The 70,766-nt window shown below is 39.3% G+C and overlaps 7 protein-coding genes and 1 long non-coding RNA gene across 9 annotated transcripts; 1 reads left to right on the top strand and 7 right to left on the bottom strand.

Moving 5' to 3' along the window:
* Nucleotides 1-995: 995 nt before the first annotated feature.
* Nucleotides 996-2,365, bottom strand: LOC110931669 (elicitor-responsive protein 1). Its single transcript, XM_022175054.2, has 3 exons — nt 2,264-2,365; nt 1,875-2,106; nt 996-1,245 (listed from the first exon to the last, which is right to left on the bottom strand). The coding sequence occupies exons 1-3, from the start codon at nt 2,298-2,300 to the stop codon at nt 1,161-1,163; spliced, it is 354 nt and encodes a 117-aa protein (XP_022030746.1). The 5' UTR covers nt 2,301-2,365; the 3' UTR covers nt 996-1,160.
* Nucleotides 2,366-14,026: 11,661 nt separating this feature from the next.
* On the bottom strand, nt 14,027-14,847 carry LOC110929229 (glycine-rich protein A3-like). The gene is made up of 2 exons (XM_022172366.2): nt 14,624-14,847; nt 14,027-14,249 (listed from the first exon to the last, which is right to left on the bottom strand). The coding sequence occupies exons 1-2, from the start codon at nt 14,841-14,843 to the stop codon at nt 14,215-14,217; spliced, it is 255 nt and encodes an 84-aa protein (XP_022028058.1). The 5' UTR covers nt 14,844-14,847; the 3' UTR covers nt 14,027-14,214.
* A 6,159-nt stretch (nt 14,848-21,006) lies between these two features.
* On the bottom strand, nt 21,007-21,669 carry LOC110931668 (elicitor-responsive protein 1). Its single transcript, XM_022175053.2, has 3 exons — nt 21,619-21,669; nt 21,275-21,506; nt 21,007-21,180 (listed from the first exon to the last, which is right to left on the bottom strand). The coding sequence occupies exons 1-3, from the start codon at nt 21,641-21,643 to the stop codon at nt 21,009-21,011; spliced, it is 429 nt and encodes a 142-aa protein (XP_022030745.2). The 5' UTR covers nt 21,644-21,669; the 3' UTR covers nt 21,007-21,008.
* Nucleotides 21,670-24,857: 3,188 nt separating this feature from the next.
* On the bottom strand, nt 24,858-26,371 carry LOC110931667 (elicitor-responsive protein 1). The gene is made up of 4 exons (XM_035987496.1): nt 26,315-26,371; nt 25,965-26,196; nt 25,593-25,882; nt 24,858-25,226 (listed from the first exon to the last, which is right to left on the bottom strand). The coding sequence occupies exons 1-4, from the start codon at nt 26,343-26,345 to the stop codon at nt 25,132-25,134; spliced, it is 648 nt and encodes a 215-aa protein (XP_035843389.1). The 5' UTR covers nt 26,346-26,371; the 3' UTR covers nt 24,858-25,131.
* Nucleotides 26,372-33,224: 6,853 nt separating this feature from the next.
* On the top strand, nt 33,225-36,428 carry LOC110929228. Its single transcript, XR_004888453.1, has 2 exons — nt 33,225-33,476; nt 34,839-36,428. It is a non-coding gene; the product is annotated as an uncharacterized LOC110929228 (long non-coding RNA).
* A 2,195-nt stretch (nt 36,429-38,623) lies between these two features.
* LOC110931665 lies at nt 38,624-41,857 on the bottom strand. Its single transcript, XM_022175051.2, has one exon. It carries the CDS (start codon nt 41,855-41,857, stop codon nt 38,624-38,626), a length of 3,234 nt encoding a protein of 1,077 aa, XP_022030743.2.
* A 2,394-nt stretch (nt 41,858-44,251) lies between these two features.
* Nucleotides 44,252-45,836, bottom strand: LOC110929227 (elicitor-responsive protein 1). Its single transcript, XM_022172364.2, has 4 exons — nt 45,690-45,836; nt 45,352-45,583; nt 44,944-45,266; nt 44,252-44,491 (listed from the first exon to the last, which is right to left on the bottom strand). Exons 1-4 carry the CDS (start codon nt 45,793-45,795, stop codon nt 44,430-44,432), a joined length of 723 nt encoding a protein of 240 aa, XP_022028056.1. The 5' UTR covers nt 45,796-45,836; the 3' UTR covers nt 44,252-44,429.
* A 10,217-nt stretch (nt 45,837-56,053) lies between these two features.
* On the bottom strand, nt 56,054-61,979 carry LOC110929226 (phosphatidylinositol 3,4,5-trisphosphate 3-phosphatase and protein-tyrosine-phosphatase PTEN2A). 2 transcript variants are annotated; one of them, XR_004888452.1, is made up of 14 exons: nt 61,842-61,979; nt 60,373-60,836; nt 59,556-59,657; nt 59,393-59,449; nt 59,210-59,275; nt 58,226-58,402; nt 58,036-58,122; nt 57,882-57,946; nt 57,656-57,732; nt 57,539-57,585; nt 57,306-57,436; nt 56,780-56,849; nt 56,173-56,706; nt 56,054-56,140 (listed from the first exon to the last, which is right to left on the bottom strand). XR_004888452.1 is itself a non-coding variant. In XM_022172363.2 (13 exons), the coding sequence occupies exons 2-13, from the start codon at nt 60,805-60,807 to the stop codon at nt 56,269-56,271; spliced, it is 1,752 nt and encodes a 583-aa protein (XP_022028055.1). In that variant the 5' UTR covers nt 60,808-60,836; nt 61,842-61,979; the 3' UTR covers nt 56,055-56,268. The 2 variants fall into 2 exon arrangements, 1 of the variants encoding a protein (XP_022028055.1); XM_022172363.2 differs by having other exon boundaries at nt 56,055-56,706.
* Between the last annotated feature and the right edge of the window lie 8,787 nt (nt 61,980-70,766).

Genomic DNA, 70,766 nt, shown 5'->3' with positions numbered 1-70,766 from the left:
AAGAGTATCAAATTTAATGGTAATTCTGGAAATTATAATTATAATCCATAATATATAATGTTAGAATCGTGTAATTAACTCATTTAATTCTGTAGAAAGTTAGATATAAGTTTGTAACAAGTTTAACAAATAGTTTAAATAAAATTACTCGGGAAAAGCTAAGAAAATTCTTGTTGTTCAAGTCATACCATATAATTTTATTGAAATGAAATATTTTATTACATTCTAGGGATTCATAGGGATATAACTTTTGTAATTAAATTTAATCGATAACTATTAATGATAAATTAAAAGTAGACAAATTTACAAAACAATATTTTGTTAGATACGATTTATAAACTATGTTATAATTTTGAACAATATTCTATATATTCTCTTAGTAAAGCGATCTCATATAAGGTCTTTTGCATTTTAATAATTTTTCTGTTGATATGACCCGTTAGAATATAATTCAAATAAGCTTTGGCAGAATATTAAATGCCAATCTATTAGAAATAGTAGTGGAAGTCATATGGTTGAGGATAATAGTAGTGGAAGTCATATGGTTGAGGATAATGAGGGTATGAAGAGTAGGAAGATGACATATGATAACCTCCTGCGACGACGCTTGTATAAAACGTGGAGGAAGGCGGTGGCGGTGTAGAGTACATAGACATAAGGGGCGCGCTTGCTGTAACATATGGTGGCACATAGTTGTTTGCATTGGCACCAGAATAGTGCATTATTAACCGTATCTCACCAGCATGTCTGTATAAAATGAGTTATGATGATTATGTATCGAATTTGTAGAACCTTTGTGAGTGAACTCACGGAAGTTTTTACAATATTTTGTAAAGTTTGATGGTGTGACGCACGAACAAGTGGCAAGTTCGCTTGGGGTGTCTAGCGAACTCAAGCCACCTTCTTTGTAACAACCTCGTCAGAGTTTGTTTGCCCTGCATAAAAGTATTTGCCCCGAGGAAGGATCCTAGAATTCCGTCTGTCTCAAGACGCTCTTCAAACCAATCATATACTTTATTGAGATAGGTGCGATCCCCCCTCCGAGAACTACACCAGCAAACTCTAAAACATTGTCATTCTTGCAAGTAGTTCGCTCACAAAGGTATCGAACTGTCTTAAAACACTAATGATACAACTAAAGTTATAGATTTACATGCAATTCACAAGTCAAACCTGCCATTTTTGGTCTGCAATGGCCAGGAGCTATCATCGTATCCTTGGGAAAGAATCTTAGCTAAGTTCACCCTGAAAACCACAAGAAATTATCCATATATAAAAGAATATATATATTAATAATTAAGTTGATTGATCTAACAACAAAGGGAAGAAGAATTGCGCGTTGATATAGACCATTTGAGCAGGCTAAACTCCAAAGAAACCAACAAAGAGAAGAAGATACTTATGGATCAATTTTCTGCTATTCCTTATTAACTCTAAATAAAGCTATAAATACAATGGAAGCCATAAATACTTTTGGACATATAAGATACTTATAGGGGCAATCGAGATGCTTAATTAAACATCCTAAACGGGTTGATCGAGAATTTTGCCTAAAAGTAACACTAATTCTTTTTTGTTTTTTTTTTTTCAGAGGGGGGCGGCTACCCCCTCCCTTTAGAGTGGGTACGGCGCCAGTGGCAGATTTAGGGTTGGGGGGGGGGGGGGGTTCCCGGGTTCTCAGGAACCCCCTCGGTTTAGAAAAAAATGGAAAAAAAAGTGGAAACCTTGAATGATTTCGAAAAAAAATAGTAAAAATATATATCAAAAGGAACCTCTGAAAAAAAATCTCTGGATCCGCCACTATGCTACATACAACATGGATGATAATGGCTAGAAACTAACAAACATATGCATGCAAAATAAATCACACGTACCTTGCACCACCAATAAAGTCGTCACGTGAGATGATATTGCTGTTCCAAACAATAACGTTTAACTCTTTTAATCCTTCAAATATGTTGTATACGAACTTCTCTTGGAATGTAGGGTTCTTGCCTCCATCTGTACAAACACGAGTTCGATTTCTTGTACTGCCGTATTCAACACAAACATAAGGATCTTGCCTTGAAAACCATGTTGTGTCTTTCAGTTTATTGCACCCAACCACTACACATATTCATGAAAAAAAAAAATTTAAATTCTATAAACACGTAAAAATCCTACCCTTTTTTCAACTAGTAACAATTTCCTTCAAAAGAAAGAATCAAACTATTATTTTCAATTTTTTTACGTCATCGATGGATGGAAAAAGAGGAATATGTACCAGTGACTTCAAGGAGTTTGCCGCCATGATTCGCCATCGAGTGATGATGATAACTTGCTTTAGCTGGTTGAATAATACTGTGTTATATTTATATATGGCGTCATAAGTTTAATTAATATGGTTAAGCGCGTTTACAAGCTAATTCCTGGTAATTTAGTTAGAATTGCGGGAGTTGAATGAGTATCCAACACGAAAGAACATAATATAATCGTTTCATATTAAAATAACGGTCGGAAAATTACATGTAACATCTATTTAACAAATTTAATATTTTTTTATATTTGAATAAGAGAACACGTTGAATATCATGCTTTGATAATTGATACGGTAAAGAAGTGAGTGTATTAATAATAATTAATCCATAAAAGATGAGCCATGAATGATTAGTCCAATAATTGGTGGCCCAATTATTCTACAATATAAAATAATTTAATTTTTTTTACTTAAATAGGTTAAACAAGTCAACATAAGTATGACACGTTTGTTAAATTGGTTAGATATAACAGGTCAAACCTGATTGTTCTTGTGTCGTGTTGAAAATTGTTGCCCTAGTGACAATTGGAGCTTAATAATCCTTATTATAACTATAATATCATCAACAACGCCTAGTTATTAAACATTAAGTCCGAGTTAAAATTTTCAACATGCTCTGATCGGTTAAATTATCTTGTTCGAGCTTGAAAAAAATGTGCCATTAGGATTTAACGAAATATATAATGTAAACTAGTTTTTTATACAACCGTTGACAAAATCATATTATTCGATAAACAATGCAATTACCATCCGGATATTTGTTTAGGAGCCATTAACGCCTAATAATCGACAAAGTTTCTAACAAATTAAGTTAACACCAAAATAATCGACAAACAATGCCAAACAACACCTAAATACTCAACACTTAACGTCAAATAACACCTAACTAAATATCATTAGACAATCAACGCCAAATAAAACGCAAACAATCGACACTTGTTAATGTTAATTTTTAGTAATAATCGACAATTAACACATAACAATCCTAACTAATCAAATAAGCATTAATCAATAATCAATTAATCATACCTGCGATTGGAATTCTGCGAGTCGTCAGGGTGATGTTCAAGTGTTTAAACGCAGGGCATGGGTCGATGACTCGATGTTAAACGCTTCAATTGTTAAAAACAGAATTCATGTGTGGTGCGATCAGACAAAACATAGCCTGGGTTGATGAGATGTTAATTGTCGGAATTCGATGTTCAATTACGTTGGAAATAGAACCTAGTGCTACCGGACTGCTGGAATTCGAGTGTGGTGCGATCAGAGTTAGACAAAACAGGGCTTGGGGTCGTCGATGTTCATGCATTGTGCATGTGGTTGCGCGTCGTTTCAATATCCAACAATTTTCAATTGTCGCCCAAAGAATTCCGGTTCATATTGTTTTATTATTCTTATATTTTTTTAATTCAAATGGGTAGCTAACTTCTAAACTTTAAGAATGTTTTGTAAATGGGCATATCTTGGTGTTTATATGTGAATACTATTTAAAATATTTAATATATATATATAGGATTCGGTTCAATCGAGAACCAAGACGAGTTGCGAGAACTGTGAGAACCACTCTAAACCAATACCATTTCGACACATCAGTAATTACATTTCATTTTGTAGTGAGGCATTTTTGTAAATGCACCTCTCCCACTCCCAATATGTCAGACATCAAATCCCCTTCTCTCTCACACACCTCTCACACATACATCCTGTATCTTTTCTTCTACATTCAAATTCACAGGCATCTCTCCCTCTACCTTTACCCATTCTCTCCGCCACTCATCACCACTACCACCAACTTCTGTCTTCAACCTCCACCCCACCTCCTGCAACTTCTGGCCACGTTTCATCTCAAGTCAATCCCGAATGTCAAAAATCCCCAATTTTTTCTTCCCATTCACGAACCCTAGTTGCCATAAATCGTCAAATTGTGTTGTGTTGATAGCAAATATGGACTAGAACAAGATCAGTGGGGTTGAAGATGGTGGTGGGGCAAGAACAAGATCGACGCTTTAATCTCCACGACATCACCATCAACCACCACCGGTTCCCCAACTGAAACACACAACAATAAACCCAAAAAAACTCCCCGTTTGACGCTAGTGTTAGGCCACAGGTGGTTTTGGTGATGGTGGTATTCTGGCGGTGTTGACGGCTGTAACACCCCGTGTTACCGAAAGTCAAAGTCAAAGTCAAGATTGACTCCTTTGACCATAGTTAGTCTGTTTTATGTTTGCGATTACGTTAGTTGTATTATGTGGAGTAATTGTTATTAATCAAAGTAATCGAATGTTCAAATCAATGCGAAACGCTAAACGACTGTGAATGATAGGAAGTAACAATGCGATAAAGTCAATTAATCAATAATCGAGCTAATCTAATCATCATCGAACTCGAAACTCGAATTACGCGAATTCTGGTGTTAGTATACGTGTGTGTGTGCCTTATGTGTTACTTGTGCATGTTTAATTTATGCTATGTGTGGTAATCAATCGAAACTCGAATCGAAACTCGAAACTCAACTGAACTCAATCAAAATCGAATTATGATAATTAGTGGCGAAAAGACAGCGCGAGGCATAGGTGATTGTATGTTAGATATAGTGGTTGGGATTAAAAGTAATTTGAATAGGAAACTCTATCGTATTCTCATCAATCGCAATCGCAATCGAAATTGAAATATCGAAAATCGTTGCACCGAACGCTCGAAACAGGCAGCTGAACTATCAGGCTCTCAGCCGATCGAACGGCCCAGTCGATCAGACTGCTGTCCGATCGGGTTGCCTGACCGATCGGCCAGCCCTTTCCTCTTTTGGAAGCCTATAAATACCCCTGTCATTGTCATGCTTACCACTTTTGGAAAGTTCTGACCGACCAGCTCGTGCTCCCCTTTTTTTTCTCAGATTCCTTCCGATTCCGGTAAGATTTCATCCTAAATCTTGTACTTTCTTGATCTATGCACACTTCTACACCTTTCTATCTTTCAAATATTGATTTCTAACCGTGAAATCATCAAGATTCGAGTATTCTAGGATGATATCATCATGGTGTTCTTGAAGAACTTCATGTTTTGGCTTCAATCCACCAAGAATCACTTGGATCTAGCCGATTTCCACATAAACAAACAAAGATCTATTATAGATCTAAACATTTACACGGTGTAAAGGATTGTAAGATGGATTTTCCAACTTTCTTTCCACTCTTTTACACTCAATACCTTCAAACCGGTAGAAACGGAGCTTGAACCAACCCGCTAACTCTTCTAGTAGTTGTGCGGTTCAAGATTCGGGTTCTATCCACAAGGTTCACCGATTTCGGGTTAAACGTTAAACTTTGTTCTGAACAGTCCACCGGCCGGGTTTGGGTGATTCCTGTCCGAGCAGGAGAAACAAGTAAGGACGAGGGTTCTATGGTTCAACTCGTTGTCAAAGTACCTCGATATAACGTCAAACAATCAAAACAGCCAAGTGTTAGACGAACCGGCTGACCAGGTCAGGAAGCTGACCGATCGGGTTGGCTGTCCGAACGGACAGCCCAGACGATCGGATAAGCCAGCCGATCGACCAGGCCAACCGATCGGCTAGCACATGGCCCCACACTTTAACAAATTCATGAAGCCTAGTATTGAACGAAGTGCTGTTCGATCGGACTACGGTCTGATTTGAATTACTCTTCGGATCATGAGATACTATGCTTCAACACTTAATCGATTTTCAACTTGTTCAACACGTTGGAGTGACACCCGATCGGTCGAGCCGTCCGACCAGGTGACACCCTGATAAGAACTTGTTGTTGAAGTACCTAACCGATCGGTTAAGTCGGCCGATCGAACGGTCCGTTCGATCGATCGACCTGAAAGGTAAGGATACTCCAATGTTTTCAAATACTACAACGAAAACCTCAAAAGGTCAAACCATCATACACAAACACATCCTTCTCAAAGGAAGAAACAAGCCACTCGAACAGTCCATCCGATTGGCCTACTGACCGACCGGACAGACTGTCCGAACGGACTCGTTAACCGAACGATCAAGCCGTCCAATCGGACCTACCGTCCGATCGACCAGGCTGTCCGACCCTCCGACACTTGTTTACGTTTTACGCGTTGTTTATCGTTATGCTATCGAACTATTCAGGCTAACCCTACACTCAAGTGCTCCCTTCAATCCATCAATCACTGTGAGTATACTCGAACCCTTTTTGCTTTAGCACTTTTGGGTGTTACATACGTTCCTTATGCTAAATCACAATCGAACACACTACTCAATTATTTCAAGCGCTAACCGTTACCGCGTGTATTACGTGACTAAATGAATGCTTGTTGTTATGTTTACACGTGGAATGCTGTCTACCTGCCTTAACGACGATAGTACTATAGTTTGGACTCAGCACCTGTTCGCACGGGGGTTGTTAAGGACAATTACTTGCATGGATTACGGTGGTAATCATGTATTGCGAACTGCCTGGGGCAGTCAACCCGCAGTCATTGGCATCGATAGATCCATCTCGATATTAACATGCTTCGTTTTCCTCTGTGTACGTGCTGGTTATGCGTAAACTATTCGAACTCTATTATGCTATTATCAAACTTGTATGCTCACCTTTACATTTTATGTATTTACTTTATTTTAACATATGTGACAGGCAATTAGGATGCTTATCTGCTAGGAAGGCGAGCTTAGAATAAGCGTCTAGAGCATAGTTGTCTGTAGATCTTGCAGATCGAGTCTCTAGAAGCATTTGAACAATTTTTATATTTAAATCTGAGTTGTCGGGACAGAATATTTGACTTGATGTTATCTGTAATAATCTGTTTGCTATTTAAGGTACGATATAGGACGTATTATATAAATTGAATAGTAATAATAATTGTTATGGAAACTTCTGGACAATTTGTTTCGCTCAGTGCCATGCCCCGATGATTCCGCCATTGGTTGGGGTGTGACAGATTGGTATCAGATCCATAACTATAGGGAATTAGGCTAGACTCGACCTAGTCCGGGTCGATGTCTTAGAGACCTAGACTATAGTTAGGAACCAACAGACCATGCTTATGTGCTATATATCCTGCTAATTCTCATCATCACCGCATTCGAGTTTTCAGACAACGACAAGTGACTCAGTCGGGATTAGGTGTGAAAACCGCAAACTCTCGACTAAATTACTTGGCCAATATTGTTTCATCAATGACTACTTGATATTTTTCAGTAACGGACGTTTGTTTAACAAGGAGAATTATACCGAATCAGGAGTGAAATCCATATTTTGATGAATAATCTCCTCAATTTCACTAAAACAAGGAAGAAGTTGCTAAGCCAGGGGTGAAACCCTAACCTTGGCAACTTATTCCGACTTTTGCTCATCTCACCAAAGCCTCTACGGACTCCAACGACCTGAACTCACGAATATGACCTAGGGAGTACGTGCTGAATGCCCAAGAATCGAGGCAGAAACACGATCCCGAAAGTCGAAAAGTGATGACAAGTCTATTGAGAATAGTCGAATCGTTTTGGGTAGTCGATGTCTAATAGCCGCAGACACTCTATCTCTCGATTTTATCTGTTTCGATTCTGAGCCCGCAACTGCCGACTCTGACAATGTGTCGATTTTATGTGTTTTATGTGTAATTACTTGTCTATGTGTTTAAATTTTTGGAGGATTATTCGATTTTTGCTATCACTTCGATCAACACACACGACTCGCATTGCTCTTCTATCTCAATACGCTAACAAGTCGCTGCAATATCTAGACGACATTATGATATGATATACGATTATACTATACTACTCGACATGTTATACGCGATCGCTATACGCGAACGACACGCGAACTTGAATGATAGGTTTCTGTATTCTGACTGCCTCTGTGATTAAATAGGAATGTGCTTCTGTGTTTATGTGTCTCTGTGCTCTACGTGCTTATGTGCTTCTGTGACTACGTGAATTGGTGATTATGTGCTTATGCATTTATGCAATACGTGTTTCGACGTGTTTCTGAGTTTTAGTAAAGAATAGACGTGTGAGGTGAGATTCGATTTTGATGTGTCTGAGACCTATGACGATGTCTATTGCAGACCATGTCGTCATCCGGACACCGAACCCCACTTACCCACCAAGAGAAGAGAGACAGACGTCTTGCTGCTATCATCGCCAAGCAAGTGGCAAAAGCTGTGAGCGACGTCTTTGAAAACGTCAGCAAATCTTCTGAGGAGTCGAGAACTGAAGCTCCCAAGGATGCTACCAAGACTGTCTTCAGCTTTAAACAGTTCAAGGCATGCAGACCAAAGGAATTCACCGGAGAAGATGGCCCAACAGCTATGTTTCAATGGTTTGATTCCATCGAAGTCACTCTGCGCCAAAGCGGCTGTCCAGAAAATCTCCGTACCCTAAACGCAACCGGCGTCTTCCAGTCCTGAGCTCTAGACTGGTGGACGGCCGAACGAAACAAACGCGAGAATGATGCAGCTTATTAGCTGACATGGAAGGAGCTGAAGGCCATCATGATGGACGAATTCTGCCCTCCCCATGAACGCCAAAAGCTGGAGGACGAGTTATGGAACATTAAGTAGAAGGATGGAGATAACGCTGCCTTGACTGCTCGCTTTAAACAGCTCAGCATCATCTGTCCCAATCAAGTCAAGACATCAGACATGGCCATCAAGAAGTACATTCGAGCTCTACCCAATTGTGTTGCCGATTTTGTTCACGCCGCGAAGACCTCATCGATCAAGGAAACTTACTTGCTTGCCGCCGAGATCAACGACAAGCGAGTAAAAGCTGGTTTTTAGGATAAGCCCTCCAAGTCTCTGCACCAAGCCACCACTGTATCAACCGCCGAAACCGCCACTGCTCAACCTTCAAGGTCATCACGCCGCAAGAAGAAGCACAACAACAACAGCTCCAGCAACAAAAACTGTGTTGTCACTACCACTGCTGCTCCTCTACAAGCCGTACCGGCTCAGCAGCAGTCTCATCATCGACCAGCACCAGTTACTCAAGCGCCGCCAGCAAAGCGTGCTTACACAGGTCCCCACTCGCTCTGCCCGACATGCTCATATCATCATCCGGTGGTTCTTGCCTGTCATTTCTGCGCTCATTGCAATTTGTACGGCCATTTTACTGCTAATTGTCGCTCGGGTCCTCGTCAAGCCCCAGTTCAAGCCACTACTCATCAAGCTCTACTTCCAGCCCCGCAAGGCCAACGCGGCTCAAGCACCCGCGATCAATGCTCGAGTCTGCTTTGTATGTGGTGACCCTAACCACTTTGCAAACATGTGCCCGAACGGGGTTGTGAAGCAAGAACCCCAGCAGCAGCCTCAGCAGCAACAAGCAGCACGCGCCAGAACCTTCAACATCAATGCTCGTCAAGCTCAGGCTAACAACAACGTGGTTAATGGTACGTTCCTTGTGAATGGTATTTATGCATCGTGTTTGTTTGATACTGGAGCCGGTAACAGCTTTGTGTCGTTTGAATTCGAGAAGCTCCTTAGTCGTAAGCGTTCTTATCTCCCCTCGTCATTCGAAGTTGAAGTCACTACTGGGAGAACTGTCGCCGTTAATTCTGTTCTTCGTGATTGTACTCTCGAGCTCAACAATCACATCTTTCCAATTGACCTTATTCCGATCCAGCTCAGTAGTTTTGACATCATAGTAGGCGTGGACTTTCTACGCGAAAACCATGCTGAAGTTGTGTGCTTCGACAAAATGATTCGATTCTCGCTCGCGAATGGTGATTTATTATGTGTGTACGGTGAAACTGCTTCGAAAGGTCTCAAGCTCATGTCATGTGTCCAAGCTAGCAAGTATCTCCGCAAGGAATACAGAGCCTTCTTGGCCAACATTGTAGTAGCGGAAAAAGAAAAGAAAAGGAAGACAGAAATCAGAGACGTCCCGGTGGTCCGTGAATTTCTTCAGGTGTTCCCTGACGATCTTCCCGGATTACCGCCCAGTCGTGATATCGACTTCTGCATCGACCTCATTCCTGGAGCTAACCCCGTAGCCAAAGCCCCATATCGACTCGCGCCATTCGAAATGTGGAAACTCTCGAACCAACTCCAGGAGTTACTTGAAAAAGGCTTTATTCGCCCGAGTACCTCTCCTTGGGGCGCACCAGTCCTTTTCGTCAAAAAGAAGGATGGGTCGTTCAGGATGTGTATCGACTATCGGGAATTGAATAAGTTGACCATCAAGAACCGATACCCTCTACCTCGCATCGAACTATTGGGAATTGAATAAGTTGACCATCAAGAACCGACCCTCCGACACTTGTTTACATTTTACGCGTTGATTATCGTTATGCTATCGAACTATTCAGGCTAACCCTACTCTCAAGTGCTCCCTTCAATCCATCAATCACTGTGAGTATACTCGAACCCTTTTTGCTTTAGCACTTTTAGGTGTTACATACGTTCCTTATGCTAAATCACAATCGAACACACTACTCAATTATTTCAAGCGCTAACCGTTACCGCATGTATTACGTGACTAAATGAATGCTTGTTGTTATGTTTACACGTGTAATGCTGTCTACCTGCCTTAACGACGATAGTACTATAGTTTGGACTCAGCACCCGTTCACACGGGGGTTGTTAAGGACAATTACTTGCATGGATTACGGTGGTAATCATGTATTGCGAATTGCCTCGGGCAGTCAACCCGCAGTCATTGGTATCGATAGATCCATGTCGATAATTAACATGCTTCGTTTTCCTCTGTGTACGTGCTGGTTATGCGTAAACCATTCGAACTCTATTATGCTATTATCAAACTTGTATGCTCACCTTTACATTTTATGTATTGACTTTATTTTAACGTATGTGACAGGCAATTAGGATGCTTATCTGCTAGGAAGGCGAGCTTAGAATAAGCGTCTAGAGCATAGTTGTCTGTAGATCTTACAGATCGAGTCTCTAGAAGCATTTGAACAATTTTTATATTTAAATCTGAGTTGTCGGAACAGAATATTTGACTTGATGTTATCTGTAATAATTTGTTTGCTATTTAAGGTACGGTATGGGCCGTATTATATAAATTGTATAGTAATAATAATTGTTATAGAAACTTCTGGACAATCTGTTTCTCTCAGTGCCATGCCCCGATGATTCCGCCATCGGTAGGGGTGTGACAACGGCCGTAGTGGTTGTTGTTTTGATGATCGGACCAACAGATCTAATGATTAGATCAGATCAAATTAGACCTGAAGAGGATTTGTGTTTTTTAGGAGAGAATACAGAGAAATTGTTGTAAGACCCTTACTTAGTTTATACGATTTTTATATAGATTTCGATTAATATAGTGTATTTACGATTAAACATACACTTGAAAATACGAGTTTGTTAAAACATTTTAATAAATAAAACATTTCAACATCCTGTATGTAAATTCTCCGTTTAAAACGTGTCGACGAATCATTACGCGGAAGCATGAATTCTTGATCGTGTTCGGTTCTTCGTCGAGCTTGATCGTCCTTCGGTGCCATATAATAATCCTACATTTCATAAAAACATGAAATGAGTTAGTCGTTCGTGTTTTACCCGAATAAGTTCGTGAGTTCAAACGCTCAAAAATTGTTAGTTATGAGAGTTTAAAACTTGTTTAAACAAGTTCACCATACTAAACAAATCAACAGCAACAACATATCTAAAAATTCGGATCGTCGCGTGCCGCGACAGGGGAAGACAGAACTCTCACGGGCCGCGAGCTTGGTTGTGTGACGCGACAAGTATTCCTTCTCGCTGTCGCGTGCCGCGAGGGTGCACTTTCGACAGAAAGTTTGGGTTCAGATCTGCATATTTCCCAACCCAGCTTATTTTTACGAAAAAAATTATAACTCATTCGTTATTGATCCGATTTACGTCACGTTTCTTTCTACGTGATCGTAATTTGATTCTCCATTACATGGAGTTAAAATCCGACATCCGGATTGATAAAATTCTTGATTTTAAGCCCTCGGCTTATATTTTTATACCAAACAATGATCCGTTCATGATTTTTATCAAACAAACTTGTTGTAGCATTAAATTTCTCATGAACATTTTGTGATAAATTGTTTTCTATTATACAAGGTTCAATTCACGAGCTTTTACACATCCTTAACCCTTTTTGCTTATAGTCTTATTTTGACCCGTTAAGGGTGTTTAAGCACTTTTAGCTTAAATCGCGCTCATTTCTTACTTGCATCATAATTCCACATTTCCTTATTGATTAGTCTTCTACCACAACTATAATTGTGGTGGATTTAATGTGGTAGACTACTTATTCCGAGTTCTATCTCTCGGTTTGTCTTTTTACGATAAAAACACATTTTAAGCCATCTGTCTCACAAGGATCATGCCATTGTAATTTTATTCGGAATACTCACATGCCAAGCTTAACCGTTTGATGTAATAAAAAAAGAGTGAATTGCCAAAATCGTCCCTAAGGTTTGGGCATATTTGTCATTTTCATGCAAAACAACTTTTTTATACCATATAGTCCTTCACTTTTGGGATTTTTTTTCATTTTCATCCAAACGTCTGACATTTTTGCCAAAATCGTCCCTAAGATTTGAGATTTTTTGCCATTTTCATCCAAATGTTTGATAGAAAAAATAAAGCAAATTAGATATTTGGATGAAAATGGCAAAAAATCCCAAAAATAAAGTGTACAAAAAAGTTGTTTCGGATAAAAATAGCAAACATGCCCAAACTTCAGAAACGATTTTGACAATTTACTCTAAAAAAAATCAATTTAAAAAATTTCATCTTCGCTTTTACAACCATTTCATTTCACCTCACCTCTTTGACAAACTTTGTCAAAAAGAGGTATTATTATTTTAATTATAGGAATTTATTATAAAGTAAAAGAATTTAAAACAATTGTGGACCATTGTGAAACTAGTAATTAAACACACCAACCACTTCTCATTCATCAACAAACTTATGAGTTCCTTTCAAATTGCTCCATAATCCCATTTTAACAAAATGGATTTTCCAAATCTAGAAATTTTGAATCGCAAGCTAGTATTTGTTAAAAAAAACCATATGGTTTATCGATTTCACCGCCTACATAAATCGTTATACATTGTTGAAGGGTTCTTTTTGTTAGTTTTATTTATTAGATCGATGTTACATATGCATGAAATTATTGAGATCGATGTTACATCTGCTAACGTTTAAAAACCAGTTTGCTTAAGTGTTCGCGTAGTTAAACTTAAAAGGAACAAACATGAACAAGCCATCGTTTGTGTCATTCAGTTCGTTTACAACCCAATTCGTGGCCTTCTATTTTCGATATAAAGTGTTCAATATCAAATCTCAGTTTTCCATAACCTGTCAGGAATTTGAAACTTAAGTTTACAAGTCAAGCAACTGCAACGATCTCCCGATTTGAAGAAGTAAAATTCAAATAAAAAATAAAATCTCAATATATTTGACGTTGATTCATGAACTTGATTCCAACTGAAGGTTCCCACATCGATAAATGTTATATAATAAGGTGGGTAAATAAGAGTGTGACCTGAATTATATGCTATCACCAGGTTGTGTGTGAGTTGTTGTGGGTCCGTATGTACTTTCAAACCCTAAACCCCTCCACTTAGACTGGAGGTTTTATTATTAGATATGGGTTTCTTTTACCGGGTTTTCTTAGACGAGCTTAATATAGAACTTTTATACCATCACCACCATGTATTAGATATGGGTTTATTTTGTTCAAAGCCAATTTTAGAATACATATACATAGAATATTTGAGAGTACACCGAGTATCTTAATATAGAAATTTTATACCATCAGCACCATGTATGTACGTACGGGTATTAAATATAATTACAATACAATGTAAAAAAACCAATCAATAAAACAATATTAATTAATTTCTTATATACACGTGAATCTAATGTCAATAGTATTAATCTGCAACACCAGCACCTTTAGTAGGAATTGTGCCTCAGTATAGAGTATACCCTCCTGGATATAAAGAACCTAATAAATAATGACATCAAATTCAAGATTAATTAGTAAAGGATGGGGTGGGTGATTTAAATATTAAAATGGACGAGTCGATAGGGTAACGAGTCAGAACAGTCTAGAGCTAAAACCGGTATAGTTATATATATATTTGTTTTTACATAATATAACCAACTGTTATATCAAATACGATAACACACCAATATTATGCATATACCAGTCGATTTTATCAGTAAAGTCATTTAGAAGGACTTTTGCATTTTAACAAATTTCAAATATATTTCACCCTATTTGAACCGTTAAAATAAATTAACCTGTGTGTAACTGTATGCAAACGGGTCAAAACTCCGCATTTATTAGATGATGGCCCAATTAAGAAGAAGAGTTACCATGAGAATAGTGGGAGCCATATGGCTGCTGAGCTGGAGGGTATGGCTGAGGGGGATAAGGAGCTGCCAGTGGCGGGTATACGGGCGGCATAGGATAAGCTCCGGTAGAGACAGGTGGATAAATCATGGAGGAAGACTGCGGCGGTGCAGAGTACATAGACACATGTGGTGCACTTGCTGATGGCAAATAATTGTTTGCATTGGCACCCGAATAATGCATTATCAATCGTTGTAAGATTAAATATGTTATGTGTAATATTTAATCTATAGCCATCTTAATCATTTACATTATAGAGATCAAAATATATTAGAACCTATTATTTAATTAGTTGGTAATTGTTGATGGACCATATTACCCTTAGTAACTAATTAGGTTTCCTCCTGGGTGCTTATATAAGGAGAGTTATGTGGAGGTTTAAGGGTTACTCAGTTACACAATTCACACACCCCATTAGCCATAACATCATCACGAAACCTCCTCTCCATAACCGATACCCTTTTCGGTTTCTTAGCCCCATCATCAGTCAGCACCCTAAGGAGGAACCAGATCTAGATGACAAGCATGTCGAACTCCATTACTGGATTCTCCTCTGCACTATCTGCTGTGACAGGTATGATTTATATTGTTTTCCTTCATGCTCAAACAGAACTGAACCAACATGTGGTATCAGAGCATATGTTGATTAGTCAGTTCTGTTTTCGTATCCATAATTCTGGGATTGAAACTTGGAAAACGGAATTTTGAAACCTTATGAACTTAACAGCCGTTTCGAGTCATGAACTTCGACTCGAAATCTTTGTTTTCGTGAAAAATAATCATGTGTTCATTCGATTTTAACTGGGTTTATGTTTTACAACCGAAATCTGTTTAGAAGTCTTAAAAAATTTCAGGTTTCGGGTTCCAGAATTTTATTTTTATGATTAGGGTTCATCATGTTCATGAGAAAATTCGAAGATTTCTATTATGTTTTGGAATGATTTAGGATTAATGGGTGTTTTTTCCATGTTTGATCTAATTTTATCTTTTAATTTTATTCGAAACTGTTATTAGATAAACAGTTATTATTTTTCGAAATATGTTGATAAAATTAGATCACTTTAAAACAGGAAATAATATCCCATAATCCCTTAGATTTCGAATTTTCAGTTATGATATCACAATTAACAGCTGTTAACGAGGTTGCTACTCGCAACCATGAGGTTGCTACTCGCAACCATAACGTCATTACTCGAGATCACGAGGTTGCTACTCGCAACCATGAGGTTGCTACTCGCAACCATGAGGTTGCTACTCGCAACCATAACGTCATCACTCGAGACCACGAGGTTGCTACTCGCAACCATGAGGTTGCTACTCGCAACCATTACGTCATCACTCGAGACCATGAGGTTGCTACTCGCAACCATTACGTCATCACTCGAGACCATGAGGTTGCTACTCGCAACCATAACGTGATTAGTCGAGACCGTAGTTGCGACTCGCAACCATAACGTGATTAGTCGAGACCGTAGTTGCGACTCGCAACCATAACGTGATTAGTCGAGATCGTAGTTGCGACTCGCAACCATAACGTCATTAGTTCGATCCGCGCTAACGGGTGGTTTGCTATTAAATGATTGGTTTTTGTAATTATTTAGTTAATTAATGAGGATCAAATAATGTTTTACAAAACCAAAATGGCTTTACTTGAATGAGCTTCTGATGCATCATTTCTGGCCAAAGCTGACTTGATGCATCTACTTATCATCCAAGTATTACGAAAGCTATGTTGTGTGTGCATCATAAGCATGAATGTCTTAATTTCTGGCCAAAGCTGATCTAATTCATTCATAGATGGCATACTCAACAAGTGCATAACTAAAGTGTTTGTCTCAATTTCTGGCCAAAGCTGATTTGTTACAACCACTTTGCACATATGCTTAAATGATTACACTTCTGGCCAAAGCTGTTTTGTCTTCGTTTAAGTAGAACTTTAAGTAGTCTATTATTTTGATGTTAGTAATAGACGTATCACAACCTCTTCACATAATGATCCTTATATTAATGATCCTCAACTAATTTTTGTGATCATTTTGTCTGCCTTATTCTTAGTACCCATATTTTTACTCACTATAATTTTCTTCTATAAATCTATATCTCATCCACTCTAATTCCTAAGCCTAAAATGTTTTGCTTTATTTAAAGTTTCTATAAGAATTAGCTCTTAAATTAAATCTTTGATTATCTCTTAAGACACGATAACCTTATTGCTCTCTTCTGATAAGGCACTACGGATTAACCTAATTGCTCTAACATAATTGCTATCACTAAAGTTATTCCAGATTAAGTTTTTCCTAAGACTAATCTATAATTGTGGAACAATTACAAGAACTCCTAAGGTGCATGTCTTTATTTAACTAATTATAAATTATATGGTTAAGTGGTATATGTGAATATATTATAATATACAATACCATGACCCATAAAGTTAAGGGCTTACGCATGGAAATAAGTACATTTTCCAGTACATTACATACTAAGTTTTAATTTGTACAATTTGATGCATTATAAATCAGCTATAACACTCAAAAGTACCAAAGTATAACGAGTGTGTTGATAAGCAACATATGTACATAGAAATAAATGTTTGAAACTGGAAAATAAGATGTTATTCACCTTACAACCACTAAAACCTTAAGAGAGGATTGTTATAAGGTCCATAGACAAATTACAGGTGCTAATCCCAACGTTAAGGTTCTTCAAGGGAAAATCTCACTGCATAATTATGTCATTAGATTAGGCATAAGCAACGAGATTATCCATTATTCTAAAGAACAGTTGGATAAATTGATTAGATAGTAACTTACTAATGATATTTAAGTCTGATAATTTTAATATTCCAATTAACACATGATTAGTTGACTCTAGTTCCATACGTTTCCTTACCAGAACTCGACAAATAACTAACATGAGAGTTAGTGACAAAATTAAATGTTAAGACTATAAGAACCATAGTGAACAGTCTTCCAACAACGCTTTTCGATACCTTATATATTCTGATTAATCATAATATAGTATCATAATTAAGCAATGTTATGAAGGTTGTGAGGTTTGCATAGTCAACATAAAGTCACACTTATCTTAAACTCTCCTCTTATTTGTTCTAAATATCTGGATAGAAACATTACTAAGATGAAACTAGATGATACCTTATTTTTTCACAACTTTTGTCATCATGCTAATGAGAATTTGACAAAAGGAAAATGAGACTTATAAATTTCATCCATTAGAACCAAAATTCATGAGAAATCATAACATGGTTAATGAGGATGCTTTTTTCATCTAATCTCATTTTCAGTGATTCTAAATCATGACGTTACAGCCCTAAATATTACTTGGCTTAAGGAATAAGTATGGGTCCATCATAAGTCATTCATTGACATTCGTGGAACTTATTCCAAATGGAATATTCAGACATGATTCATTTATCATTTGAAAGACTATCAACTTGTATCTAAATTTTGTCGCATATGGCCTACGGTCTTAGAAGAACTCTATTCATATATGTAGTTAATCAGATTTCTATTAAATATGTCCTTAAAGTTTCTTATGATATCTGGACATTACAGAAATCAAATAAAGTCTAACGTATATGTGATAGGTTCCCACGTCACGTAGCTCATTGAAACTTCTCTTGTAGCATTCTAGAGATATTAAAGATCAGTGGGAGCATTAAGTGTCTTAATAATAACTTGCAATAATTGCAAGAGGTGGGGGATTGAAAATTTTAAATTTCCACCTCTTGCACAAGACATCGCTCCATCACGACACTGTTCAATCAAACCTTATCTCCTTAAATATAATGCTACTCTTACAAAAGTTTCATTGTTGCTTAATTGTGGGCGCACTTAGATTTCTTACCTAAACTAACATAATCCTCAACAAGAGAAACTACAACGACTAATGTCATTAATTTGTTTTCTCTATTAGAATTTGTTGGTCGTTAAGTATTGACCCTAAGCATGCTGAGTTCCTAAAGATTTCTAAGGTTAGTGGGAGCAGTCAAAGTCCTTATTATGACTTGCAAGAAATACAAGAGGCGGGGGGAAGAGTGTCATTAAATTCACTCCGAATTTAACTCCGATTACACCTCTTGTACACTATACTGCACCAACTCTTACAAACTTAGAATGAAAATGATAGCAACCTAACCAAGAGCTAATCCATAAAATTGAAACTTCTAATGAACCCAATAATCAACTCAGGAGGTCATCTAGGTTTAAAAGCCTACTAACTTTGATGATTTCATAACCTCCCTAATTGAAGTTGAAATGGATTTTGGAAATGTTTACTGATCCTATCTCTTCAAATTAAGCCATTAGTGTAAATCAATCATATGAATGGAATAAAACAGTTTTCTAGTAAATCTGATTTTATGTGTTTGTGTAACATTTGGGATTTGATTGAATTACCTTAGAGTGTTCATAACTAAACCAAATCCTAATATAAGCGTTAAGACACTCAAAAGCATGATTGGTTGTCAAAGGTTGTTCTCAGGAAGAGATAAATTATCAAAGTTTTCTTTGAGGATCATCACTATTCTAGTAGATTATAATAGTTTTAAGCTACATTAGATGAACATTAAAACGATTTTCCCTAATAAATGGCTGACACATTTACATGTTCATTAGATAACAACCTAAAGTTTCAAACTGAAGGTTAAAGAACACTTTATTTGTAAGCCAATAATATCCATGTATGGGTTAATGCAAACATCATAATGTGATGAAAAGCTAACGTAATTATTTTCATCAAGAATCAAGTGGATTAATGTGCCTACCTCAAGATGAGTGGGAGCAACTAAAATAAACTTGTCTATATAGATGACATTCTTTGACAAGCATATGTTACATAAGTCAAAGTATTGTTAACACAAACTTTGATATAATAAAACTCAGAGATGTCTCTTACGTGATTGATATCATAACATACTGAGATAGACCCAATGGGATATTAGTTTCGTTCCATAAGTTTAACATTAAATGGGTCCTTACATATGTAACAATCAATATTGCTCTCCTTTAGAGGACAATAGGATAAATGAGATTATTTATTTACGCTTCATTAATTAGAAGCCTTATGTAAGTTTAAGTCTACACTCGTTTAGATATTACTCATATTGCAACACACTAGATATGTCTAGATTAATGTGTAGCATCTAATGGAGTATTACAATATCTTTAAAAGAAACGAGAGACTACAATTTAAAGAAGAAGTGAGAATTAAAACCGGTTTATTACTCTAACTTTGAAATATTCAAAGATTATAAAATGCAATTTCGGGTATATCTTTATGTCAGCAGACAAAACCTATTTCATGGAGGAGTCATAATGCACTGATATTAACAACCTAAGTTATAACGACATAACATGGTCACTAAATGTTGTTGGAAATTTAATCAGTGGACTCATAAGTTTATTAACTCCATATAATGTTTTGAAGAATTAGTGTGATAAAGTCAGCTACCATAACTCCTTGAACAGTAACAGTTCAAGAGGTGCTGCATTAAGTTTCGATACGCAATTAATTATTCGTTTATGAACGAATTGAGGAAACTAAGTTTTGTATCGAATACATTCATGATATGCTTAAGGATCCTATAACTGAAGGGCTGTTACCCATAAGTCTTATTAAGAGAGCTCATAGACGGGTATTAATTAATAGTCATGCGCAATTGCATATCGTACTATGAATGATTAAGTATTAGTTAATTTTCCTCAAGTTTGATTTTGTATGTCTGTTAGAATATGTTCAACCGGTATAATGGCATATAGACAAATAAAAGTTACAAATCAAACAAAGGGCTTACGCGTATTTTGATCATGATGATTAGGTTTTAAATTAAGGCTATAGTATGATTAATGGGGGTCCTGAGTCGCATAATGATTCAACGGCTGTATTTTTCTGCTATAGTACTTGTTTAAGGCTAAAATGAGTGTTAACTCCTGATCAGGCTTATCTAATACTCATAGTAAATGATTACTCGGCTAAGTGGGAGAATGTAAGATTAAATATGTTATGTGTAATATTTAATCTATAGCCATCTTAATCATTTACATTATAGAGATCAAAATATATTAGAACCTATTATTTAATTAGTTGGTAATTGTTGATGGACCATATTACCCTTAGTAACTAATTAGGTTTCCTCCTGGGTGCTTATATAAGGAGAGTTATGTGGAGGTTTAAGGGTTACTCAGTTACACAATTCACACACCCCATTAGCCATAACATCATCACGAAACCTCCTCTCCATAACCGATACCCTTTTCGGTTTCTTAGCCCCATCATCAGTCAGCACCCTAAGGAGGAACCAGATCTAGATGACAAGCATGTCGAACTCCATTACTGGATTCTCCTCTGCACTATCTGCTGTGACAGGTATGATTTATATTGTTTTCCTTCATGCTCAAACAGAACTGAACCAACAACCTCGCCACCATGCCTGCCATGTTTAGTCTGCAACGGCCAAGAGCTATCGTCGTATCCCTCAGAAATAACCTTTGCTAAGTGCACCCTGAAAACCACGAGAATTCATATCATCATTGGAAAAAATGTTTTAATAATTAATCAGGTCCAGTCGAAGAGAAGAATTGAAGAAGTATATGTACTTTCCACTGCCTATGAAGTCGTCACGTGAGATGGTATTGCTGTTCCAAACAATAAGGTTTAACTCTCTTAATCCTTCAATCATGGTGTATACAAATTTCTCTTGGAATGTTGGGTTTTTGCCTCCATCTGTACAAACACGAGTGCGGTTTCTGGTATTACCGTATTCAACACAGACATAAGGATCTTGTCTTGATATCCATTCTGTGTCTTTCAGCTTATTGCAGCCAACCACTACATACATATATTCATGAAAGAAAGAAATTTAAATTAATTTGTATAATAGTTGACCCACAAAGAAACAGTCGAAATCTGGTTAGATGAGAGGAAAAGACAATGCACGTACCAGTAACTTCAAGGAGATTTGCCATATATATATATATAGGAAGGAGGATGATAAATGGATACTGAATAATTGTTGAATATAATTAAGATAGAATGTTGTATTTTATAGGCTACAGCAGTACTTGAACAACGCGTTAGATGATAATTCTTGGTAAAACACTAACCTGGGTTGCTTCCACATTCCGCGTCAACGACGGTCAAAGTCAATATAAATATTGTAGCATGTTTATTTTACATGAACTTTTTGACATATATATCTAGATTGCTAGCTTACCTGTGTAACATATAGGTTGAATATTGAATTTTTGCTTTTTTCTTTTTTTTTTTTGGTTGTATCACTCTAGTGAAATGACTTATATAAAATAATGAAACAAAATAAAGATTTACATTTTTCAGCAATCCAAATATAATTTTCTAAGTTTTCACATCTCTATTGAGTTACTATAATCCATCTATTATATACGATCGTAAAACAACACTAAAAAAATAAAAATAATAATAATAAAAGTGTAAATGTTTTTAAAGATATACTGTAAGTTATTAAAATTTGTATCTTCACAAAAACTATTCAATTTATTTGTACTATACCCTATTATTTGAAATGGTACATTTTGTGTGCTAATTGATTTAGTTTTATGTATTAAAAAGCAAGTTAAAGGAATAATAAACTTTTTTGTATATATTTTAATTCAAACTATTCGAGCGTATGACATAGGTTGTGATCTATCAAGAAGTTTCGGATGAACTATGAAGTGTTGCTTATGCTTACGATGTTCAACTAATCGAATGATGAGTTTTCAAATTAACCCTATTGAATTATTCAATTTTCTTTTTCACTTGGATTCGAATTCGATTCATATTCAAACTAGATTTGATTCGATTTAACTCGTATTTGAAACTCGAATTCGAATAAGTTCTGATTCACCCAAAATAAAAATTCAACATGTGAATAAATATAAAATATGGAACTATACAATCCGTGAACTATAAATCTAGAAGCCGGATATGATACTATAAAACCGGATATGAAACTTGTGTTACTGTGGAATAATCTATGAACAACATGTGAATTTAACCATTTCCGTGAAATTTAACCCTTACTATGAACTCGTGAAGAATCTACACCGTTGACGATGGTTGGCAATGAGTATATAGAAAAGTAAGAAATAAAAGATATGTATGATATGAATTCTAGATCAATTAATGGACTCGAATTCCAATCGAATCAGATTCAAGTTTTTATAAACCAAATTCGAACCTTGATAATCGAATTCAAGTTTTGAGTTTTTTCGAATCGAATTCGAATGCAAACGAGCCCTACAATTATGCTTGCGTAGTCCAATTATTCAGTAATTTGTTTTTCTTTTTAATTTTAAGGATAATTTTACACCCACTTAATAGATCTTTCAAGCCTAGAAACAAAAGTTGAATTTTTGAAAACTTTCCACGGAATTTACTCTATGATAAAAAAAAATTACGTGTAGACCCAGGTCTAGTCCTCTTACCCGAGCCTAATCGACTATTATAAATTACTCGTTTTGACTCTTTATTTACATTCATCCAACAAAACCATTTTACCAACTTCATTACAAAAAAATATTCCAATGAGCACATTTATGACCAACTTTCCAGATCATTTCCTTTTAAAAAGAAATATTCTTTTGTCACCAACAATTTCCATACATCTTACAAGAAAATACATATAAGTCCTCCTTGTAACATTCATTAAACCTTAGAACTAAAATTACTGAATAAATCATAAAAGTTTTACATATAAGTCCTCCTTGTAACATTCATTAAACCTTAGAACTAAAATTACTGAATAAATAATAAAAGTTTTTTCAACTAATAGCTTAAGTTCTTGAAGGCCCAATTTACGTGCAATCACCGACAACCACGTATTGCAACTCGCTCCCTCACTCATTCTCAATCACTTCCATAGTCACTGTCGTCTTGAAATGTAAATATAGATGCATCAGGCCATCAGCTGTTATCGCCTTAAAGATAGATTCTTAATTGGGTCGAGGCTGAGTTTTCTAGGGATAGATTTTTGGTCAAACCAGATGGTAAGTGGATGATCTTGATAAACTCCAATCATCATTCGACATTTGTCACTAAGAAGTTATTTAGGGGTATATTATATTAGTCAACAAGACTATAAGTTCACACCCTTCCAAGTTTTATATTCAAAGGTTCGTTGTTTGCCCCAAATTATATTATAAACTAAAGTTTTTCAAAATCCGGATTCAGAAATGTTTAGACTTGTAGATTAAAAGATTTAAATGTTGGTGATCATATCACAAAGACTAGCCAACTTAAAGAGATATAAGAAGCGGGCTGAGAGTACCAAACTTAAATCGCGTTACATCGGTAAAAGAAATGTTATGCGTTATATTCGTATCTGATACTTGAGTGAAACGTACAAATATGAATTTATATTTATACACTGATATTGTAAGCCGGAAAGAAAGAGAAGTAGGAGATTAGCTCTTTAGCATACACTGACTTAGTTTTGTTATTCAAAAAGGGTTAGCGGCGCAACTTGTTGTCCGTTTACCATCTATTTCGATGTAAATTCATAACATTTATGATGCTAAATTATCAACCGTATAACCAAAGTATGAGTTGAATTGGTGAATTGTTTATGTGATCATCATCTTGTATTTTTCAATCCTAAATTTTACCTTATTATTGGAACTTTGGTTCATTTCAATGACATGACACGGTAAAAAAAATATAAAAATCTGAACAACTGAAACATGACAGCAAAACGCAACATCTTGATACGGGTTCAATAAATGTCTCCCACATCGGCTAGTGTTACATTCTATGGTGGGTAAATAAGAATGCAAAGTGAATCATGATTCATTACCGGGTTGCGTGATGGGTGTTGTGGGTCTGCATGTTCTTTCAAACCCTAAACCACTCCAATCAAAATGGAGGTCTATACATGTTAGATATGGGTTTCTTTTACCGGGTTTTCTTAGACCATTAATAAGTAAGTAAAATCCGAGACTGTGCAGACCCATGGCTTTGTTGAACCCACGAGTTGACTTGAAGGTGGTGCACCATTGGTATGTTGGACGCATATCTCGGTCTATTCCTCGTCACTCTAGCGCAACCATTTTTATTTGGGGTGTTTACGGTTCCATTTGATTTGAAGGTTTATTTTTTTTGGGTTGAAATTTTTGTGCTATAAAAGTGTTACTTGATTGTGCCAAATGACAATTGCTAAATAACCGTTATATGTGTTTTACTTGAACATACGTCTAGCATTCAATACTTAGAGCTATAATTAACACAACAAGGAATACAAATTATCCAATTTCCTAGCTAGCATATTACTACTAGCATACAACGAATGGAATGGCTGAGATCATCAAACTTACAATATATACTTACAAACACTTTGCCATACAACACGATTCAATAACTAGCCTCATTGACGTGTGATAGAGCTACTTTGGTAAACCTCTTTTAATCAAAATCTAATCAATAAAACGATATTAATTTCTTATATATACGTGAACCTAATGTCAATAGCATCTGCATCACCTTTAGTAGGAATTGTGCCTCGGTATAGAGTATACCCTCCTGGATATAAAGAACCTAATAAATAATGACATCAAATTCAAGATTAATTAGTAAAGCATGGGGTGGGTGATTTAAAAATTAAAATGGACGAGTCGATAGGGTAACGAGTCAGAACAGTGTAGATCTAAAACCGGTATAGTTATATATATTTGTTTTTATATCATATAACCAACTGTTATATCAAATATGATAACAAACCTATATTATGCATATAACAGTCGATTTTATTAGTAAAGTCATTTAGAAGGTCTTTTGCACTTTAACAAATTTCAAATAGATTTCACCCTATTTGACCCGTTAAAATAAATTAACCTGTGTGTATACAAACGGGTCAAAATGCGGCATTTACTACATGATGGCCCAGTTAAGAAGAAGAGTTACCATGAGAATAGTGGGAGCCATATGGCTGCTGAGCTGGAGGGTATGGCGGGTATACTGGTGGCATAGGATAAGCTCCGGTAGAGACAGGTGGATAAATCATGGAGTAAGACTGCGGCGGTGCAGAGTACATAGACACATGTGGTGCACTTGCTGATGGCAAATAATTGTTTGCATTGGCACCCGAATAATGCATTATTAATTGTACCTCGCCACCATGCCTGCCATTTTTAGTCTGCAACGGCCAAGAGCTATCGTCGTATCCCTCAGAAATAACCTTTACTAAGTGCACCCTGAAAACCACAAGAATTTGGAAAAATGTTTTAATAATTAATCTGGTCCGGTCGAAGAGAGGAATTGAAGAAGTATACGTACTTTCCACTGCCGATGAAGTCATCGCGTGAGATGGTATTGCTGTTCCAAACCATAACGTTTAACTCTCTTAATCCTTCAATCATGGTGTATACAAATTTCTCTTGGAACGTAGGGTTCTTGCCTCCGTCTGTACAAACACGAGTGCGGTTTCTGGTATTACCGTATTCAACACAAACATAAGGATCTTGTCTTGATATCCATTCTGTGTCTTTCAGCTTATTGCAGCCAACAACTGTAAATCCAAAAAAAGATCCAAATTAATATGTATATTTGTCCGGCCGCAAAGAAAGAAAGAAACGATGGAATGCTGGTTATTTAATATCGATGAGACGAAAACACAAAGCACATACCAGTAACTTCAAGTAGATTTGCCATATACATGAGGATGATATTGATAAGTTGGTGGATGATGATAAGTGGAAATTGAACTGAAAAATATTATGATAGAATGTTGTATTTTATAGGCTATAGTATAGCAGTAGTACTTGAACGCGTTAGAAGATAATTCCTGGTAAAAAACCTCCACATAGGAAGATACCTCTTCGTCAACCCTAGTCAACGACAGTCAAAGTCAGAATAAATATTATAAAAATGTTTTTTTTAACGTAAAACTTAAGCAACGCCGGGTACTCCGTACGCGGCACCCATTGGCCGAAAGGTAGCCCCATGGCAGCCCAACCTACACGCACGGAGCCCCTAGCCCATCAAGCCACCAGTTCCGGGGAAAACCCGACCCTTCACCCGCCCGAAGGCACCACAATGAAGAACCGGTAAAACCCAGAGAGATCAGGAGTCGAACTCAAGACCAAAGGCCAGGAGTCTTCTCTCATTTCCCATGACCACTAAGCTATAAGCCCAGGGTCTAAAAATGTTTATTTTAAATTTAACTTTTTGACACAGGATCATACAACACTAATTTAGACAGGTATATATAGATTATTATAAAATTAAATTTTAATTTAATTATAAATCAGTTATGCAACTTAATCCAAATTGAAAGTGAGGTTAAACAACTTCAGGGGCGACCAGTGAGACGGCTAATGGGAGCGAGCAGGCCGTCTCTTAGAATTTGAGGCCCTGGATGACTAGAAAAAATGGGCCCTTGAAATATAAATTTAGGGGGCTCGGGACGTTTCCCTATATGTAATCGGGTACCCACTACCTGACCATGAACACCGTCTCTCCGATGTCCTGGGTAGTGGGTTTCAGGTTGGGAAGTCGGGAGAAGGTAACCGGTTTGGGTAGGTGATGATTGTGTATTTGTGCGCCTGGAAAACAACGGATGGACGAGTTGTTTCCGTCGGTAACCGACGCCGGTAACAGGGACTGTTGGGCTAGTGTGGGTAGTCTAGGTGGCACTTTTACATTGGCTAGATTTTGGGTATCGCTGGGTGGTACCCTAGCCTCCTTTATATATATCAAAAGAATCGATAATATAACGATAACTGTGATAAGAATAAACAAAACACAAGCGTTGCTAATTTAAAATACTACTAGTTTTTTGTCATCGTGCGTTGCGATGAAACCGAGCAAATGATAATGTAAAACAAACATGATTTGAAAATAAAGCATGTTGTTTAGAAAGCTAAAGCATTAGATCGGTTTAGTTTGCCATCGTACTGTTTTATGATACCAAATAAATACTTTACTATAAGTACAATTTTGTTTTTAACAAAACTTATAACGGAATGTTCAGGAAAATATCAATCATAACTACGTACTTAAGTTTTAAGAAAAAGTTATAAACGTATAATATTAAAGAAATATCAAATTAATCGATAATATATGTTCTAAAAAAGAAAAAATAATTATTCTAAAAACGGCATAGGAAATATATGGTTTTAAAAAAACAAAAATAATTAAAAACATGTTATTAAAAGTAAAAAATAATAAAAAACTATATATTATTATTATAAAATTAAAATTACTATTCATCAAGCTTCACTAACAATATATAATATATAATATAAAATATAATATAATATAATATAATATAAAATATAATATAATATAATATAATATAATATAAAATATAATATAATATAATATAATAAAATATAATATAATATAATATAATATAATATAATATAATATAATATAATATAATATAATATAATATATATATAATATATATAATTGGGCTAATGAATTTAAATGGATAATTGGGTTTAGTTGTAAAATGAATTTCATTGTTTACTGGGCTAAACTAATCAAAAGTTAATGGGTTTAACAAACAAATTGGTGTTTTTTATAATTAATTGTAGTCTTTTATTATATATATATATATATATATATATATATATATATATATATATATAGTGGAGAGTTTAAATGAGAAGAATTTTTTTTAAGAAGAAAAAAGAACAAATTTCAACCAATAAGAATGCTTTATTTTACTTCATTTAATATAACTATTTAATGTTACTACAAGGGTATATTGGTAAATCTACATATATCATTAATTTGTAGTCTTCATCTTTAATAGCTAATACATTAATCTTTTTGTAACTTATCTTCAAAATATATATTTTTTTCAAAAAAATAAAATAAAATAATTTAAAGTGTAGGATAAATTACGAGTTGTGTAGGACAAATTACGAGTTATGTAGTATAAATTTCAACGTGTAGGATGAATTTCGAAATATGTAGGATAACTTTTGATGTGTGTAGGCAAAAAAAGTTAGTGTGGAGGATAATAGTCTTTATGACTAATTAATTAGTCAAAAATGATAATAAATGAGATAAGTGAAAAACTATTTAATGTTTTACAAAATTACCCTTTGTTCTTTTTATTATCAATTAAATTTTCTTCTCAAATGAACCTTCCCCTATATATATATATATATATATATATATATATATATAGGGGAAGGTTCATTGGGGAACACTTAAAAAGTGGGGAACACCGGGGAACCGGCTCAAACGAACTCCAATTGGACTCATTCCAGTGGCGTTGGAACCGTCTCGTCGAACCCTAACTAAGATCTCTTAACCCTAAACCCTAAATCCTAACTCCTAAACTCTAAACCCTAAAGCTAAAAAATAAGTCTAAAACCTAAGCTAAACCGTAAAATCTAAACTATAAACCCTAAAAGCTAAACCCTAAAGGCTAAACCTAAAGCTAAACCCTATAGCAAAACCCTAAAGCTAAACCCTAAACCCTAAAGCTAAACTCTAAACCCTAAAGCTAAACCCTAAAGCTAAACCCTAAGGCTAAACCCTAAAGCTAAACCCTAAAAGCCAAACCCTAATATATTTGGGGTTTAGGGGTTATGATTTAGGGTTCAGGGTTAAGAGATCCTAGTTAGGGTTCGACGAGACAGTTCCAACGCTGCTGGAATGAGTCCAATCGGAGTTCGTTTGAGTCGGTTCCCCGGTGTTCCCCATTTTTTTAGTGTTCCCCAATGAACCTCACACTATATATATATATATATATATATATGTATCAAATATATAAATAATTAAAAATGGGTCATACACACAAATACTTAAGGTTTACGGTGGAGGTTAGTTCAGGGAGACGGAGCGATCGTGGCTGATTAGAAAGTATTTAATTTATTTGTTTTTTAACCTAAGCGTATATAACACCCACTTAACAGATCTTGTAATGTCTATTTATCAACGGACGAAAAAGGAGACGATCGATTAAATAGTAGGGACCATAGTCGTATTCTCGAACTTGAGGACAAAATTTAATAAAAAAAAATAAATTTACGTGTAAACCCAAACGTAATTCTCTATAACAAATTACCCAAGCCTAATCCACTATTACAAATTACTGATTTTGACCCTTAATCTACATTGATCGAACAAAATCATTTTACCAACTTTAATTTATGACAAAAATATATTTCAATGAGCACGCTTATTCACCAACTTTCTAGATCATTTCCATGTAAAAAATTAGATTCTTTTGTCAGTAACAATTTCCATACACCTTACAAGAAAAACACATTCAAATCCACTCATGTAACATTCGCTAAACCTTAGAACCAAATTACTAAATACATCATATAAGCTTTTCTTTTCAAATAACAACTTAAGTTCTTCAAAGTCCACTTTATATAGAATCAACGACATATCGGAACTCACACCCTCAATCATTATTGAAGAACCAAAGAGTCGAGTTAAGGCCGGAGCCTGTAATCGAAGGTTTGGGTCTTGTAAAAAGCTCGGAAAGGTTCCTGCAAAACAGAAAACCGTTAGGCTCGCCGCAGAGATGGGAGGGCCCCTCTGCGACCACCCTCCGGCGTGAGGATAAGTATTTGTTTAGAGAGAGAAAATAGAGAGAGAAAATAAGGACGGAGGTTCAGAAAATCGTACTTGGCATTGTACTTTGGTGAGGTATTTATAGTGGTCAACTGGGATGACGTCATTCGCCCAGACGCACTTGAATGGTGGTTCGTCTCCGGAGTTGCATGGAGGACGGAGCTGATATGTCCATTTGGGTACGGAGCTGTCATGTTTATTTCGTTCGTTCTTCGGTGGGTAATATCCGGCCTCGGATATGTATCTTCAAGTCTCCCAGTTTGTTGAGTCTTGGTGGAGACTTGACAAAATGTTTCAATGTTTTTGTCTTGCTCAGATGACGTGTCGCAATTGAAGTGGTCTGAGTTCATGACGTGGCATGTTTCGAATGGTGATGATGTGGCGTGAGTGACTTTTGTGATTCGACAGTCAGTCACCCATCCGTGACAGCTGTAAATCCCTTGGTTGAAGTGACGGTTCGATTTGACTCCCCCAAACCGACTTACCACCCCTATAAATTCATCTTTTACTTTTTCCTTTTTACTTTTTCCTCTCATTTTCTTTCTTCACTTTCCCTGTTATCCTCTTCTCTTTAGTCTCTTCTTCTTCAAGGTAAGGTGCGTCTCATTTTTCATTATGGCACCTGGTAAGGACAATATGTCCGAGAGTGTGAGCGTGCTTACTCAACGTCAGTTGAATAAGTTTGTCCGCGAATACAGCATTCCTTTAGATTTGAGCCCGGTTCTGCCCTCGAAAGAAGAAACTATTTATCCCTTTCGCCAAGGGAAGTTTCCTCTCTATACCCGGGTTTGCAATTTTGCAAACTATCGGGTTCCGTTTTCCAGGTTTTTGATAAGGGTGCTTCAATTCTTTCGGGTTCACATTAGTCAGGTGAATCCGTTCGGCCTAAGCCGTGTGAATCACTTTGAAATCTCGTGCAGGGCCCTGGACCAAAAACCGGACTTGAACGTCTTTCGATATTTTTACGAGTTCATCATTGCGGGGGATTGGTATACATTCGCCCATCGAAAAGGCATTCCTTCCCCTTCGTCCGATGAACGGTCCAGGCTAAAGAATTGGAAGGATAATTTTCTTTGGCTGGACGACCGTTGTCTTCCGGAGGACATGAGATGGCGATTCAAAGATCAGACGATGTCCTTCGATCTTGGTGAAGACTTCGTCTTTAACTAAGAACTTGCCCGCTCCCTGATAGAGCACAAGTCCCCGATTCGCCCCCTTCATGAGCATTTTCTGTTGTTAGGTCGAGTTTGTTTTCGGTGGAGCCAAGGGGATAGGGTTTGGCCGGTCATCCGTAGGAAACGTGATCGTAAGTTCCGGCCCTTTTCATCCCCTTTGGCGTTTTCTTTTTATTTGACTGACTCATGTTTTCTTTGAAAATGCAGGTACCATTATGTCTCTCTTGGATGCTCTGAAGGTTCCCAGTTCCGACGTTTTCGACTTTGATCTGGAAGATCAGGGGGAGGGGGAAATTCCCCTCATGAAGCAAGTGGCCCCTTCGGCCCAGGAGATTCGGCCTGTCCTTCCACAGGATGCTCCTGGACACTCTGCCGCGGAGGTTACTTCCTCCTTTCCCCAAGGTGCACTCAACCAAGATGCAGCGGAAACCACTTCTCTTCCTTTATCTTCAAAGGGCGCTGCTAGTTCCTCCGGCTCCCAAGCGGGTAAGAAGTCAGTTCTTGATGACGTGGACAGTGATCCGGAAATCCGCAGTTTGGATGAAGCCCTTCGCCTCCGACCCTCTTCTGCTTCTCTAAAAAGTAAAGGTACCGACGATGAAGTGAAACAGCAGACTCTCACTCGTAAAAGGAAGACTGAGTCCATAAAGATCCGTTCTTCTGATGATCTTCCGATGCCAAGGTTGAAGAAAGGTAAGCAAAGTTCTTCTCATTCGGGTGGTGATGTGATGGTTGAGCTGGACGAACATCTTACAGGCGGGAAGTTTTCAAGGGAGGAGGCTGCTTTAGCTCGCTCCAAACCTACCCCAGTATTCTCTGGTGGCTTCCTTCCGGTCAACGAGGTGGAGGGTATGGACGTTGAAAACCCGAAAGTGTCTAGCAACGGGGCTGGGAAGACTCCTGGTGAGCATAAGGTGGTGACATTTTCAGGTACGACTTTGGGTTCGTCCTTGGGTCCGGACTGTTTTGTTGGTGAGGAAGAAGACCAAGTGTCCTCTCACCCTCCCTCTTGGTTCGGACCTGAGTTTATGTCATTCTTTCGGTATGCAGATGTGTTTTCAGATGACATGGAGATAGATCCTACAACAGCTGAGGACAAATTTGTTCCGGATTGGGACATTCGGAATAAAGACTCCATGATGGATGAGCTAGTTGCAAGGACTTTCTTGTTTAATATTAGTACTCCGGTCGATCATGCTAGGAGCCGGAAGATGAAGAGCCAAGATCTGGGCGTTGCTGTTTTGTCCAACCAAGCTCAGTCGAATGTTTTTGTGACGGAGCTCTATCGGCGATGGGTGGAGTCGGAATCGGTGAGAGAAGACTTAGAGAAGGAGGTTCGATCTTTGAAACGCAAGATCCACAAGGCACCGGAGACAGAGAAGAAAGTTGCTCAGCTGACTACTGAGCTTCAGACTCATCAAGAAAAAATCAAGTCTTTGATTATTCAAAACCAATCTTCCCAAGCCGCTGCTGCCTCTGCTGCCGAGGAGAGGGATCGGGTTAATACGGAATTGAAAAATTTTTCAGAGTCCATGAAAAAGAAGGACGAAGAGCACAAGTCAGTGTTGGCGAAGATGGAGGAATCCTTTAACAATGCTCGTTTAGCATATACGAACATGATGGCTGGTACGTGTCCTCTTCGACTATAACTTCTTTTTTTGTATTATTATTTCTAACACTTTATGCAGAGCAGGTGTAACACCCCAAAAATAAAAGACACAATAAATAATAATAAACTTAATGTGATTAAAGAATATATAGTAATATGGTACCTAAATGTGGGATTCTAAAGAATATGTAGTAATATGGTACCTAAATGTGGGATTCTAAGTTAAGATTTACAAGTTAATAAACTTAAGGGGGGAAACATGGTAAATGCCAAACTATTAGGTTAATAGTGAGAAAATCACACAACCCATTTCTGGGCGTGTGTGTGTGTGTACGAGCAGAGCAGAAGAAAGGAAGGGGGAGCCCTTCTCAAACCCTAAGCAACGAATTGGAAGGATTCTGGCCGAAATCGAACCTGCATGAACCTTAATAGTGATAATCTAAGCAAGATGTAACCAAGGTATGTCTCGATTCTCAGTTTTGGAGAACAACCGTGAAGTGGGTTTTGATAAATGTATGAATTCGATCAAAAATTGGCATGAATACTTGCTAATGTTATCATGTTTAAATCGAATCATGGCTGAATTTTAGTAATCTTATGGATTTAGAAGGAAACCATGTTTATGAGTATGAGAAAAACTATGATGAACATGTGTTTAGTGATGATTTTGATTATGTCGATGCATGTGTTATGTATTAGGTTTTGATAGTAAAATGATGTAGGTGACAATATGATTTTGTTTGAATGTGATGGTTCATGAGATGAATTTGGGATGAACATGCTTAAACCACTTGTACACTATGCTTGGAAAGTAGATCGCACACCAAGTGTTCGATGAAATGCCTAGTATAGGTTAGTATGTGTTATCACTTGTATGGAATGTTAATTAAATAGTAATGAAGGTGATTATGTATTATAAGTATGAAAAGTGCTTAGTTATGATGTTGTGTACAAAATGGCATGCTACGTGTATCGAGTAACAAAGCTGATTAGAATTAAAATCTGTTGCGCAACGATTTTGCAAAAATCATATAAAATCATAGGAAGGACCTGTGAGGTCGAGCCTTATATGCTCAAAAAGCTATTTAAACATATTTCGTTTTGTGTTTGAACATGTTTGTTGAATTCGGATGTTAAACAGGCCAAAACAGTGCCCAAAGTCGGCAATACTGTTTTGACAGCAAGCTGTTTGGAAGCATTTCAGCTTCTGTGCTGATTTTGTAAAAATCATATAAAATCATAGGAGCGTCCGATTTTTACGATCTTTATATGCTTAGAAAGGTCTCTGAGTGTAGATCATTTCATATTTGAACATGAAGAACTGAATCAGAAGATAAATGGGTTAAAATGTGTCGTGAACAGCTGCTGCGCAGAAAGTTGCTGCACGTTTTTAGTATAAATAATAAGTAAAAATAGTTGTATTGTTATGCACACTTGTATGAATCATGAACTACTGATTTTAATAAATTATTAGTAAGTTATTTGATTGTTTTAAGTGTCTAAAACACTTACCAACTAGTTTATGCATATGACTGCACCAACGGGTCGAAACAAGTTGCCTAACTTAGAAAATGTTATCATTCTAAGTATGGAATTTTGAAAGAATAATGAACATGATGTAAATACATAATTATGCATGCTAGAAGCTCATGTATGACTTTTGTGATGATGGAATGATAAATTGTTAAATTGATTAGCATTGTAGTATTATGATACATGTTGAACTCGTTAAGCGATTGACACGTGAATAGAAGTGTGATTAGTGATGCGTATGATTATGTATACTAACTATTGAATGGATGTAATGGAATGAGATAATAGGAACGTGTCAAGGAGAGCTCAAGCATAGGAGGATAACGGGTCAAGATAAGGCAAGGTGACAAATACACTTATTGGAGTACTCAAGGTAAGTGATTTCCGTAGTCACTTCTTAGTTTGTTTAAGTAATACAACGCTTTATTTAATTAGACATGATGTTTGATGTCAATTATGCGTTGAAGTCTTTCATTGTGCATAATGGGAATAAAGTTGATTAAGACGCCCTTGATGGGTATGTTGGGCGAACAATCTTAAAGTAGACTATAAGGAAGCTATTCGATTAGTGTAATGGTTATGGTCTAGTGTGAAAATGTGGAGTATGGTTTTGTATGTCTTAAACCATTTAATGCGTAAATAACCATAACGGGTCGAAAATAAGCATTTGAGCGATAATGGGTTAAGAGGATGCAAGACATCCGAGAATTTAATCTTTTATGATAGATGTCAACAAAATTATTAAGTTCATATAAGATTGAGGTCAAATAATCAGATTATGTTGATGTACGCTCGAACGGGTCAAATAGTTAGAAAATGATTATAAGTCGAATGCATGTAAGTTAAGAATTTCCTTAATCCGGATGTAGGATTTTAAGTTCATATGAAAGAATGTGAATGTACAAGCATGTAGGAAGAAACCGGAGGTTAAACGGGTAAACGGTTTAAAAGTTATGCGAGTTTTAGTGCGTTCGAACGACGAAAGCAGCACAGCAGAAAAATGGCAAAAGCAGAGGCCGTCGTCGACGCCCCTATGGGCCGTCGCCGACGCCTCGTGCTTTTTCAGTTTGCTCTGACGTCCTATTTTCCTGTCTACGGGGTTTTTTAAGCTACGGGAAAAACTAAAAGCCGTCGCTGACGGCCTCCCAATGTTTAGAATGCTGAAATTTGTTAACTAAGTTGTTTAATGTATCGTAAGCTTCAGTATATCAACCGTGGTCTATGGTAAGCCTTCTAAACCAAATTTTGGGTGTTCTCTTGATGTTTTTGGATTCTAAACCCAAGAATAAGCACCATATAAATAATGTACGAACACGATAAGTGTATACGAACAAGTTAAACAAGAATTGGATGTAAGTAAAATATGCGTAGACACGAATATGTAAGCACGCAAGTACGTATGCAGGTATGCTTGGTTTCAATATGTTTGGGTAAGGATCTCACTAACAATGTGCTTGAGATTGGTAGGTAATGCAGGAATGAGAACGACGGATTCTCGTGGAATGGAAGCTGAACTCGGAACGAGAGAATCCGAGAGGATAGTTGGATAAATCAAAGTTTACTTTGTCGAATGTTATACTATTTAATTATATGTGAATTTGGTTGTACGATGATGTCAATGACTAATGGTTAAGTTGTATGCGATGCCCACAGGTACTACTCGGACTCCTTCTACCTTTGAGGATGATAAGCGGGCGTGGATCGAGTCGAAGAGCAAGGATTGTACGGAAAGAACGGTCACATAGTTTAAAATACGTAATGCTTTGAAACGTTAATTTAATGTAAATATTGTAAACCTCTTCCAGTAAGCGCTTAACATTTTCGTATTTGAGCTTTTATGTAAGTAATGTGTCTAATAAAGAAAGAAATTTTAAGACTCGTATTTCCGCTGCGTCATTTTAAAGCTATTACGTGTTAGGGTGTAACAGCAGGATGTGTTAAAAACATGGGAAGCCGACCTGAAAGCCCAAATCGAAGAAATGAAGTGTAATCATGAAGCCGAGATTGAAGGAATCAAGAAAGAGAATGCTGCTTTAAAAGCTTCAGTTGATGATCTTCATACTACGAAGACGTGGCTTCTTTCGGAGGTTGCACGACTTCTGGCCAAGAACATACATAAGGGTCGGGAGATGACAGCCGCAGTGGCCGCGGTAAACAATGCAATGAGTGCGGTCGGCGTGAATTCTGGTCTTCACAGCGACTATCTTCATGCCTTAAAGTTGAAGACTCCCTACTCAGAGGTCCCGCTCTTGAACCGTAATGCTGCAGAGGAGCTGAATACGGCCGTTGCATGCTTCGACACCCTAACCTTTCCGGTGGTTGAAGATCTCCCCAAGTTAACTGACGCACCTTTATTCAAGATAAAGGAGGCCTTAACTTTTGCGAGCAGTGGATCTTCAGAGAAGTAAGGTGGACATGCCCGGCTCCTTGGGGTATGCACCTTGGCAGCCTTTAGTTTGTTTAGATAATGATTTTCTTTTTTGAATAGTGAACATGTTCGGTACTTTGGGGTAGGTACCTAGTCCTAACTTGTAACGATGTTTTTACTTGACATTTATCCTTTGTAAATGATATTAATATCATTCCGGTTGTATATATCCGGTTATTTTGATGTAGCTATTTTTGTGCATGCGTCCATGTTTTGATGCGTACATTTTCGAATTTTCAGAACGTTCTTAGTTAGGTGCGGATCCGTATTGTATTTTGTTTAGGATAATTTTTTTGTGAGGGAAATACGAACGATACCAGTTCGTCCTTTCCTTTTAGGGTTAGTTCCCTGATTTCGGCCGGTGGTTATTTAGAAGTTGCAACTTTTGCTGATAGAAAATTTGTGGCGTTCTATTTGATTGATCCGGAGTTAAATTTCTCCGGTAAGCACAAAGTAAAAACATTTTAAACAGTCCGCAGGTAAGACCCTCTGCGGTTCTTGGAATTATAATACTGTTTTAGGGCGGGTAAAAACATCCGCTTTACAAGGAAACTAAAAGTGATGGAGCTCATGGCTTCCGTTTTACAAATTTATTTTGAAACATAAATTTTTAAAGAAAACACTTTTTAAGGTGCACTCCGTTCCAAGTGCGAGGAACGGAGGTTCCGTCCATTTTGCTTAAGGTGTACGCGCCGTCTTTTCCTGCTGTCTTAATCTGGTAGGGACATTCCCACTTGGGCGTCAGTTTTCCCATTCCCTCAGCCAAGCTTGCTTCATTGCTCCGCATGACATACTCTCCGACCTTGAACCGGGCCTCCTTTACTCTAGAGTTGTAGTGTTTTTCCAACTCTTTTTTATATTTTGCCTCCCGGGTAGCCGCAAGTTCTCTCCTTTCCTCGGTTAAATCAAGATTTAGGCGGAGTTCTTGTTCATTCTCTTCTTGGCTCTGTTGCATGCGAGGCGTGGATATCCCTACTTCGGCGGGAATGACTGCTTCGGTGCCGTATGTCAAGCTGAAGGGGGTTTCCTTGTTGCTTGTCTTTGGCATAGTCCGGTGAGCCCACAGAACATGCAGGAGCTCATCCGCCCATGAAACGCCTTCCTTCCCCAAGCGCTTTTTAGTGCCTTCCACAATGTTGCGGTTGGCTCTTTCTACTTGCCCATTAGCCTGAGGATGGGCTACCGAAGCGAAATTCTGCTCAATGTGCACTCGTTGGCACCATGTTTTGAATGGTTTTTCCGCAAACTGCTTTCCGTTGTCACTTACTATACAAAGTGGCATTCCGAACCTGCACACTATGCTTTCCCAGACAAACCTCAACACTTGCTCCCCTGTGATGGTCCGGAGGGGTTTAGCTTCAACCCATTTTGTGAAGTAATCAATGGCGACCAATAGGAATCTCACCCCTCCGGTGGAAGCTGGGAAAGGGCCAACAATGTCAATCCCCCATTTCTTGAACGGCCATGCGGAAGTTACGGGGACGAGGTTGTTTTTGGCTCTGTGGCTAATAGGCGCGTGCCGTTGGCAATCTTCACATGCTTGTAACTCGCTGACGGCGCTTTGGTGCATACCTGGCCAAAAATATCCGGCGTTCATAGCCTTAGCAACGACCATTCTTGGTCCGGCATAAATGCCACATATCCCTCAGTGGATTTCCCTAATGACATAACTGGCTTCTTCTGGAGTTAAGCACTTCAGGAGCGGACCCAGGAAGGTCTTTCGGTAAAGTTGTCCATTATGGACCTGATACTGCAGCGCCTTTACCTTTAACTTCCGGGCTTGAGCTTTTTCCTCCGGTAGTATGCCATCTTTCAAATACTCCAAGATCAGAGTCATCCAAGATCTTTGTTGCACGGAGACGGACATTACAGACCCTGCCTGTTGAATGGCCGGAGCTTGCAGAGTTTCAACTAGCACCTCTTTAGATAAGTGACAAAATGCTACAGAAGCAAGTTTACTTAAAGCATCCGCTTTTTTATTCTTGCTTCGCGGTATATGAACGATCTTGCAAGAGTCGAATGAAGAGATCAAACTGTTGACTTGGCTTAGATACCGGATCATGTTTTCTTCTCGTGCCTCGTATTCTCCGCTAATCTGATTAGCAACTAGTAATGAATCAACATGTGCTAACACGGAAGACGCACCGGCTTTAGCTGCGGTCTGGAGCCCTGCGAGGAGAGCCTCATATTCTGCTTCGTTGTTTGAGGTCTTAAACTCGAAACGTAGAGCGTAAGTGTATTCTATTCCCTCTGGATCTATCAGGATCAACCCGGCTCCTGACCCTTCTTTGCTGGAGGCTCCGTCTGTATATAAGTTCCATACCTTTGTCAGAACGGTCTTTTCTTTGGTACTTTCCCTGACTGGTACCTCTTCAAGGAAATCGGCCACAGCCTGGCCCTTCACCGGTCCCCTAGTTCGGTAGGTGATATCGAATGCGCTGAGTTCGATAGCCCATTTGGTTAAGCGTCCTGAAACCTCTGGCTTTCTGAGAATTTGTTGGATCTGGAGATCAGTCTGTACCTCTATGTTAAAAGCTTGGAAATACCTTCGGAGGCGCCTGGAGGCATGCACCAATGCGAGTGCCAATTTCTCTATCATCGGGTAACTAGTTTCATAATCTTTCAGGATACGACTTACGTAGTAGACTGGGATTTGTGCTTGATCCCGGTATACCACGAGTACCGCGCTTACAGCGAAATGAGAGGCGGAGAGGTACACCGTGACAGTTTCACCAGTAATTGGGGCGGTCAGGGTGGGTAGCGATCCGAGACACACTTTCAACTCTTGGAATGCCGAATCAGCTTCCGGTGTCCACACTATCTGACCTTTTTCAGTTCGCTTCTTTAACACATTCATGAAAGGGATGGAGCGGTCAGCTGCTTTTGATACAAAACGATGGAGTGCTACCAGCTTCCCATTTAACGATTGGATTTCTTTAACCGTCTTTGGGGGCTGCATGGAGACTACTGCTTTGATTTTATCAGGATGTGCTTGTATGCCGGACCGTGTTATCCATACCCCTAGAAACTTCCCTTCTTCTAAACCGAAAGAACACTTTTTGGGATTAAGTTTGAGATTGATACTCCGAAGCCTGGTGAAGGTTTCGAGTATGTCATCGATCATGTTGTCTTCGGCTTGACTTTTTATGACCAAGTCATCCACATAAATTTCTAGATTTCTTCCGATCTGGTCTTTGAACGCTTTGTCCATCAATCTTTGGTACGTTGCTCCGGCGTTTTTTAATCCGAATGGCATTTTAGTATAACAGAAGAGACCCTCGTTTGTTACGAACGCGGTCTTGTCTTCGTCTTCTGAAGCCATCTGGATTTGGTGATAACCTTTATATGCGTCCAAGAAGCATTTAAGACAGAAACGGGAAAGAGAATCAATCTTTAAATCGATCTCTGGCAAAGGATAGCAATCCTTCGGACAAGCATTGTTTAGATCAGAAAAGTCGACGCACATCCTCCAGGTTTTATCTTTCTTTGTTACCATTACTGGATTGGAGACCCACGTCTGGTACCGCACTTCCCTGATAATTCCAGCACTTAGTAACTTTCGTACGTCCTCGGAGATAGCTTTGTTACGAGCTGGAGCCATATTTCTTTTTCTTTGAGCCACTGGTTTTACTGAATGCGACACCTTCAGCTTGTGCTCGGCCAAGCACCGAGGTACTCCGACCATGTCAGAGGTTTGCCACGCAAACACATCAAGTGAATTAGACAAAAGCTTCCATAATTTCTTTTTGGTTCGTTCGGGAAGTTGAGCCCCGACTGCAATTTTTTGTTCTGGGAAGTGCGGATGTATGGCCCATTCTTCTGTAAGGGGATTCGGAGGTTGCACATCGGTGTTACTTTGTCGTACCTCTGCTACGCAGATCGTTGACTTAGAGTGCAATGTTGCGATCCCTGCTTCGGTAGGGAATTTTAGAGAACCGTGAATGGTGGAGCTGATGATACCAAAAGCGCACATGCCCGGCCTCCCAAGTATAACGTTGTGAACGGACCTTGCATCTACCACTAGGTATGTCAAATTAACGGTTCGGACCATGTTTCCCTCCCCCATTGTTGTAGGCAAAGTGATTTGCCCGATGGGCTGTACAACTTCTCCGGAAAAGCTTACCAGTGGCATGGAGACTCGTATCAGTTTTGCTTTGGTTTGCGGAGCTAATTGTTGAAAACACTGTTGATACATAATCTCTGTAGCACTTCCACTATCAACATAAACTCTCCGGACCTTGTGACCGGCTATCACTGCGGATACGATGATTGGCCCGTCTTTGATCTCTTCGGAGATAATTGGAGGAAAAGCAATTGGCTGCTGCATCCAGGCAGCCATGTGCTGATTGGTTCGCTTAATGCCCTGATTGTTCATTTTTCTAATCATGCAAATTGCTGGCTGATTATTTGGGTTATCCGCCGTGTTTCCTATGGACTTCCCCTCTTTAACTTCTTTCACCAGATGCGATAGTTTACCGGAGCGAACTGCCTTCTCTATTTCTTGCTTTAAAGACCAACAGTCATCCGTGTTGTGACCCCGCGAATGATGGTAATCACAGTACTTTTTAGAGTTTTTGTCACCTGGGTTTCGAAGCTTTGGTGGGGCTGGAAAACTTGCTCCTTCAGCACTGAGGATTTCACTCGGAGTTTTGGAAAGATCCGACAGGTTGTAAAACCTTGACCCGGAGCTTCGTCCTCTCTGAGATTTATCATTTCTGCTGTAAGGGTGCGATCGTCCTCTATTGCTGGACGGGGCTTTGTCGAATACGGACCCACCATTTTTCTTCCAAGAAGACATCTTATGATCCAACTCCGGAGCTGGATTACATGCATTTTTCCCCCGAGCGAAAGCTCTGGCTCGCTCCATTAATACTTCCATGGTTTTTGGCAGATTCTCGTGCAGTTTCTCAACCAGCTGGTTGTTCCGAACACCATGACAGAATCCGGAGATCCTTAATTGGTCGACTACCCCGCTGATCTACATGCTTTCCCGATTGAAACGGTCTATGAAACTATCCAAAGATTCTCCATCCTTTCTTCGGATGTTATGAACTTCAGTGATTTCTTTGGAGTAGTGTCGTTGTTGGCTAAAATTCTGGAGGAACAACCTTCGGAATTCCTTGAAGTCATTTATCTCTCCTTCATTCAGTGCGTCAAACCATACTCGGGCAGCCCCGGTTAATGTTTGCGCGAACATGAAGCACCACGCCGGCATCGGCCATTGTTAAGGCCAATTGAAGAACCAAAGAGTCGAGTTAAGGCCGGAGCCTGTAATCGAAGGTTTGGGTCTTGTAAAAAGCTCGGAAAGTTTCCTGCAAAACAGAAAACCGTTAGGCTCGCCGCAGAGATGGGAGGGCCCCTCTGCGACCACCCTCCGGCGTGAGGATAAGTATTTGTTTAGAGAGAGAAAATAGAGAGAGAAAATAAGGACGGAGGTTCAGAAAATCGTACTTGGCGTTGTACTTTGGTGAGGTATTTATAGTGGTCAACTGGGATGACGTCATTCGCCCAGACGCACTTGAATGGTGGTTCGTCTCCGGAGTTGCATGGAGGACGGAGCTGATATGTCCATTTGGGTACGGAGCTGTCATGTTTATTTCGTTCGTTCTTCGGTGGGTAATATCCGGCCTCGGATATGTATCTTCAATTATCAAGTGACCACTTCCATAGTCTTCATCCTCTCCACATGTAGATACAAATGCATCGGCTGCCATCACCTTAAAATCGCTTACATCGGGCTCATCAAATCAGATTGAATCATTTGAAATAAATAAATTAATAGGGTACATTCATACAAACACCAACATATGTCCACTTACAAAACTATTTTTATGGTTTAAGTTAGTTACTAGCCCATTGGCGTTAGGTTTAGACCTTTAGTGAGCCCAATACCCAATTTCGTTAAGACCCAGGCACGTTTTTTCGAGTTCGAATAGGGTACATGAATTCTCAGGGTCGGCCCTGTTGAGTGAAAAGTACAGTTTTGGACGATATCAATTTATATTTATAGACCATGATATTGTGAGCCGAAAAGAAAGAGAAGTAGGATAATATGTATTTTAGCTCTTTAGTAAGAGTTGAATTGGAAAATTGTTAGCTCTGATATGAATTCGAATTCAAATCAAAGTTTTTCATAACCTTATTTAGGAACTTGAAATTCTGATTCCCAGCTAAAAATACTTGCAAAAACTCTGGAGATGGTACACATAGTTAATAAAAGTGTCCCACATCGGCTAGTGTTTCATTCGATGGTGGGTAAATAAGAATGCAAAGTGAATCATGTTTCATTACCAGGTTGCGTGAGGGTGCTGTGGGTCCACATGTTCTTTTAAACCCTAAACCACTCCTATCAAACCGGAGGTCTCTAAATATTAGATATGGGTTTCTTTTACCGGGTTTTCTTAGACCATTTTCAAAAGTAAGTAAAATCCGAGATTGTGTGGACTCATGGCTTGATTGAACCCACGAGTTGACTTGTAGGTGGTGCACCATTGATATGTTGGACGCATATCTCGGTCTATTCCTCGTCACTCTAGCGCAACCATTTTTAGAAGTGTTTGTCGGTTCTGATTTTTTAATTGTTTGAAAACTTTAGGCGAAAAGGATGATTTGATTGGGCTAAATGAAAAAAAAATTATTAACTCTTATTTGTGTTTGACTTGAACATGGTGCACACATCTTAATTGTTTGAAAACTTTAGGCGAAAAGGATGATTTGATTGGGCTAAATGAAAAAAAATTATTAACTCTTATTTGTGTTTGACTTGAACATGGTGCACCATTGATGTGTTAGACTAAGGATAGCAATTCTTTAACGTGACCTAAACACGACACGAAAAAATATAAGTTTTGGGTCGGGTAACTCGGGTTAAAACAATCTGTTTTATTAAACATGTCAATCCAAACACAACCTGTTAAATAGATGGGTTTACCCGAACACGGCCCATCTAAAAAGTCGGTTAACAGAACCGCTTAACCCGAACATGACCTGTTTAACATGTGGGTTTACCCGAACACGGCTCATCTAAAAAGTCGGTTAACAGAACCGCTTAACCCGAACATGACCTGTTTAACATGTGGGTTTACCCGAACACGGCTCATCTAAAAAGTCGGTTAACAGAACCGCTTAACCCGAACATGACCTGTTTAACATGTGGGTTTACTCGAACACGGCCCAGACTTCGATTTACACAACAATTGTTATTTCATCTTTAACCATGGGCGCTTTACTTTGCTTAAATTTATGATCCACTGATAATATATGATTTTGTTCCTAAGACGAAAAAAACTGAACTTTTATTCTCATTAAATATAACTACAATAAAATGTTAAAAAACCAATAAATAAAACAATGTTTCTTATATACACGTGTATATAATGTAAAAATGCTATAATCAAATGCCAAGAATATTAATCCTAAACACCATAAGTCACCATTATCAAATTGGTCTTCTAATCATCTTTAGTTGGAATTGTGTCTCTATATAGAGTATACCCTCCTGGGTATGGAGAACCTGGTAATTACAACAACATCCACATTAGTAACCAAATTAAACTAACCCGTATGTATACAAACGGTTTTGACTGGATTAACCCATTTGACCCGTTAGAGTATAACCAAATTAAACTAACCCGTATGTATACAAACGGATGAAATTAGGGCTGGCAAATTGTGTTTTATCGGGTTTAACAGGTCTCTAACGACACGTGTAACACAAGTATTAAACATGAATACAACACGTTTAACTACTTTATATATCATGTTTATAATACAGTTTTACGTTTTATGTACCAAGAAGAAGAAATGATGGATCCTAACCTCATAATTATATTTATTTTTAAAAAGTAAAAAAATCACGCTGCATACTTTTTAGTAAATAGGTCTAATCGTATCTTATACAGATATCTATTGCCAGCCAAAATGCCACATTTATTAGATTATGGACCAACTAAGAAGAGGAGTTACCATGAGAAAAGTGGGAACCATATGGCTGAGGAGGATAAACCGAATGACCAGGAGCGTACGGCTGAGGGGGATAAGGGGCTGGCTGAGGTGGATATGCGGATGGCATAGAATAAGGTCCACCGGTGGCTGGTGGATATAACATGGAGGAAGATGGTGGCGGTGCAGAGTACATAGACATGACTTGAGGTGTAACATAACTATTTGCATTGGCACCCGAATAATGCATTATCAATCGTACCTCGCCACCATGCCTTCCATGCTTAGTCTGCAACGGCCAAGAGCTATCGTCGTATCCTTGAGTAAGAACCTTAGCTAAGTGCACCCTGAAAACCACAAGAATTAATACCATCAATGGAACAATACATATTTGTGACTCGTCTAATCGAAAAGAAGAGGAATTACACTTACTTTCCACTGCCGATGAAGTCGTCACGTGAGAGGGTATTACTGTTCCAAACCATAATGTTCAACTCTTTTAATCCTTCAATCATGGTGTATACAAATTTCTCTTGGAATGTTGGGTTTTTGCCTCCATCGGTACAAACACGGGTGCGGTTTCTGCTACTGCCGTATTCAACACAGACATAAGGATCTTGTCTTGCAATCCATTCTGTGTCTTTCAGTTTATGGCAGCCAACCACTAATCCATGAAGGAAAAAAATAGAAATTAATTTGTATACGCACTTAAGAACCTTTTTAGGGCCATGTTAACAGGAAGAATGGAATTATGATTTTTATATTATTACCAGTGACTTCAAGAAGATTGGTATGATGGGGCATTGGAGGAGGATGATGATGATTTGGTGTTGCAGATGGAACGTAAAGCTGCTGATGATGATGATGATGATACATAGCGAATGCAATTGAAGTTATAATGATGATAGAGTATTGTGTTTTTTTACTTTTATTTATAGCATCCGAATGAACACGTTTTTTAATTAAAATACTAACAAATAACAATTGTATTTTGGCTTTGCGTACAAGATATGACATATTCACAAGCCGCGTCTCACCAAGTCGGAACTTAGAATAGTCAAAGTCAGAACATTATCGTAATAACTTTATTCTAGATCATACATTAGTATTTTCATTTAATCGAAATAGATTATAAAAATTATTTAAATGCTCATTTTCGCATTATTTAATTTTGGTTCATCACAATTGTCAAAACTTGTTGACTAAACCGATATGTATTTTATGTTACTGTGATGGTTTCTGTCCATTTTGTATTGAACATCGGTTTCTTCAATTTCTGAGTGAAGACGCATGTCCGAAGCCGAACATGTGTCCCAGAGACGAACCGGACTGCATTCGAGCGGGCATCCATAGCATGTCCGCCCGCACCAGAAGACTCCGAGGACGAGCCCCCGTTCAAGTGCGTCCAGACGGATGACGTCATCTCAGTTGACTACTATAAATACCCCTTCAAAGTACAAATCCAAGTACGATTTCTCTGAACCTTCGTCCCTACTTTCTCTCTCTACTTTCTCTCTCTACCAATACTTATCCTCACGCCGGAGGGTGGTCGCAGAGTGGCCCTCCCATCTCTGCGGCGAGCCTAACGGTTTTCTCTTTTGCAGGAAACTCTGTCAACCTTAAAACAAGACCCAGATCTTCATTTACAGGCTTCGGCCTGAACTTGACTTCCTGGTTCTTCAATTGGCGCCATCCGATCTTAAAGCTCTTAGTCCTTCACTTTAGTGAACTTCTTGAGCAAAGAACTGACAAATGGCGGCCCCAGGTTCTTTGAATTTGGGATCTACGGCTGTTAGCACGCAAATTACTGCACCAGCAAGTATCACCTCCACGACCTCAGCTACTTTAAGCTCAGGTCCGGGAACAACCTTGCCTTTCATCTTACTCCCTACTTCGCAAACCTCAGAGTTCGACGCAGAATTTCTCGCCAAAAACGCAAGTCTTCTACGAAGATTAAAAGCGCAACAGGCCAGAGATGAACAAATCCTTGGTTTGCGAACCAGGCTCTTTCATGACGAAACACCAACGGGGACAATGGGCCCGACAATAATCACTCCTACATTTTCCACAGTCGTTACTTCAGAAGCTTATACTGGATATGTACAAGGTTCTTCCGGACCTTCACCAGTAATGGCCACACAAAACGATATGCAGGTGGATGTAAGTGGCGATCCGGAACTCACCAAGCCGTACCATCCAGTTTCTATGACAGCCAAGTCAAAGTTTAGTGCCCGTATTACACATGCCAAACTTCCTCCAAAGCTCAAAATGCCAACCACGGTGAAGAAGTACGATGGCACAACTGATCCGGATGATCATATGTTCGATTTTGACGGAGCTGCGCGAGTAGAACAATGGCCGATGCCAGCTTGGTGCTTTATGTTTGCACAAACTCTAACTGGAGCCGCGCGAGTATGGTTTGATGCGTTGAATGAAGGTGAGATCAACGACTTTGAGGAGTTCCGAAGATTATTCCTCCAAAATTTCAGTCAACAAAGGCACTACTCTAAGGAGATTACTGAAGTCCACAACATCCGGAGAAAAGACGGAGAGTCTTTAGACAGTTTCATTGACCGGTTTAACCGGGAAAGCATGCAGATCAGTGGGGTAGTTGATCAACTGCGGATCTCCGGATTTTGTCACGGCGTTCGGAATAATCAGCTAGTTGAGAAATTGCACGAAAATCTACCGAAGACGATGGAGATACTAATGGAACGGGCCAGGGCTTTCGCCCGAGGCAAGAATGCATGTAATCCTGCTCCAGAGTCAGATCACAAGATGTCTTCATGGAAGAAAAATGGTGGATCGGTGTTTGATAAGGCTCCGCCAGGGAGCAGAGGACGATCACATCCTTACGGTAGAAACGACAGACCTCCACGAGGGAAAAGCTCCGGATCACGATTTTACAATTTATCGGACCTCTCCAAAACTCCCAGTGAAATTCTCAGTGCGGAGGGGATGAATTTCCCCGCCCCACCAAAACTTCGGAACCCAGGAGACAAAAATTCAAAGAAATATTGTGACTATCATCATGCTCGGGGTCACAATACAGATGACTGCTGGTCTTTGAAGCAAGAAATAGAAAAGGCGGTACGGTCCGGGAAGCTGTCGCACTTAGTCAAAGAAGTAAAGGAAGGAAAATCTTCCGGAGAAAATCCGAATAATCAACCAGCAATTTGCATGATCCGCAGGGCAAACAACCAAGGCATCAAGCGGACCAATCAACATTTGGCCGCCTGGATGCAGCAACCCATTGGTTTTCCACCGGTCAGCTTGGAAGATATCAAGGACGGACCGGTCATAGTGTCCGCAATTATTGCAGGACACAAGGTCCGGAGGGTGTACGTCGACAGCGGAAGCGCCACCGAGATTATGTACAAACAGTGCTTTCAACAATTAGCCCCACAGACTAAGGCAAAATTGCTTCAAGTGACGATGCCTCTGGTTAGTTTCTCCGGAGAAGTAGTTCAGCCTTTGGGCCAAATCACTCTCCCAACGACGATGGGAGAAGGGAGTTTGGTTCGGACTGTCAACTTGACGTACCTAGTGGTTGAAGCACGATCCGTTCACAATGTCATACTGGGAAGACCTGGTATGTGCGCCTTCGGAATGATCAGTTCAACTATACATGGGGCCTTAAAATTCCCCACTAAAGCTGGAATAGCGACACTGTACTCCGAATCAGCAATCGGTGTAGCTGAAATACGACAAAGCGAGGGTAATGCCGAACCTCCTAATACTCTCACAGAAGAATGGGCCATACACCCACATTTTCCAGAGCAAAAAATTGCAATCGGAGCTCAGCTTCCCAAACAAACTAAGAAGAAGTTATGGAAACTATTGTCCAATTCACTTGACGTGTTCGCCTGGCAAACCTCTGACATGGTTGGAGTTCCCCGGTGTCTGGCCGAACATAAGTTAAACGTGTCACATTCAATAAAACCAGTGGCCCAGAGAAAAAGAAACATGGCTCCAGCTCGTAACAAGGCCATCTCCGAAGACGTACGAAAATTGTTGAGCGCCGGTATTATCAGAGAAGTGCGTTACCAAACCTGGGTCTCCAATCCAGTAATGGTAACCAAAAAGGATAAAACATGGAGGATGTGCGTCGATTTCTCGGACCTAAACAATGCGTGCCCAAAGGATTGCTATCCTTTGCCGGAGATTGATTTGAAGATAGACTCCCTCTCAAGTTTCCGGCTCAAGTGCTTCTTGGATGCGTACAAGGGTTATCATCAAATCCAAATGGCTTCAGAGGACGAAGACAAGACTGCGTTCGTAACAAACGAAGGATTGTTCTGTTATACCAAAATGCCATTCGGTCTCAAAAACGCCGGAGCCACATATCAGAGATTGATGGATAAAGCGTTCAAAGCTCAGATCGGAAGAAACTTGGAGATCTATGTCGATGACTTGGTCATAAAAAGCCGAGAGGAAGACGACATGATAGACGATATACTCGAAACCTTTACAAGGCTTCGGAGTATCAATCTCAAACTCAATCCCAAGAAATGCTCTTTCGGCTTGGAAGAGGGAAAGTTCCTCGGGGTATGGGTCACACGATCCGGAATCCAGGCGCACCCGGATAAGATCAAGGCAGTAGTCTCCATGCAGCCTCCTAAAACCATCAAAGAGATCCAGTCCTTAAATGGGAAACTCGTCGCTCTTCATCGTTTCGTTTCAAAAGCAGCAGACCGCTCCATCCCTTTCATGAACGTATTGAAAAAGCGAACGGCAAAAGGCCAAATAGAATGGACGCCAGAAGCAGACTCGGCATTTCAGGAGTTAAAGGTATGCCTTGGGTCCCTGCCCACTTTGACCGCACCCTCCACCGGAGAAACCGTCACCGTATATCTATCTGCGTCCCACTTTGCGATAAGTGCAGTACTCGTAGTGCACCGGAATCAGGCACAAATCCCGGTCTATTACGTAAGCCGCATCTTGAAAGACTACGAAACTCGGTACCCGATGGTAGAAAAACTGGCACTCGCCTTGGTACATGCTTCCAGACGCCTCCGAAGGTACTTCCAAGCTTTTAATATCGAAGTACAGACCGATCTCCAGATCCAGCAAATCCTCAGGAAGCCAGAGGTCTCCGGGCGTCTCACCAAATGGGCAATAGAGCTCAGTGCCTTTGATATCACTTATCGTACCAGAGGTCCAGTAAAGGGGCAGGCAGTAGCTGATTTCCTCACAGAGGTCCCGACCGGAGAAAGCATCAAGGGACAACCCATCTTACCGAAGGTATGGAACCTGTATACGGACGGGGCTTCCAGCAAAGAAGGGTCGGGAGCAGGTTTAATTCTGATAGATCCGGAGGGAATAGAGTACACTTACGCATTGCGTTTCGAATTCAAGACGTCAAATAATGAAGCAGAGTATGAGGCTCTCCTTGCAGGCTTGCAAACTGCAGCCAAAGCAGGTGCAACCTCCGTATTAGCTCATGTCGACTCATTACTGGTAGCCAATCAAGTCAGTGGCGAATACGAGGCACGAGAAGATAATATGGTTCGGTATTTACAGCAGGTCAACAGTTTAATCTCCTCTTTCGATTCTTGCAAAATAGTGCACATACCGAGAAGCAAGAACAAAAAAGCCGACGCTTTGAGCAAACTGGCATCCGTAACATTCTGCCATCTATCAAAAGAAGTTCTAGTCGAGACCTTGCAAACTCCGGCCATCCAACAGACGAGCCCGGTCATGTCAGTTTCCGTGGCCGAAAAGTCTTGGATGACTCCGATCGTGGACTACTTGAAGAATGGTACGCTCCCAGAAGACAAGGCTCAGGCACGGAAGTTAAAAGTGAAAGCATTGCAGTATCAGATACACGACGGTCAGCTCTACAGAAAAACCTTCTTAGGCCCGCTCCTAAAATGCCTAACCCCGAAAGAAGCAAGCTACGTTATAAGGGAAATACATTGGGGGATATGCGGCATCCACGCAGGGCCAAGGATGGTTATTGCAAAAGTCATGAACGCCGGGTATTTTTGGCCAGGAATGCATCAAAGCGCCGTAAACGAGCTCCAGTCATGCGAAGATTGCCAACGCCACGCCCCTGTAAGTCATCGTGCCAAAAACAATCTCGTACCTGTAACCTCGGCCTGGCCGTTCCAGAAATGGGGAATCGACATCGTAGGTCCTTTCCCCGTCTCCACCGGAGGAGTAAGATTTCTATTGGTCGCCATCGACTACTTTACTAAATGGGTTGAAGCTAAGCCCCTCCGGACGATCACAGGAGACCAAGTGCTGAGGTTCGCATGGGAAACATAGTGTGCAGGTTCGGAATGCCTCTTTGCATAGTGAGCGACAACGGTAAACAATTTGCGGAAAAGCCGTTTAAAACATGGTGCCAAAGAATGAACATCGAGCAGAACTTCGCTTCGGTAGCCCATCCCCAGGCCAACGGGCAAGTGGAAAGAACCAACTGGAGTATCGTAGAAGGAATCAAAAAACGGTTGGGAAAGGAAGGCGTTTCATGGGCGGACGAACTTCCGCATGTCCTATGGGCACACCGGACCATGCCTAAAACAAGCAACAAAGAAACTCCTTTCAGCTTGACATACGGCACCGAAGCTGTCATACCTGCAGAGGTAGGGATCCCCACACCCCGCATACAACTAGGCCAGCAAGAAAACGAAAGAGAACTCCGTCTAAACCTCGATTTAATCGAAGAAAGGAGGGAACTTGCGGCAATCCGGGAGGCCAAATATAAAAAAGAGTTGGAAAAACACTACAACTCCAAAGTCAAGGAAACCCGGTTCAAGATCGGAGAATATGTTATGCGGAACAATGAAGCAAGTTTAGCCGAAGGAACGGGGAAGTTAGCCCCCAAGTGGGAAGGACCCTATCAGATCAAAACAGCAGGAGAAGACGGTGCATACACTTTAATCAAGATGGATGGAACCTCCGTTCCGCGCACTTGGAACGGAGTGCACCTTAAAAAGTGTTATCTTTAGAAGGTTTCTAAACAAATAATTGTAAAACGGATGCTATGAGCTCCGTCATATTTTAAATTTCCTGTAAAGCGGATGTTTTTTCCCGCACCAGTTAAATTACAAGAACCGCGGAGGGTAGTACCCGCGGGTTGATCAAAAATGTTTCTTACTTTGCATCTATCGGAAAAATTCAAGTTCCGAACCTAATAAATAAAATGCTAAAAAGTTGCAACTCACAAACACCTATCGGCCGAACCCAGGGATCTAACCCTAAAAGGAAAAGACGAACTGGCATTGTTCGTACAACCTTCCAGTTATCCTTGAAAAGAAAAAATCGGATCCACATATAACAAAAAGAACGTTCTAGAAAAATTCAAAATGTACACCGTTAACATGGACGCATGTAAAAAAATAGTTACATCAAATATAGACCGGACATAAGCAGCCGGAATAAATTTTAACACCATTCACAAAAGGATAACAAACAAAGTAAAAACATCATTACGAGTCCAGAAAAACAGGACATCTGTCAAAATGCCGGACGAGCCATTACATTCATCTGGACTACCTAAACAATACCTAAGGTGCATACCCCAAAATACCGGGCATGTCCACCTCATTCATTCGGCAAATCACCACCAGCAAAACGAAGGGCCTTCTTAATTTCAGGAAGTGGCGCATCACTTAGCTTCGGAAGGTCTTCAATTACTGGGAACTTGAGAGTATCAAAACAAACGACCGCCGCCTTCAGTTCCTCCGTAGCATTACGATTCAACAGTGGAACCTCTTTGAAAGGAGTCTTTTTCTGCAGAGCATGAACGTAGCCGGAGTGCAAACCCGAGTTAATACCGACCGCGCTCATCGCATTATTAACCCCAGCCACGGCAGCAGTCATTTCCTTGCCCTTATGAATATTCTTTGCTAGAAGCTGGGCACCTTCCGTAAGCATCCAAACCTTCGTTTCACGGAGATCAGTCACTTCCGTCTTTAAAGAAGCATTCTCCCCCTCCATTTCCTCCAGGCGACCCTTCAAGTCAGCTTCCCCTGTTTTGAACGCATCACGCTCTGGGAAAAAAGTTAGAGAAAATAGAAGAAAAATTTTAATAAAACAAAAACACGAGCATACCGGCCATCATGCTCTCATACGCAAGACGGGCACCGCTGAGGGACTCCTCCATCTTCGCCAAAACCGCTTTGTGTTCTTCGTCCTTCTGTTTCATGGACTCAGAAAATACTTGGAATTCTGAAGAAATCTTATCCCTGTCCTCAGCAGCGGCCGCGGCAGCCGCCTGCGATGATTGATTCTGAGCCGTCAAAGATGCGACCCTTTCTTGTTGAGTCCGAAGGTCTTGAGTTAGTTGGGCTACCTTCTTCTCCACCTCCGGGCTCTTGAGAACTTTGCGCTTCAAAGAACGGACTTCCTTCTCCAAATTTTCTCGCACAGACTCCGCTTCAACCCACCTACGATAAACTTCTGTCACGAATATGTTAGACTGAGCTTGGTTAGTCAAAACCGCGGCCCCAAGATCCGGGTTTTTCATCTTCCGACTTCGAACATGGTCCATCGGAGTATTGATGTTGAAAAGCATCATCTTAGCGGTCAAAACGTCCAGGACCGTATCCTTGTTCCGAATGTCCCAGTCGGGTATAAACTTCTCCTCAGCAGTGGATGGGTCAACCTCCATATCTTCTGAGAACAGATCTGCATATCGAAAAAAGGACATCAACTCAGGTCCGAACCAAGACGAGGGAAGTGAAGACACTTGATCTTCCTCATCATCCATAAAAAAGTCCGGACCCAGAGAAGAGCCCAAGTGCGTACCTGAAAAAGTGACCACCTTCGGCTCACTATGGGCTTTACCCTTATCCACGCTCACTGGATTCTCCGTCTCCATACTCTCCACCTCACTATCAGGGACAAAACCACCTGAATAGGCCGGGGTCGGTCTACTGCGGGCCAAGGCCGCCTCTTCCCTCGAGCTCTTACCCCCAGAAAGATGTTCATCAAGATCCTCCATAACAGTGCCTTCAGAATAGGAACTCCCCTTCGTCTTCTTCAATCTTGGCATGGGGAGAGAATCTGAAGAACGTACCTGAACAGATTCACCCTTCCTCTTACGGGACCGGATCACCAGGTCGGTATCTGCTCCAACATTTTTACTCTTCAGAGATAAAGGCTGATTCAGTAGTGCCTCGTCTAGACTGCGTATCTCCGGATCATCGTCCACGTCATCAAGAATTGACCTTTGCCCAGCTTGAGATCCGGACGAACCACCCGCCTCCTTAGAAGACGCCGGCATATGAGAAACCGTCTCGGCAAGGGCTTGTTCAGAAGAGTCCTTCGGAATGGAAGATGTTTCAGCAGCAGAAGATACGGGTATGCTCGTATCCTCCTGACCACGAATGGGATGAGCAGAGGGTGCAACCTGCTTCATGAACGGAACATCCTCTTGCTGCTCAAAATCAAAATCGAAGGAGTCCATGCTCGGAACCTTCAAAGCATCAAGAAGCGACATCGCAGCACCTGCATTTCCAAAGTAAAAAAGTTAGCAAAACCAACAAATAAAAGAGCCGAAGGGGGTATAAAGAACCGTAACTTACGATCACTTTTCCGGCGTATGATCGGCCAATCCTTATCCCCCCGGGCCCACGAAAAACTAACTCGACCTAACCAAAGGAAATGCTCGGGAAGAGGACGAATAGGGGACTGATGCTCGATCAGAGCACGGACTAAGCTCTCACTAAAAACAAAGCCCTCTTCAAGGTCAAACGACATGGACTGGTCCTTAAAACGCCACCTCATGTCCTCCGGAAGACAACGGTCGTCTAACCAAAAGAAGTTATCCTTCCAGTTTTTTAGACTAGACCGTTCGTTGGAAGAAGGAGATGGGACATTCTTCCGGTGTGCAAAAGTATACCAGTCTCCGGCCGAGATAAACTCATAAAAGTACCGGAAAACGTTCAAATCCGGTTTCTTATCAAGGGCACGACAAGAGATCTCGAAATGGTTAACACGGCTAAGGCCGAATGGGTTAACCTGACAGACGTGGACCCTAAAGAACTGCAAAACCCTAATCAGGAAACGGGAAAAAGGAACCCTATAATTGGCAAAGTTACAGACACGGGTGTAAAAGGGGAATTTCCCTTGACGAAAGGGGTATATGGCTTCCGTACTGGAAGAGAGGACCGGATGTAGATCTAAGGGAATCCTATATTCTCTAATAAACTTATCCAACTGACGTTGGGTAAGCACGCTCACACTCTCCGAAAGGTTCTCCTTACCCGGAGCCATAACTGTAAAAGGTAAAAAGGAACAAAGACGCACCTTTTTTCTTTGGAGAAGAAGAAGACACTAGAGAGGGTAACAGCAGAAGAGAATGGAAGAGAAAGGAAAAAACGGTGAAAATGAAGAGGTAAAATTTGAATTTATAGGAAAATGTAAGTCGGTTAGGGGCCAGTCACATCAACCGTCGCCTCCCACGATTCCCAACAAGGGTTCCGTTACCGTCACATATGGGTGACCGACAGCCCAAGTAGAGAAGGTCACCCGCACCATACAAAACACGCCACGTAACCTGTTTAAAACTACTCCAAACCGTAACACGTCACCCAAACGGGATAACAAAGCTTGGAATGATAGTTTGACAAAGTCTTCACAAGAAAGACTTCCCAAACTAGGGGACTTGAAGACGCATGTCCGAAGCCGAACATGTGTCCCAGAGACGAACCGGACTGCATTCGAGCGGGCATCCATAGCATGTCCGCCCGCACCAGAAGACTCCGAGGACGAGCCCCCGTTCAAGTGCGTCCAGACGGATGACGTCATCTCAGTTGACTACTATAAATACCCCTTCAAAGTACAAATCCAAGTACGATTTCTCTGAACCTTCGTCCCTACTTTCTCTCTCTACCAATACTTATCCTCACGCCGGAGGGTGGTCGCAGAGTGGCCCTCCCATCTCTGCGGCGAGCCTAACGGTTTTCTCTTTTGCAGGAAACTCTGTCAACCTTAAAACAAGACCCAGATCTTCATTTACAGGCTTCGGCCTGAACTTGACTTCCTGGTTCTTCACTGAGTAAGTACAACATCGGTAAATACCGGGTACCGTGGTTCATCCTAATAAATCCCTTTTACCAACTTTAAGGAAGAAGCTATCACCCACCAACTTTCCTGATTATTTCCTATTGCAAAAAAGAACATTAATAAAAAAAAGTTTGATCACTTCTGTCATCAACAATTTCCATACATCTTACAAGAAAATAAAATCAAACTCATCCTTGTAACATTCATTAAATCTTACCAACCAAATTCCTAAATTAATCAAATAAGTTTTTTTTTTAAAATAGAAAAGTTCTTTGAGGTCCATTTTATGTACAGGTAACGGCGTATCACAAGTCACTCGCTCACTCATTCTCAGTCACTTTCATAGTCTTCTTCATCTCCAAATGTAAATACGGACGCATCAGCCGCCATCGCCTTAAACTCGCTTGCCGGATCAGTTTTCGGCCCACTAGCAGGATCTATTTGGGCGGGGCCCGAATTCCCTAAAGAGAGATTCTTTGTGTCGCTTGTCAAATTCATAACTTTCCCAGAAGCCAAACTGGTTTCTGATGCAGCGTCGGTTTTTGCTTCAGACTCGGTGTCAGAGAACACCTCGTCTTCTTTTTCCCTGTTTTTGGAGTCTTTAGGTAAGTTTGTGGCGGTGGGTTCAGACGCCGCAGGTGGCGGAGGATCTGCACTTGTACCCTCTGCTGATTTGGTTGTACTTTCGGTTTCGGGTTTGGGTTGAGCAGCACTGTCGTAGTCCACAACCACAACCTCCACTTGAAACCCCGGGGATGGTAATTTCCTCTGCAGATAATTAATTTATATTTTTCATGAACATTTTTGTTGCATTATAATTTATAAAGTACTAAAAACTTACCTTGTCAAACCCGTCCAGATCATTAGTAGTTAGAACCTTCCGGTTCTCAATCATTGTTGTGTTCAGCCAGCTATAAATAAAAAAAACAGCGGTTAAGCGGTTAGTAACTTAGGGGCTGTTTGACAACTTCTGAATGGTTAATTGCTGCATCAGTAAGAGGTTTGAACCATTAAGTGCTGAACGAACCATTAAGAGTCGGTATAATGCTTAACCGTTCAGAGGCAAATGTCTGACCAATTCAGATTAGAGGTCTTAACCATTCAGATTCAGTATAATGCTTAATCGTTCAGAGGCAAATGTCTGACCAATTCAGATTAGAGGTCTTAACCATTCAGACTCAGTATAATGCTTAATCATTTAGAGGCAAATGTCTGAACCATTCAGACATTTACTTGCGAAACAAACAGTCGAAACCATTAAGTGTTGAACCAGTAAGAGGTCTGAACCATTAAGAGCTTCATTAAGAGGTAAACAAACAGCCCCTTAGTATGATGTTAAGTTGATTAACTGAAGATTTGAAGCGTACCAGTAAAAGTCGCCTTGACGGTCATGAAAATGAATCTTGAAATCACCACATAACTCGGTCAAACCGGGCTCACCAGGCAGAGCAAAGACCATTACACCCTTTCTCGGTGCAGAAAACCAAAAGTCTTCAGGCTGCACAGTAGTAGAACATAATCTTCATAATTAACTCCAATCATCATTCAACATGTTGCTGACGTGTCATGAAATTTGGTTTTTAAAAAAAAAAAGACGTACTGATAGATCCTTGGTTCTAGGATGTTTTTTGGTTGAAAAGAGAACACCTGCAGACAAATAGACATAATATAAAAGAAGGCACATGGGGGAAGATATTTAGACTTGTTGGGTGTTTACCGTTGTGATCAGAGATGGTAATAGAGGGCCTAATCCAATATGGGCACCTATGAAGGCGAAATCCTCTAAGCATGCACCTACAATACAGCAAACATGTTTTTGACTATTTTTACGAGCATTTAAATGCGTTAAATATGAGTAACACTATTACAATAATAGGCTCCAAAAAGCTCGCTACCAAACACGACCTAAATGGGCAACACTCAAAATTAAGTATAGGATGTACCTGCGTCCGGGCTGATCTTCTCCATTAAAATACGTCAGAACACGTTCAAAATATTTGACATACCTCTGTCATGATGGAAAACACCAGAGAAGAATATCAGATATATGACAACAACTTAAATACGAGTATAGCCTGTAGTCAAAGTTTGACTTACTATTTGACTAGGGAGAACAAGACCTTTTCCATCAACGCATCGTTTTTGGTTATAGTATGATATAGATTCCTCAGCTGTAGGGAAAAACTGCATTGGGAGAAGTAAAAAAAGGCGAAAGTAGATTTAGAACGTCAATATCACGTGCGTTCTACTTTAGTAAAATTAACGTTTGAATGTTTGATGATGTTACCTTTAGATATAACAGAAGACTTGAAATCATTAAGCCCGTTCTAGCCATTCCGGCCTTACAATGCACAACTACAACATTCTCAATGTCCTCTTTCAACCATGAGTATGCACTCTGGCAAAATGATATTATGAGTCGAATGGGGGGACAATTATGGTCATCAAATGGGAAACTAGCAACCTGCATATAGTTGAAAAGTATTTAGCGACGTGAAATATCAATGGAAGGATTCAAGTTAACCACACTAACCATTGTACATATACTTAAAAGGCTATGTCGGTGGGCCAATCCGACATAGCCACGTGTCACCTTGTGGTTGGCCACAAGAATTTTACTCCTTTCACGCTTAACTTTGGTAATTTACATGTTTAGTCCTTATACTTTAACTTGCCTAGCATACATGTTTAGTCCCTCTACTTTAATAAAATGTTCCCCCATTAGTTAACTTTGGTTATATACATGTTTAGTCCCTCTACTTTTGTTCCTTTTAGTACTTCGCCTTTTAGTGTTTTTTCTCGCTAACGTGACGAACTAAACCGACTCCAACCAAACAATATCGTTACCGGTATAGGTATTACTAGAACTGGTAATTCTTTTATTTTACTATCTCGCCTTTTAATGTTTTTTCTTCGATACATACGTTGACGTTTCAATGTTCTTTTCCCCATGGTTTTACGTTGTTGCTACACCGAGTGTCGGTACCTTACGGATAACCCGCCGCAACGCGCGGGGTAAACATACTAGTTATGTGTAAATAGTAAATATTCATTATCATTTGAAATGAAAAAGAAACAAATGTGAAAAAAATAAAAAATTATCAACATCTATGTATATAATGGTTTAGATGAAAACAATTCATGTTAAAGGTTAGTTAACCCCTATACTTGTAATATATTATCTTGCTTGACAAAATTCTACAGACAATAATAGCATGATTTTCACTGACCGAAACATGAATATTGAAAGTAGGTTGAGTTGTTGACAAACCTTCCCTTCAAACAGTGATGCATCATAGAGCCTCTCGGAGCAAAGGTTGTACACCTTGTACTTATCCTGATATTTACAAATAACAAAAAAAAAAAATTCCCGCAAAGTTATAAACATAGGAGGGTATCAAGCAATGTGATTGTAGATTGAATGTAGAAAAGATCGACAAGAAACTGTTTTTACCTTGTGATAGGTTTCAAAGAACCGGATAACTTCCTCCATGTGGTTACGATAAAATCCCTACGGCAAATTTAAAAAAAAAAAAAAAAAAAAAATCAGCTAAACCATTTTCATCAAATATGGTAGTAGAATTCTGAAAAGTTAACGACAGAAACACTATATTGACCTCAACATATCCGAAGAAACCAGAGCTCATATCACCAGCGGGGAATCCCATCGCAATTATATTCTCGGTGATGTACGTCATATCTAAATCAAAACCCCCTTCCTGAAACCAACATAAAGTAACAATAACCGATGTGTGTAATAAATTCTTCTTTTCGTGAGACGGTATTATAAAAATCCAAATCAAATAAAATACAAAAACTATCATAAAACTCAGCTAATAAAATACTTCTTTTTCCTTATTAAACCCAGTATGAAACTAGAAATGATGTGGGAAAAAAGGATAATTTCCCAGAAATTAAAAAAAAAAAAAAAACATTGATGAATGTACATAGATTTAAGAGTAAAATGTCATTTTCGTCCCTGAGGTTTGGCCAGTTCTACGACTTTCATCCAAAGGTTTGTTTTTCCGTATCTGGATCCAAAAGGTTTAAAATCTTGCCATTTTCATTCAGCTCGTTAACTCCATCCATTTTTCACAGTTAAGTCAGGGGTATTTCTGTCTTTTTTGTTAACTTAAAGGGCAATTCGGTCGTTTTCAGGTGTATTCGGTCATTTTACATCAAGTGAAAAAGACCGAATTGCCCTCTAAGTTAGCAAAAAAGACAGAAATATCCCTGACTTAACGGAGAAAAAAGGATGAAGTTAACGAGCCAAATGAAAAATGGCAAGATTTCAAACCTTTTGGATCCAGATGCGAAAAACAAACCTTTGGATGAAAGTCGCAAAACTGGCCAAACATCAGGGACAGAAATGGCATTTTATTCCAGATTTAAAGATTTCCAAATTACAACATAGTGAAAGATAAATAAACATACCTGATATCTTCGTTTGTTTTGTGATACAACATGACGAGCCTTGACCTGGACAGCCTTGACCGCATTTTTAGACGTGTCTACAAAACCTTTAGTGAGTGTTCCAATAATGCCAGCTGTCGGCGTTGTTGGGGTTCCATCAGGGCTATTATTATCATCTTGCGGGTGAGCTTTTGGAGACAAACGCAACGCAAGTCCACTAGTTAAACGAGCAAAAGGTGACCTGGCAGCATTTGCATTTTCAGATGAAGCTTCGTCTTGTGTGGTTCCCATAGATTGGGGAAGTTTCAGACTCTTGGCCCATGTGGTTAAGCCGAACGCAGACGTCTTTGATTGTGAATCTTGTGCGGTATCGGGTCCAGTATCCACTGCGGAAACGGTTTGTGGGCCCACGTCTTTTACGGGAGGCGATGTTGTGTTAGTAGATTCTTGATCCATTTCGTGTATCGGATCTCTTTAACTCAAAGCTACGAATACAATACAACAAGATAGTACATGTAAGAGGAAGCTGTCTATGATACCAAATTATCAATGATCCCAAAAGCCGATACGCAAAGCGCGCGCACCGCGTATGCGAGGCGTTCATTAAAAAATACCAAAAACTTCATATAGACACACTAGATTATGGAAATAAAGTTTGTTGCTTACTACATAGTTAAGTCACTACACAGTACACACTTTTGGTCACACAGTCACCTCTTTGATAGACCGTCTATTCGCACTAAAGTATTAAACCAAAAGAAAAAAACAGAGTAAACGCACCTATCCAAACTTGACCTTATTTTTTCACAAATAATATCGGTCCCTTAGTAAAATTTCGGTGTCAAATATCGGTCAAAATATCGGGACCGATATTATCGGCGATATTGACAGATATATCACCGATATTTGACCGATATAACACCGATATTTGACTGATATAACCGATATATCACTCACTGATATATCACTGAATTATTGGTGTTAAATTGCTATATATATAAATTCTGAATTATATTCAAATTACCGATATCCCACCAATATCTCACCGAGATAACCTATATTTCAAATATCGGTCTTGACCGATATCCGATATTTTACCGCATTAACTGCAGAGATCATCACTTCAAACAAAAGTGATAGAACATAGTACATACAGATCAGATGTATGTATTTACAGATTAAACACAAATAAAACCCTAAATAGTCCAATCAACTACAGAATCTCAAAATATCACAAACAAATTTGAACATTCACTTCTTAAAAGAGGGCAACGCAATCCACGGATCCAAACAAATATTAAATTCGGAAATTCTACAGACAAATTTCATCTGATCTGAAACCCTAATTATATAAACACATACTTGTATAGTATGTATGTATTATGTATGTATGTATATACATAACTTCATATAAGAAGATAATATAGTTGTAAAACAGTTGGTTATATATGGAGTGACAGTTTAAGGAACGGCGTTAGCTAATATGTTACCGGAATAAGTGGTTTCGGATAGCAGTTAACGGTGGGTTAACGGCGGTTTTCGGTGGTAGTAGCAGGCGTCGTCTTCTTAAGTTGCGTTTTGTGTGCCTATAAGATTGAATGAGTGTGTGAGTAAAACAATGAGTCGGATAAATTTTACGTATTTGCAAGAAGGTCCTTATGTTTTGTTTTTTATATGTATATGACGTTTTACTACAGGGGTTGGTTAACGTACAATGTTTCTTAACGTATGATGTGTATGCTGGAAAATTACGCATGTTATAAAACTTAAAAACCCCTAATCACGAATGTTGAAAACCATAATCACGCATGAACATAATCACGCATGTACAAAATCAGAAATCACGCATGGGGTAAAACCCTAATCACGCATGTTATATTTCTTAGCGTACGCATCGTACGTTAACCCAGATTGTACAATACACTTTCTCTTTAGTATATTTCAAGTTTAAGAATGTACCATATAAGTATATGAGTATAAAGTTAAAAGAGTTAATACCTTGTGGCTCGTGTGTCCAAAAAGAAAACATTTGAGATTCGCCTTTTTAAGGCTATGTGTTGTGGGGATTAAAGGGGTCACGTCCCTTGTCGCGTTGGAGGCGCCATCGACGTCACACTGCTATTCTAAGGCGTTAAGTTAGGTGTAGGGCGGGAGCGTGAGGCGAGTTGAGAACATTTAGGAGAAAAAGTGACTATTGGGCATGGGAACCACCCCCTCCCCAAAAAAAGTAAAAAATGTAGTGTTTAATAATAATAAAATACTTAAGAGTAAAGTACAGTTTCAGTCCTTGGAGTTTACACTCAATCGCAGATGCAGTCCTCATTTGAAAAAATTCAGCAGTCCAGTCCTGACGTTGTCAATTGCTCTCAATCAAGTCCCTCCATCAAACTTATGTTAGCCAACCGTTTGAATTATGGTTAAAAGACCATATTACCTTTAAGGGACTGCGATACGAATAACCCAAATCCCCTTTTAGTCCCCTTCATCTTCACCAACCACCACCCATCTCCACACAACCACCACCAGTTTAAACTGAATTCCAAATCAAAGACAGTTGAACAGTTGTTACATTATAATAACAATCAGCGTCGCACGGAGGCTAAGCATGGTTGACGGAAAATGCAAAAAACTACACTGCAGTAGCAGTTTTGATTGCTACCATGGCTTTTGCTGCTAAGTATACTGTACCAGGAGGTCCAAAAGTTTGAAGGAACATCATAACATATTCCTTAACCATAAGGTGGTGTTGATGGTGGCCTTTGGGGTGACACTTATATAATCCACAATATACGAGGCTCATTTATCTAACCCATGTTAGATAAAAACATAAAAGATATATCTGTGTACAGAGAGAATATACTATGATTTTTTTTTTTTTGTTTTTCTCGTTTGAGTAATTTGGCTTTTTTTTTTTTTTGGTACATAACTTTTGTAACAAGTTACTTTGTGGATTATATTTTCGATGCCAACCGTCAGGAACTCAGGACCACAGATACCTTTTGCTCATCACCCATCCTTCATTGGGATGATAACTGCTTCGATTTCAGGTTCTAATTGGTTTGTTAATTAATAATGTGCATGTATTATCGGTTTAATTGGTGTGCGTTGTCAAACTAGGATTTAGTGTTTATTAAGGGAGTGAATGGAGAAGATGGGAAGACTGAATTTTTTAATTTAGGGCTTTGAGAGGGATGGTATGTGCTATCTTGGGTTAGAAAATATGAAATGACGATATTGCCCTTCCTTTTTAAGTAAAAAAGACAACAATATCCTGGTCAACTAATTATTGACTAACGGCTGTTTGCACCAGGGGTTTGATTAAGAGCGATTGACAATGTCAGGGACTGGATTGTTGAATTTTTCAAATGACGACTAAACCTGCGATTGGGTGTAAACCAAAGGGAGGGACTGAAACTTTACTTTAGTCAATACTTAATATCAAAAAACACCCAAGTAAACTTCTCCTCTACTATTTTATACTCTTTTTCAACTAGCTTTGTTATAAGAACCCTACCATGGATCATACCAATGACTACTCACATGTTATTGACTTCGTACAATACAAACACTATGGTTCACGTGGATGGGAAATGCCGCCTCAAAGAAATTGGGTACCTAAAACAACTAAAAAACTAGGCAGTGAAGCCAAAGGAAGACAGTAGAAAGAGCAAGGGAAACAAGAGAGTAGATATAGGGTAAAGAGAGATAAAGAGAGTGTACGGGTGTATATTGTCACACCCCAACCGATGGCGGAAACATCGGTGTGCGAGCACTAAGCGTTCAGATTGCTCATGAGATTCCATAACAATAAAAGTTTCAATATAGATTAATCAAGATTCATGCATAAATTTGTCTAAAACAGCATCACCGACAAAAGATTCAAAATACAACCATCAATCATTGTTCAAAGTCTAGATTTTAACTAGGTGGGTTTCTAAGCATCAGCCCTAGCTTGATTTCCATGATTCAGCATCCTATCAGCCTGCAACATGTATTAAAATAGAGTCAGTACAAAATGTACCGGCGAGTATACAAGTTTGAGTATAGCATAGTAGTTTAAAATAACTCATATCCATCGTGTAAATGTAACAAAATAGTTTCAGCCATGCTAGTGTTCGCAGTCCAACAAGTGATAGCCCAAGTATCCCGATGCTTTGTTGTTTTCCCAAGTCTCGAGGAAAACTAGAATCCTCCTAACAATACCCTCGAGAATAATGGGAAGGTGCATCTCCTATAGCACTACTATTGTTAAGGCGGAACTACACACCCTGGATTAAACGTCCACATAGCACAAATAGAATACAAGAGTCACGAGTTTCACACACACATAGGATAGAGTTTAGTTTGCAAAAGTCTCAAGCATCATAGTTTAATAGAATACATGTTACATCTCAAAGGTTAAAACAAAAAGGGATCGAGTATACTCACAATGATTGCTTAACAGGTTAACTGTTATTGGATCAAAGGGAGCTCTTTAGAGTTAGCTTGATTAGATTACAACAGTTAAGAGTCGGGCAAAATAACGAGATTGCGCAAAGTGTCGGATCAGTCATCCTGATCGGATGGTTGTTCGATCGGATAGCTATCCGATCGGATTGCCATTCGATTGGGATGGCTATTGTGTGGGGGGAACAGATGGCTATTCGATCAGATGGTTATCCGATCGGATTGCCATTCGACCCAAGGTTCTAAGTTTTCAAAATTCAAAGTCTCAAAAGATTCTAAGTGTTGAAAGGTTCTAAGGCACATTGTCACCTCGATCGGATGGTAGTTCGATCGGATTGCCATTCGACGATCAAAGTTTCAAGGTATGAAAATGTTTAGGGTTGGAAGACAAGTGTCTCGTGATCGGGTGGTTGTTCGATCGGATGGTTATCCAATCGGATTGCCACTCGATCGGGTTATCCTTGTCTCGTTCCCAAACTTGTAAAGTTTCTAAATTTTTGTTTAAACAACGACGACATAGTACACACTGAGACAACGGTAAACACATCAGTGTACAGCCGATCTGATCGGATGGGAATCACCCCAGTCCGTTCAGTCGTCCGTTCATGCCGGTGTTTATGTCAGAATTCACATCCCGGTCGTCTTCTCCGGTAACAATCCCTTTCCAAGCCGACTCCAGACTAATAGTAAGTCTACAGTCCGTTTAGATCCGGATCTCACCGTTTTAAGTAAAAGTTTAGGAAAAGGGGAAGATAAATATAGGATTTAGCTTGAAAAGTTTAGATCTAGCATAGACTTAGTGTAAAACGCATGAAGTTCCTTAGATCTGAGCTAGATCTTGACCAGAATGATATCACACAACAATTTGGTACAAACCGCCATGATGACATCACCTTCAAAAGCTCAAATCCTAGAGATTCCATGGTGGAAAGTGAGATTTCAAGGGAGAATCTCATAGAGAATGATGTGTAGATCAAAGATGTACAAGAATCTAGTGTAAAACGTACCGAAATCGCCGAGAAATGGAAGAAAAGAGGAGTGCGTGTGTCTGGTCGAGTGAGGCTGTCACATCAGTGAGAATGGTGATGTGATAGGCCTATTTATAGTGTGGAAGAAGAGTTAAGGCGGTGTGCACTCGGATCGGATGGCAACTCGATCAAGTGGCCATCCGATCAGTTGGTCATCCGATCGGATTGCCACTCGGTCAATCCCATCTTTTCCGTCTTACCGTCCTTGATTCGTTTTGCGAGTTAGATTAAGCGTTGCGTATTATTTATAACTAGATTATAGCATTAACACAAAAGACTTTAAGTTTCATAGTTTCCGCCAGTGACAAGACTCCAATCCCTCGTTCAACCAAGTCTCGAGTTTCACGATCCCCAAGAGTCAAGCACCAAAGTATCAAGAGTCAAGAGTCTATTCTTCCAAGTATCAAGTATCAAGTGTCAAGAATCAAGAATCAAGTATCAAGTATCTAGTTTTAAGTGTCAAGCCTCATAGTATTAAGTATTAAGAATCTAGATTTAGACATCACAAGAATCTAGTATTTAGAATAAGAATCGCCAAGTATCAAAAGTATCAATGACCACATAGTTCAGGGAAAAAATTTTGGCAATATCTAAAAGTCTAGGGACGCAGGTGTTACAGTCTCCCCTCCTTTAGGAGATTTCGTCCCCGAAATCTAGGAAGAAGATTGCTCGAAGAGCTGCGAATACTTGGCCTTCATCTCACTTTTCAGTTCCCAAGTGAATTTGGCCCCACGCTTTCCTTCCCAACGAACCTTACGATGGGAATTTTGCTACGCCTCAGTCGCTTGACGCCCTGATCCATGATTTCGACCGGTTTCTCCACAAAGTGTACAACTTCGTTTATTTGCAAGTCTTCAAGGGGAACCTGCAGTTCCTCGTCAGCTAGGCATTTACGTAGATTGGATACGTGGAACACTAGATGCACATTGTTTAGTTCATGTGGCAGGTCGAGTTTGTACGCCACCTGCCAATCCTTTCGAGTATCTTGAAAGGACCCACGTAGCGACGAGTGAGCTTTCCCTTCTTACCAAAACGAACTACTCCCTTCCAGGGAGATACCTTGAGGAAGAACTCGGTCACCAACATCAAATTCCAGAGGCTTACGCCTATTATCAGCATAGCTCTTTTGTCTGCTCCTAGCCTTGATCAAGTTATCACGGATCTGAAGAATCTTATCCGTTGTCTCTTGAATGATTTCAGGGCCAGTAAACTGCTTGTCATCAATCTCATGCCAGCTGAGAGGAGATCGGCACTTGCGGCCATACAAAGCTTCGAAAGGAGCCATATGAATACTGGAATGATAGCTGTTATTGTACGAGAACTCAATCAGTGGTAAATGTACATCCTAGTTACCCCCAAAGTCGATGACACAAGAACGGAGCATATCCTCTAGGGTCTGAATTGTACACTCGGTCTGTCCATCCGTTTGAGGATGAAAGGTCGTGCTAAGATTCAAATGAGAACCCATAGCGGATTGAAAAGTTTGCCAAAGACGTGAAGTAAAACAACCATCACGGTCTAAGATTATGTCAAGAGGTATGCCATGATGGCATATAATCTCATCGGTATAGATTCGAGCAAGTCTCTCCACTTTATAATCCTCACAAATAGGAAGAAAGTGGGCTGATTTGGTCAAACGATCAACGATCACCCAGATACTATCGTGACCATTAGGTGTACGGGGCAGTTTAGTAATAAAGTCCATAGCAATGATATCCCATTTCCAAACTGGGATTTCGGATTGTTCTAAGAGTCCAGAAGGACGCTGATGTTCAGCCTTTACCTTCGAGCAAGTAAGGCACTTAGAAACATATACAGCAATGTCCTTCTTCATGCCAGGCCACCAATAAGTCGTACGCAGATCCTGGTACATCTTATCAGCACCTGGATGAATAGAGTAACGAGACTTGTGAGCCTCTTTCATAATGAGCTCACGAAGGTTATCGCGATCTGGTACCCAGATGCGATTTAGATAGTGCTGAAGATGTAGGATCGTGTTTCGACTCGAACGAGTCGTTCAGAGGAGTTTTGATCAGATACAGGTGCGGAAAACAAGTATCTGATTTAGAAACAGCTAGCAAATCACTTTTAACACCTTTTTGTATTGATATCTGACAGATTACATCCAAATCTCACACCGGCAGCACCTCGGTATGGAATTGCACAACTGTTATCCATATTTCGCTTATGAGCACCTATATATAGTGCTTGAGATTTCGCTCCAATGTACATGCCTTATGAGCGAAACCCTAACATGTCCATATCAGCGAAATCACCTGCATGTCCCTATGTGCGAAATCATCATACTATACACATATGCTATCCTATTTTCTCGTATAATGTGCCCTAATCTATATAATTCAGTGTAAGACTTGATACAAGACGAAGTCGACAGATGCATGCACCAACAGACTCCCCCTCAGATGTTGACGAGTCGACTATCGAGTCTTTGACAATATCATGTCTTCACTTTTTCAATCTTGATCAGTCTCTGGGCTTCTCTCTCTCTAACTTCATCTCTTTCTCTTTTATCACCAACACACTTTTTCTCTTAGATGTTAACATCTTTAAATTCATCATCATCAACATGCACTCCCCCTCAAATATTGACTTTTCCTGCATAAAACCCTACTACAAACATAAGTTTTATGATAAACATTTAAGCATATAGACTCTAATTGAAGTTATCACAAACAAGTATATCAATTAGTTTCTGATGAACCACTTGCAACTATATCATTTTTCTTATCAAAACAACACACTCTCCCAAACCACCTGTTCATCATGTTTAGCACTTGGAATTTTGAAAATCAACTTTTCAATATCAGTCGTCGAAAATCTTTTTGAATTTTTCAAAATTTATGCTAAAACACACCAAAAATCTTTTTGGATTTTCTGAAAGAAAGTAACTAACACTACTTGAAGAATCAAGAAAATGCAGAAATGAAATATTTACAAACAATGTTTTTGTGAGTTCGCGTAAGAGGATCATATCAGTTTTTGAGACATGTCACTAACACCATTAAGCTGCGATTTCATTTTAAGTTCTAAACAATTCACCTAGATTGTCAGTATATTGATCCACTTAAATTTTCACACAAAGTTCAATTGTTCCGAGATACGATGTTAATGTCTTAAGCACTTAAAGTTATCCGTGTGTCCCACTACTTGAATATACTCTCGTATCCAGATCCCAATATTCAATCTTACAGGTGAGTATACCACAGATGATATATGTTCAAGGGTTAGGTGTGAGGGCCGTGAGAGCTCAGGTCGATACTTCCGTATACGCAAAGAGATGACGGCTTCGACTTTTCAGTGTGTCCCCTTTAGAGGATCTTTTGATTACAACAGCAGCGACTATCAATTTTATTGTTTCATCAGCTTGCTGGGGGCGAGCTTATATTTCAAAGCTTTTTGTAGAAAGCATTATCCGGGGACTAGGTCAGTACTTCCATACAGCAGAAGTCCCGGGATAATACCCCAGATATCACTGAGCATAAAGACCTAGTATCTCAGAATAAGGGACCTTTCAAACAAGATTTCAGGGGTTACCTATATATCCAAGCAGTTTTGTTAACCCACAGAATAAGCAAGGTTGAATTTTTAGATTTATATCTCGTCACAATTTACTGAATATGCAAAAACCTACTGGCATATCATCAGTGAGATTGTTTATAACATTTTTAACTCTCCAATTCTTTAGCATGTTGTGACAGTCCACTGATGTACTATCATTTCCTCTTATATGCAACAAAACTCATTTTTGATTTTATCATGTTTTTGGCTTTTTCAAATTTTCTAATGTTTTTGGATTTTTTTGAAATTTTCTACTCCCCCTAAAATGCAAACACATTTCAAAGGAAATTTGAAAACAACTAGACTCTTGACCCACTTGAAACATGAAATGTAAAACAAACTGTACAAAACTTGACAACCGATATCAAATCGCATCAATTCGCCATTCACTTGGCACAAACAATCAGAACTCCCCCTATCAACAAACTATTTTCCCATTTAGATTTCAAAACACTTAAGTTTGTTTTAATCAAAATGGTTTTTCCGGAAAATAAGTTTGGTTGATTTTACCATTTGTAAGTATATCAATACTAGATTCGGGAATGTGGTTCATCATATTGTCTTTCAACCACTTGTAGGAAAATGCAAGTACAAATTAATGTCCTTGATTTACCATATGCAAGTATGCACAACCAAATCTTCTTACCACTTGTAAAACAAACACAAACAAACCTTTTTACCATTTGTATGATTGACATTACCGTAGAAAATACTTCTAGAAAGATGCCGATACCTGCTCCTCGCTTACCAACCTGGGAGCTCCGGCAATTCCTGCTTAACCTTTTCAAACACATATTAAGAAAGATGCCGATACCTGATCCACGATTACAAACTTGGGATCTCCGGCAAGTCAGGTTTTTAGTCGAAGAAAATATCCACCCAAGCCTGACCAGCCTTGGGTGTCACCGAGTCACCATCACTCGGTTTCTTACCTTTCCTCTTCTTCTCATAAAACTCTTTAACCCCTTTGACTTTTCGGTCAATCATCTTTCCAAAAATATGCTTTACCTTGGGGTTAAAGACCTTCTCAGCATCAAAATCCTGTTTGTCATTATAAAATTGGTTAGAAATTTCAACTTTACCAATTTTCTTCTTATAATTTTCAACCCGAAGTGATGGAAAATCCTCATCATTCAAAATCGGAACTGATTTTTCATCTTTTAAAATATCTCCACTTTTTGAAACACTCTGTGGCTCATCTGACTTTATGGAGTCAGATTCATCGCCAGAAGATAGCTCCTCTGATTTTAACCTATCAGAATCATCGCTAGAGCTTTCAACAGCTTTCTTAACAACCCATTTCTGGTTGTCAGATTTAGCTTTCTTCTGATAAAACTTGTTTGAACATTCACCAATTTCAAA

Source organism: Helianthus annuus, chromosome 3 (assembly GCF_002127325.2).
Source record: "Helianthus annuus cultivar XRQ/B chromosome 3, HanXRQr2.0-SUNRISE, whole genome shotgun sequence".
Lineage (NCBI taxonomy): Eukaryota > Viridiplantae > Streptophyta > Magnoliopsida > Asterales > Asteraceae > Helianthus > Helianthus annuus.
Note: the sequence above shows the minus strand (reverse complement) of the source record. Positions and strands in the feature narration are given on the sequence as shown.

Bases quoted from the DNA above. Each gene is read 5' to 3' on its own strand.
- LOC110931669 (XM_022175054.2), bottom strand. From the start codon at position 2,300: ATGGCGAATCATGGCGGCAAACTCCTTGAAGTCACTG. The intron at 2,107-2,263 runs GTACATATTCCT...GAATATGTGTAG, and splicing joins CAAACTCCTTGAAGTCACTG to TGGTTGGGTGCAATAAACTG. The intron at 1,246-1,874 runs GTACGTGTGATT...TGTGGTTTTCAG, and splicing joins GACTTTATTGGTGGTGCAAG to GGTGAACTTAGCTAAGATTC.
- LOC110929229 (XM_022172366.2), bottom strand. From the start codon at position 14,843: ATGCATTATTCGGGTGCCAATGCAAACAATTATTTGCCATCAGCAAGT. The intron at 14,250-14,623 runs GTAACTCTTCTT...ATTATTTATTAG, and splicing joins TGGCTCCCACTATTCTCATG to GTTCTTTATATCCAGGAGGG.
- LOC110931668 (XM_022175053.2), bottom strand. From the start codon at position 21,643: ATGGCAAATCTCCTTGAAGTTACTG. The intron at 21,507-21,618 runs GTACGTGCATTG...ATATGTATGTAG, and splicing joins AAATCTCCTTGAAGTTACTG to TGGTTGGCTGCAATAAGCTG. The intron at 21,181-21,274 runs GTACATATACTT...CGTGGTTTTCAG, and splicing joins GACTTCATAGGCAGTGGAAA to GGTGCACTTAGCAAAGGTTA.
- LOC110931667 (XM_035987496.1), bottom strand. From the start codon at position 26,345: ATGTATATGGCAAATCTACTTGAAGTTACTG. The intron at 25,883-25,964 runs GTACGTATACTT...TGTGGTTTTCAG, and splicing joins GACTTCATCGGCAGTGGAAA to GGTGCACTTAGTAAAGGTTA. The intron at 25,227-25,592 runs GTAACTCTTCTT...ATTATTTATTAG, and splicing joins TGGCTCCCACTATTCTCATG to GTTCTTTATATCCAGGAGGG.
- LOC110931665 (XM_022175051.2), bottom strand. From the start codon at position 41,857: ATGGAAGTATTAATGGAGCGAGCCAGAGCTTTCGCTCGGGGGAAAAAT.
- LOC110929227 (XM_022172364.2), bottom strand. From the start codon at position 45,795: ATGTATCATCATCATCATCATCAGCAGCTTTACGTTCCATCTGCAACA. The intron at 45,267-45,351 runs GTAAGTGTAATT...TGTGGTTTTCAG, and splicing joins GACTTCATCGGCAGTGGAAA to GGTGCACTTAGCTAAGGTTC. The intron at 44,492-44,943 runs GTAACTCCTCTT...TGTAATTACCAG, and splicing joins TGGTTCCCACTTTTCTCATG to GTTCTCCATACCCAGGAGGG.
- LOC110929226 (XM_022172363.2), bottom strand. From the start codon at position 60,807: ATGGATCAAGAATCTACTAACACAACATCGCCTCCCGTAAAAGACGTG. The intron at 59,276-59,392 runs GTAAAAACAGTT...TGTAAATATCAG, and splicing joins TCTTTGAAACCTATCACAAG to GATAAGTACAAGGTGTACAA. The intron at 57,437-57,538 runs GTACGTCTTTTT...ACTACTGTGCAG, and splicing joins CTAGAACCAAGGATCTATCA to CCTGAAGACTTTTGGTTTTC.